Source organism: Mixophyes fleayi, chromosome 7 (assembly GCF_038048845.1).
Source record: "Mixophyes fleayi isolate aMixFle1 chromosome 7, aMixFle1.hap1, whole genome shotgun sequence".
Classification (NCBI taxonomy): Eukaryota; Metazoa; Chordata; class Amphibia; order Anura; family Limnodynastidae; genus Mixophyes; species Mixophyes fleayi.
The window spans coordinates 63,888,287-63,960,375 of record NC_134408.1 but is presented as its reverse complement, the minus strand read 5'-3'; positions in this window follow the sequence as shown (position 1 = coordinate 63,960,375).

The window sequence follows — 72,089 nt, the reverse complement described above, 5'->3', positions numbered from 1 at the left end:
GAATTCAGCCAGTCTGCCACTCTCGAGAGACAACAGTTTGCTGATTTTGGTGAGTCTGAGGGTACCTTCTGGGAGGCGGTAATACTGCTGGTGCACCCTGATATTGTGCCCAAGGAAGTTCGCCAACTGGTTCATTCTGTGTTGTTTAGGTTGAGGACCTTTGAGAGAGTGGCAAAATGCTTCTGAAGCTCCATGAACCCACACTCTCTGGCAAACAGTTGTTTAAAATTGGAGCCTCTGAAGTGTGGCAAGCCAGCTGGTCTGGCAAACATGTAGACATTTTGGATATTTACTCCGCATTCTTCATACCTCTTTGTGATTAGTTCCATTGCAGCTTGCATGGCTGGTGTCAGCAGGATGGGGACTTTTCTGCCTTGTTTTCCATGGATTTCAATGCAAGTGAAGTATCGGCAGATATTACTCTCAACCTCAGAAAGCACTACAGCCACATGGAGATACAAAGTATCTCTTCAGGAGAAAGTAGACAGCAACATCGTGGAAACATCCAATGGTTAAATGTAGGTTCGGTAGATAGACCCCTTCAGTAGACCTGCTGCTTCTAATTGAGGTACAGTCACATCTTCTGTGAAAGATAAGAGCTGAGGCATGTTCCACTTGGACTCCATAAGCGTTTTCAAGGCAATTGTAGAGATCAACTCGTTCCATCTCGCCTTATATCTTCCTGAAGTTGCTTGTGTTTACAACCGGAGCAGTGCAGCACTCCTTCATGGCTCTGCACTCCACAATGCTTGCTATCTTTTGCAGGCCATGCCTGACCTTGAGTGCCAATGAGGGTGCCTTAAATGTACCCGTCTCCTCATCATAGCCAGCTACCAGTATCTAATAGACTCAGAAAGTTCAATGGGAAGGCAAAGTGTTCTATCCTCTCCAAAGGCATAGCTCTTCTGCCCTGTAGCGGTAGCCTGCCTGTTTCTCTAAGCTTCTGACAGATGTACTCGTGCTTGCCATCATCTGAACCAACCATGGTTGAGGAGAGGCTGCCCCATCTGCATGATGCATTGGTCATTTTGACTGTGAGTACAATTTCACCTGGGGTCATATCACACAAGAGCTTCCAACATTCGCCACTGATGTCAGTGGCGAATGTTGGCTGAGAAAAGACACACAGTGACTGGACACTGTTTTGCCAGGTCTGCGCTTGTTGTCCTTTAAGTTTAGCTCACATCTCTCCATGTGTCTCCACAGGTATTCTCTTGCAAAAAAGCCTTTGAAGGCAGCACAGTGCATGAAGCCTTCGGCATTCATCTCTGTGTGAGTAAGTTTGCACCGGACAAGAATGCTGTGTCCTCAGCGCCTCAGCCTTATGTGCAAAGTTGTCCCTATTGCAAAGGCATGCACCTTTTTTCTAGTGCTTGGGGAATTTCATAATTCAGGCCACTTCATTCTTATTGTGGTAAACATGCTCCATATACCAGGCTATATTGAAGGGGCTTCTCACAATACAGGAAGTACTTCTCTTTGTTATATGCCCTGGAGCCATCACTGTTTCTGGATAGCGTTTGGACAGACACAGCGTTGTCTCTCCAACTTTGTGTTTAAAACATTGCTTCCAGAAGGTCGAGAATAGTCATACATAGAACTCATCTCAGGGTACCTGCACTTTGCTCCAACGGCAGGCAATGGGGCATCACCGCTGGTAACTGAACTGCTCTCCTCAAGTGTCAGGGCCATAGTCATCTCCGCTGCTCTCCGATATATAGTCTGAGCCACAGGTGGGCTTTGTTATGCTCCACTGTCCCCACTTTACCTTCAGCAGCAGAGAGATGCAAGCATGTCTTGACCTGTTTAGGTGTATAAAGCCTTGAGCCCTGCCAGGTCGCTCCACCTGACCCTATTATAAAAACTGATAAACAGTAAAAACACAACAGATCTTCTGCTTTTAAAATATAAAAATAGTTTTTCTACTTTGTGAAAATACTTAAAATAATAAACTCCATATATAAGGAGAACATCTGCTACATGACTTACCATTTAATAGGAAAACATATGAATGCATAACAAGTGAAACAAGAAAAACTAATTATAAAGGGGCCTTTATTATGCGTGGGATAAAATTTAGGTTTTCTGTGAAATTACTTTATCTGATGAATCAAGTTCATTATCCGAATTCTGACTATAAAAAATTTTTTGGACACTTAATTTTCTGAAGAACCTTTGTACGTCCAAAAAAATGCCAGATTTATCAATATTATCAAGTTATCAAGCGGGGGCAAATTTCAATCCTTTTTCAAGAATGGAGTTTTCTTCCTTATTCAATTTATGTGAACTGAGATTATATATAATTGTTGCATGCCTTTCTACACTTTTTCCCGAATTCTCTATATTTACGAGTTTTTTTTTATCAATTTCAATTGCACATATTGCTTTATAACGTTTCCTAGATTTTTTCTGAGATTCTCTTGCTCTTTTCCCCCTTTTTCTTGATGTTATTGAATGACTAGTGAAATTTAATGAAATATCCCCTTTTTTCTTCTGTGTTCTAAAAAAGGGAAAGAATCAGATTCAGAGATAAGTGGGTCAAATCTATTGTATGTAGTTGGCCTTAATGAGGCTCCGAAGTCTGGCCTATTATGTGTATTGGCCCTTGGAGAGCCAACATCTAGCTCACTGTCACTTCTATTGAAGGAGACATGGGGTAAATGTATCAAGCTGAGAGTTTTCCGTCGGGTTTGAAAAGTGGAGATGTTGCCTATAGCAACCAATCAGATTCTAGCTATCATTTTGTAGAATGTACTAAATAAATAATAGCTAAAATCTGATTGGTTTTTTCAAACCCGCCGAAAAACTCTCAGCTTGATACATTTACCCCATGGAGTTTAGTGTCCTCTCTCCATGGATGATAATTACCTCTGTGCATATTCTGCCCATAATATCTTGGTCTTTTATTGTGTTTACCTTGTCTTTCCCAAATGGGACTGAATGGTTCTTTATATGGTACACCCAACCTTTTACCTTTTCCTGAAATTAAACTGTTGTTATTTCTCTATTATCACATTTGAATGTGTTTTCCTTTCCCAGTGATTGAATGGGTTGTATAACACTACCAAATTGAGATGTTTTATCACTGGTAAATTTCTTCTGTTTTTTCTGAATGAGATCTTTTGTATTCCTATCAATGCTAGTGATGATGTTCTTTTCAAACTGTTTGTAATCCTGCAAGTCAGAAAAGGGTTTGACTATATTTTGTAAATGTTCAATTTTGCTCTCAAGGATGTTTAAATCTTTTTTCCTCTCCTTCAAGATCAATGAGATGAGGGAAAAAGAGCAGTGATCTAAAATGCTTTGCCAGCCTTGCCTAAATGATTCTGATGCATTGGTGAAAGATGATGTTTTGTTAATTCTGAGTCCCTTAGGAATGATCTTATCTGCCTGGTATTTTTCCAAGGTGGCTATATCCCACCATAAGCTATTCTCTTTTAATAATGAGTCTCCTACTTTATACATTATGGAATCTAGATCTTCATCATCAATTTCAAATGACTCTCGATTATTGAGGAAGACGTTCTGTAATTGTGTTATTCTAGACTCCCTATGGGAATACATGGTGCGTCTCTGGGTTAAATCTGAGTGAAAAAACTGTGTATAATAACAAAATAAAAGTGATTAACACCTGAGCGCTCCTTAATGCTGCTGCCATTGAGAGGTATCTGGATGGTCACTCACTAACAATCTTTCAAATAACAAATATGCAATAAAATATGATACCTATTACCCTTGGTGCTGTAAATAATACTTAAATCATACACATTACGGTAATATGAGTCCCAAAAGAGTCCACATTAAAAAGAAAAATTTTCTTGCAAATGTCCTTTTTTCACTTTCCACACAGATAGAAATATATCCAATATGTTAGTACTCTTTCATATAATATTCATAGGTTCATGCCAAAAGAGAAATAGAAAAAAATTCCATAGTGTATTACCATTTATAACAGGATTTATTACACCACATCAAAAAACTAAAAACGTAATTACATTATAAAATAAAATCTGCATACATTATAATAAAAAATCCTCCATTGAGAAGGCACTGGCCGTCTACCAGAGTAAACTGTTGTTCTGAGTGTGTCAAGATGATGTGCTGTGGATTCCTCCAGATCACTGCAGGCTCCCAGCGTTAGTATCACACATCAAATCACAGGGGGGGGGGGGGGGGGGGCAGCAAATCAACCAACGCGTTTCCACCCTCCTGGGGTCTTTATCAAGCCATATAGTAAGTATAACACTTGTCCCTTTCTTATAGTGTCACTAATACACTTCCAGCCAATCAGCATATAGTTCTACATAACATCCATATGTGTTTTCAAACAATAACAACATGCTCAATCCAACTGCATGTGGCAAATTGTCAGACGCCGTCCCTGTGCTATTTCTGCCGCACAGAGACGGACGTCTGCTTCTGTTGCCGAGCAGCCGGGCGTACTTCCGGGTCGGCGGTCACGCGTTCCGTTGCTAGGCAACGGAACACTTCCCAGTAATTCCGGTGGTGGTGTTTAGCGTCACCACCGCCAATGATTGGACTACAGGTGTATAAAAGCCTTACTCTGGCACATGGTGAGTGCCAGAGTATTAGGTCCCATCCTAGCTCCAGCGTTCCTGTGTACTGTTCTCCAGCGCTTCCTGTGTACTACCCGGCTTGTTACTAACTACTCCTGTTCTGTGCTCCCTGTGAATTTGACCTCGGCTTGATTGACTACCTCCTCCTGTGCTTCTGACCCCGACCCGGCTACCCTGACTACGGCTTTGGATTTCCCCTGTGGCACCTCCTGATTTATCGGTTTGGACCCGGCCTGCACGACACCGCTTTCATCTACTGCTTCACTGGTTACTCCCTCTGAGGACCGTGACCTGCGTGTCTCCCGCAGCTAAGACCACACTCCCTTGCGGCGGTCCCTGGTGAAGACCAGGGACACATTAGACTCCGCGCCTCTTTGGTGAGTAGTGCAAAAACCAGTAAGCAAATATCCTAGTCTGTGACACAAATGCATATGTAAATTCTTGTTGACTGCATGTGATTGTGTTTACAATGCATTCTCATTGAGCTGAATGGGCATTTTCAACTGCATACATGCCTGGCAGATGTTAAGAAATGAAACAAGTATCATTCAAATTAAGACAACACACTGGGAGGAGTTCAAGTGGCTGCGTTATAGAAGGCTTAAATACCGTTATCACAGAAGTTTTAACTTCGGCTTTTTGGGAGCTGCGAGCAAAAATCCAGGTTAAATTTACCGTAATAATGGTAATAGGTTTATCACGGCGATACTCTGGGGGGGAATTGAATTAGCCCCACTTAGTTAAAAGCAAGTATAGATGCAAATATGTATGATTTATAGTACAATGGATTTTTTTCACATCCATCTATATTAGAGATGTGTGTGGACCCCAGTGTTTTGCTTTTGTTTATGATTTTGCCCAACATTTGTGAAAGGCTTTGGTTTTGGATCTGGATTTAATTAAAAATTGTGAAAAATCAGTAAAATTATGTAATTTTGAGCTGTTTTTGCTTCTATACTTCTAGCTAATATTAATATATCTTAATATATTGGAAATTACTGGAAATTTATTTTAATGCTATTTTCTAATGATCCCTTCACAACCGTCCAATTTTTCACCAATAGCTTTTAGATAAGAAAAGGTGCGACAGCTATATATAGAAAATATTGATCCAAAAATCCAACATTTTCCCGGAAATTACATTCTACCTTGTTTTCAGATCCGATTTTGGCGCAAGGGACCAAGTCATGACTTGGTTTCACTTGGAATCCTAACTTTCGGATCTGTCATATTTCTCAGACTCTGAACAGTTTATCTTAAATTTATATGCACTTAACTGGCATTAAAGAAGCAGAGAGAACAAAACATTTCAACATCAGTAGTTATAAGGGCTAAATGGGTAGGAGGTTGGGCTTTGATGTGATGTTTACACCCTTGCACAGTCTTGCACTTGTGCCTTTAAGGATTTTTCCCCCAATCTACATAGTTAGTTTCACTTTTGATGAGCAACGGGTTGCCATTGGGGCACACCAGTACAAACCAAGTAGTTTCCATGCACAATTAATGCATTTTATAACTTTGGTTTTAACAGTTTTTGACACAGTCACATTGTATTTATTATATTATTGTATTTTCTTTAAGATAATTAATACATGTTGACAAAAATAAAAGCCACTTCAAATTACTGTCAACTGTTTCATTGGGACCACTTCATTTAAACATTTCCATTTTTCTCCTTAAATACTGCTCCTGAAATCTTTAATATTAAGTTTAAATCATGACTGTTAGGGTACAATATGAATTCCTTTATTTTAACATGCAAACATTAAAACAAGTTCCGCTGTGTCACAATAAAGGAAAAAGCATTTGTGCTATGCATCCTATTTTTCCATATTTGTAGATAACCCCCAATGTTTCATTATAATGTCCCATTTGGTAGAACAAAGTATGCTTCAAATACAATACATCTATGTCTGTACACCAAACCTATCCACAAGATTAATACATTCATACCAATCCATAACTGTTGTTTTGTAATAGCTTGATCAGATCTTGCAAATTCACCATAGAGCTCAGTAAATGACCATTTAGTTGAGAAAGCTTGATGTCAGCAAAATGAAGAATCAAATATTTACTGCTTCATTTTATCAATGCTCTCTTTGCTTTGTCCATCCCTAGTAGAGATTAAATTTGTGCAGACCATAATAAATTATTTTTCTAGCAGCATATACCAAGTGTAAAGTTTTATAAAAGACAGCATTAAAAGTTATCTGCTGAGCAAGGTGTCAGCATATAAGAATGTCAGCTGTGGGATGTAAGATTAGCGTGGCTTTCATACTGTGTCAAAAAGAGATCAGAAAAATGAAAATTTGATTTGGGATTTCCATCTACCTGCTCATGTATAAAGCCCCTTTTAAAGTTTTAGCTTATTTTATGTAGGATTTAATATTTATGTCAAGTTTTTGCAGGTGTCAGAAAAGCTCTTAATGTGGCCAGTTCTAAAAGAATATGTTTGATATCATCACTGGCTGGGTTACAACTCATAGAAATATTTTATATTAATGGCTAAAAAAATACAATGTAAATATTGCTTTTCCATTATTTTATATGTTGCTCATTAACCAAATACCCTGGAGGTGATTATTATTTCTTACAGTGTTATCTCCAATCACCCCACACAAACAGAGAAAAAGGCCAGAGAGGGATGAGAACTGTACCTTTTATTTTGTGGATGGGGGAGGATCTAGAGGCAGTATGTAAAAGCCACAGCTTATTGTTTTTTATTTGTTTGTATTTTGTCTGCATCTATTGACTTGGCTCTATCTGAGAGACAACATGCTTGGGAGGCATGATGGTTAGGATTCTTCAGGACCATGTTCTTCAGCACAGTCAGGGATATTAAGAATATTTGGATCATTTAAGCCCAGATTGGACAAGAAATAGTTTAAAGAGGGTCCTGCAAGCTATTTTTCTATCTTGCATTGCAATAGTATAGTCAATATAGTCAGTTTTACTCAGTTTATTTTCTATTTAAGTCATTATTCCAAAATATATTTTTATTCATCATCAGCACATACCTTGCTATTCTAGTTAATGAAATACAGCTCAATATGGCATCATTGATATACATGGTATCCTTAACCCCTCAATACTAAGGACAATTTGGACTCATCCTGCTCATATACCATTAAACTGTTAAGGTTTATTCCAACTTGTCCTTAGCACACACTATTATTAAAATAATTAAAAATCATACTTACCAGATGTCCTTACCTGACGGTGGAGGCCAGGGAAGAGGTGGCACATAACAATGATGGGAGCACTCAGCCTCTACCCACAGAAAATATCTGTAATTCAAGGGATGGGGAAGTGCCAAAATCTCCCTCATCCTGGCACACACAGTCTCACGCACTCCCCTCTTTCAAACAATGTGACCCTTGAAAAATTATAGTCTGGTTATAAATAGCCCCTACAATACATAATTAATTAAGATGTCCATGAATGGGGGAGGATCTCCCATATTCTTACTTTAAAAAAAGTTAGGATATACCTTTATTTGAAAGAGAAGAGTCCCCTCATTAAAAATATGTTTCCTGTAGGTAGTTATTTTTTGGTGATCATGTTATCACCAGACAATAACATCTATACTACAGAAATACTAGAAAAGTCAGCAGATGGTGTTTCAGTACTAGAAGTGCCAGACACTATAAAGCAACCTCATTTGAAAGAGGGCAATCCCCTTTTTCAAATGATGCAACCATTTGGAAATTATTTTATTTTTGATTATGTGGGACCACCAGCCAACACCTTACTCTACAGAAAGCATTAAGCCTTCTAGAAATGGGGAGGTTATATTGCCCAGGTCTTCCCCATCCTGGTTCAAGTAAACTCCTTTGATCCTTTCACTTCATGCAGTTGTTTGTCTAGTTTTCAAAATGCTCTTTTGTTTGCCCATAGCATTCCTTAAAATGTTATGCAAATCATTCAACACAATGGGGGGTATTCAATTGTTTCTTTTAACGCGCTAAAACCAAAAAAAACGAGCGCTCTAAAAAAACTTCATATTATACGGTAAATTTGCGCGCGTAAACAGTTAATACGGTACTTACTCGCTGCCAGCGGGCTGAATTTCAGCTCGCTGCTCAGGGAGCTGCGAGATGAAATTTAGCGAGTAATTACCGTATTAACGGTAATATTTTTAGAGCGCTCGTTTTTTTTTGGTTTTAGCGCGTTAAAACAAACAATTGAATACCCCCCAATGCATTTTTTGGTTGTTTGCACTATCAATTGCAGATTTTATTATGAAAAACTATGTGTAAAATCCTGCTTTTTTTAAATTGTGGATTGATGCCAAAGCAAGAATCACAAAGTATTTATTGGTGGTGTTTAGAAAAAAATACACACATTTGCTTTTAGTGCAATTTCTTGCTTTTTTTTTTTAGTAAAATCCTCCACTTTTTTGGCAATTTTGGGTAGATTGTGTTTGCTGTGTAAGAAGGTATAAGCTTTCTAAAAAAAAAAAAAAACCTGTAATTTGTGTTGGTACTGCATAAACAAAACAAAATATGGCAAAACAGGCTCAGCACACGGCTGAGAAATATTAGGCAGTGAAGGGGTTAAAGGCTCTCTACAGGCAGGTGAGAGCTGGTAAAGTTTGACCTTCAAGGCATACACAAGTAAGTATTCCAGTCATTTCTACGAGCACACCACAAAGTGGAATGGGTATGAAAATTGTGCAGTTGTAGTTATCCTTATGTGTATGTGGTTTTACATGGCATATAAAATATATGAAACATTGTTATCAACTATAATAAAGTACAACAACTACCAGAACCACCTCACTACTATTCAATGAAGACTGTTCTAATGACCACTATAAAGTTCAAAGATTACTAATGACCTATATAAGATACAGCCAGCATCATATTGGCTGATATACAATATAGAGTGTATAAAATAAATAAATATACAGCAGAGACAGCATTCAAGTGTAATGGTCAAGAGACTGAATTGGAGTCCAGTGGTAAGAAGGAAAATAGGACACTAAAGGTTAGTAAATATATGAATGGTTAAAGGCAGCTGGGATTGGTACACAGAGAAGCAAATAAGGCAAAGTGTTTAGACAGAGGACAAACCAAGGTTGGCACACAAATTATGAATAACTGGAGGCAGGGTACAGCAACATCAGCAGGAACTAGACTACTGGCTGGAGCACACTAATCTGGCAAGGAAGATAAGAACAGGCAAGGCTTATATAGCAAGTCAGTGGGTATAGGTAGAGCATGCTGGAACATTAGGAGAACACTTGTACTGAGGTAGAACACAGAATAAAAGCAGTAAGTTGATTCAGCAACCAGAATAGCTCAGTAAGCTGAGCAACAATTTCCAGAGGCAAAAGTTCCCAGTTTGAATCCTGACATATAGGGGTAAATGTCTGAAACCGCACATTTTGCAAGTCACCAAATATTGGCAACTTTGCAGGGGAAGCTTAAAGCAGCAATGGCTTTAAAAGCAAAACTTGCCTTTAAATCCATTGCCACTTTAAATTCCCGCTGCAAGTTGCCCATATTCAATGACTTGCAAAATGTGCAGTTTCATACATTTAACCCCTAGTGTTTGCTTGTTTCTAGGCTTCTAGGTGTTGCCAGAAATGAAGCGCCATGCTCTGTGGTAGTCTTATTTTCTTACTGTCTGTTGTCATTATGCCATATCCATTCTGAGGTATTTGCAGCAACAGCAGGAGGATGAGAGATACTGAAAAAATAGTGGCAAAAAATATATAATATTTTCTGCATTGAATTGAATGTATCACTGTCTATATTTATTGATCAAAATTTGATACATGCATTATCATGCAGAGTAATTTTGGGTCTAAGTATACCTTTTAAATGCAATAGGATGTGGAGGAAAAAAGTTTGAATAATTCAGAGTATATGTCTCTTCCTTGCCCCATGTTAGTCACTCTAATCTTGCAGTTTATTGATCTTAATAAGTCTGCAAGACTGCAAGTGGGTAATGCAACTAGTATTAAATAGCAACAAAGGCAACATCACAATATTTATTCTAGTCTCTGGTGTACAGTGAATGGCCCAAAACTAGATTAAATTTTTTACTCATCTTTATTTTGTTATACAAAACATTATTTTCCTTTGTATTCTCACTTTATGTTGAAACTTTTTGAATTCTAAAATAATAAATCTGTATATGAAGATAACTTTCAGTACATGTTCTCTTGTGGATTCCATTTCTGGAGTAACCTCAGTATGATCTGATTCCTTGACAATTGAGTTTGTAGTGGGCAAGATGGCTGGATGTTTGCATGCTATAGAAATCTCTATTAATGGTTACTGGCCATTACTCCAAAAGCTTTCTTCAATTAGTAAATCCAATGATATTCAACTAAATGAAGCATATTGCCAGTGTCCACCAAGGCCTCTGCAGTTTTCTAAGTTTCAACTGGAAAAAAAAAAGGCTTGTTAACCACATCCCCACAATAATTATTATTTCATGACATCTCTCACTACACTGCTACCCATAATATCCACCACTCAATATACTGCCACCCACACTATATTAACACCCTAACACTGCTCACTACACCTGATCTCCAGTAAATGATAAGGGAAGCACACTCCACAAAATTTGCCTTATCCTGGAAACTGTTGGGAATCACTCATTTTTTGCACATATCGAGTGAATTTGCTCCTACTTAGTTTCCTGACCTGTGCGAAAAGTAAGGGTTCCCCCAAAAAGGTGTGGGAATCATGGTACGCTTTTCAGAACTCCCCCTTAGAAGGGTCCCTTTTAATGTTTGAATTTTTATATTTTCTTTCTAACATCATAATTGCTTATGTTGACAGCACTCTTCCCCACCCCTTCTCTTTGTGCTCTAGCTAACTCCTTGACCAACATGCCACTCAAAGGTTTCGTTTTCATCTTTACCCCATCCCCTTCACCTCCCTTATTTCGCATCACTAAAAACGTAGTTGTTATAAATAAAAAGATTTAAAAATAAATAATAAAGGAATGCACTTACAGAGCCATAAGAACTGTGAGCATACTATGGGTTAACCCTCTCCATGTCATCATGCTACATGTTTCAAACAGGTAATGCCTGTTGAGTCAACTATCCAAAATGTGTAGTAGAAGGACACATAAAGGGTTGTCAAGGAGAGCCTTTTGCAAGGCTTTATCGGACCGTCCTCATCATCAGCTGGAGCAGATTTCTTCTTTGTTAAGAAAAAGGATGGATCCTTAAGACCTTGCATCGACTATCGTGGACTGAATGCTATAATGGTCAAAAACCGATACCCCATCCCGCTCATCACTGAACTTTTTGATCGTATTGAGGGGGCAAAGATTTTTTACCAAACTGGATCTACCAGGCGCATATAATCTCATTAGTATTGGAGCAAGGGATGAGTGGAAGATGGCCTTTAATACATGTGATGGCCATTACGAATATCTTGTAATGCCCTTTGGTCTGTACAACGCACCTGCTGTCTTTCAGAGTTTCATCAATGAAATATTTAGAGATCTACTCTATGTTGTGTCATGGTGTATTTGGATGATATTTTAGTCTTCTCTCCTGACATCACCTCTCACCGTCTGCATGTGACTGAAGTCCTTTCCAGATTACGCCGCAATCAACTCTTCTGTAAATTGGAGAAATGCTCCTTCAAGCTCCATCGGATGCCTTTACTTGGCTACATTGTATCAGGATCTGGACTACAAATAGACCCAGATAAGGTCAGAGCAATCTTAGAATCGCCTCTTCCACTTGGGCTGAAGCCTATTCAGCGATTCCTTGGATTCGCTAACTACTATAGACTCTTCATCCAGGGTAACTCCACCATCATGGTGCCTATTGTGGCCCTAACACACAAGGGTTCCAACCCCAAATCTTGGTCTTCAGCCGCTTTAGAGGCCTTTGACTTCCTGAAAAAAGCCTTTGCCTCAGCACCTATCCTCAAACAACCAGATACCTCCTCCCCGTTCTTTCTGGAGATCGATGCTTCTAACATAGGCTTCGGAGCCGTTCTCTCACAGAAGTCTCCTCAGGCTCAATTCCATCATTGCGCCTTCTTCTCTAGGAAATTCCTTCCTGCAGAAAAAAACTATACCATAGGGGATAAGGAGTTGCTGGCAATCAAAGCAGCCCTGGCTGAATGCCGATATCTCCTCGAAGGAGCACAACATCCGGTGACTATCTTCACGGACCACAAGAACTTACTCTACCTCCAAACCGCACAATGCTTAAACCCCAGACAAGCACGCTGGTCACTATTCTTTTCCCGCTTTGAACTCTGCATTACTTTCAAACCTGGTATTAGGAATAAAAGAGCTGATGCCCTTTCTCGTGAATTTCCTATTCACGAACCCACGGAGAAGGATCCTGCTCGTCCCATCTTGGACCCAAAATGCTTAGTGTCAGCAACCCAACTTAAATCTCCTAAACCTCCACCGGGGAAAAGTTTTGTCTCTCCTGATCTTTGCCACAAGCTGCTGAAACATTATCATTCCACCATCTTTGCTGGACATACTGGTACCCGCAAAACTACTGAATTGATATCCAGGAACTATTGGTGGCCCAGTCTTCACGCTGACGTTAATGACTTTGTTTCCTCCTGTAGCATTTGTTCTCAAAACAAATCCACACATCAGTCTCCCGCTGGTCTACTACTCCCGTTGCCCATACCTCGAGAACCATGGACCCATATAAGCATGGATTTTATTACTAATCTTCCACCTATCAAGAATTGTACCGTCATATGGGTTATTATTATTATTATCATTTATTTGTTAGGCGCCACAAGGTTTCCGCAGCGCCGCACATAGTACAAACAGTAGACTATACAGGGTATAACAGTACAGAACAATAAACAAAAGTACCAATACTTCAGAAACTCCAGGCAGATGCAATAGACATGGAGCAGAAGAACGGGTAAGGAGACAGGAGGGAAGAGGGCCCTGCTCATGCGAGCTTACATCCTGGGTTGTAGTGGATCGATTTTCCAAAATCGCCCATTTCACTGCACTTCCTGGTCTTCCTTCATCTCCAGTCCTAGCATCCCACTTTGTCAAAGAGATATTTCGCCTGCATGGCTGTCCTGTCCAAATAGTCTCAGATCAAGCTGTCCAATTTGTTTCCAAATTCTGGAGATCTCTCTGCAAGTTGTTGGGAATCAAACTGAATTTATCATCCGGATACCATCCTCAATCCAATGGACAAATCGAATGGGTGAACCAGGATCTAGAGACTTACCTCAGAATGTTCTCTTCCACCAACCAGGACAACTGGGTAGATCTCCTACCTTGGGCAGATTTACCCACAACAACGCTTTCCATGAGTCTACTTCTAAGTTTCCTTTCTTGGTGGTCTATGGACATCACCCTTCCCTTCCTAAATTTACACCCCTCCCACCCACCCAGGTCCCTGCGGCCAATTCTCTATACAGCAACTTCCTCTCCATTTGGACTCAAGTAAGGTCCTGCCTTAAGAAGACTTCTACACGCTAAAAGCTGGCCGCTGATAAGAGATGTAGATTTCTTCCCACCTTCAAAGTTGGTGATAGGGTGTGGCTCTCCACCAAGAATATACGCCTCAAGGTCCCTTGTATGAAATTGGCTGCGTGATTTATTGGCCCATACAGTATGTCTGGAGTCATTAACCCGGTCTGCTTCAAATTACGATTACTGGCGTCTTTTCGTATTGTTAACTCTTTCCATGTGTCCCTGTTAAAACCTCTGAAGATTAATCGGTTTTCATCAATATCTCCTTCCACCACTGCAGGAGCCCATCAAGAGGAGGAGTTCGAACTCAAACAAATCCTAGACTCTAAATATTGTAAAGGCGGTCTGAAGTATCTGGTAGATTGGAAGGGGTTCAGTCCTGAAGAGCGCTCTTGGGTTCGTGCCTCCGACATTCACGCTCCCTATCTGCTGGAAAAATTTCATAAGAAGTTTCCCATGAAACCTTGCAGTAGACGTGCGGTGCCCGTCTTTAAAGGGGGGGTACTATCACGGGCCGGGTGTTCGGGCAGCGCACCCGACACCCGGCAAACTTACCTGTCCCCGGAGCTCCGCTTCCTGCTGGGCACCGCCATCTTGGATCCGGGTCTGCGCATGCGCAGACCCGGCAGCTGCACTAATCCCTCTGTCTCCTTCTCATTGGTCCCTCTCCTTGGCGGCTAGTTTAAAAGGCACCTCCTCACTTTCTTCAGTGCCTGTTCTTTGAGTCACCTCCTGGTGATAGAAGTGACTTCCCTACGTGTCCTGCTTTTGTCTGCTAAGCTGACGCTCACCTGCTGCATTCTCTATCCTCTCGGTCAGTGCAGAATTCTCGCCCCATCTCCGATTCCTGGGCGTCTACCTACTGTTGGCACCGCTGACCGCTCCTCCTACGGTGCTATTCCCTGTAGCCTTCCCAAGGGCTTCCGTACAGTACTCTTAGTGGGGACCGTGACCTGCGAGCCAGACGCAGCTAAGACCATACTGCTTTGCGGCGGTTCCTGGTGAACACCGTCTCCTCGTTAGACTCCGCGCCCTGCTAGAGTAGTGCAAAGCTGTACGAACCTCTAGGATTCGCTGCACCTACTGGATTCCTTTGTGAGAACCGTGACAGTAGTATTTTCCTTCTTATTTCCCTCCTAGGGAATTTTCCGTGTTACTGTTAAAATTAACGCGGGCTGCGCATTATTACCTGTAATAATGCGCGTACTTACCATTATAATGGTAGTTCTAACGCCGGCTTTTGCTAGCTGAAAAGCTGGGTTAAACTTACAGTAATAACGGTAATAGCTTTAACGTGGTGGAACTTTGGGACTAATTGATTACCCCCCTAGAATAGAATCTTTACCCCTGTGCAGAGGACGAAGATGATTTTTTTTGGAATTCTTTGGAAATACTTTTAAAAGAAAAACTAATTTGACTGCTATGATAAATACATGAGGAGAGCTGGGAGGAAGTTGTTGAATGGCATACAAAAAATGTATGAGATGTAATGAGGTAATTTATCGCAGAAGTAAATGCAGAAAGAAGGCATACAAAAGCTGCATTTTAGCTGGGAATACGGGACTTGATGGCAAAAGATGTTCTTTCTTTGTGAAGTAGTGAGGAAATAATATATCAATATATAAAATATCACTATTAAAAATGCATAAAAAAGAATCGTTTTTATACACAAAATACATATTAGGATGTTATTAATGTCTACTGTACATAAAATGCATGTTTATAGTTGCACTCAATTGCAAACACATGTTCTGGCATGCGTATCAGTCCGTCACTATTATCAATCAGCACTTACACCTACCCTGCAGCTGGTGCAAGTGTGACAGCTAAAAATCACTTTCCTGAAAGATGTCCAAGCTTGAATTGGACAGATGTGCATGTGCTTAACCTTGGCACGGAAGTGTAGTATGCGTTAGAAATGAAATTGCAAGCACTTGTCTTCACTGGTGTATTGTCCATTTCTAAGCATGCGAAGAGCAATTTTACACAAAATACAACATGTATCAGGATTTAAGCTTCTTAATGAATCAGGCCCATGGTCTTATTCATAAATAAATAATTCCCATTAACCAGGGCCGGACTGGGACTAAAAATCAGCCCTGGCATTTACAGCAAACAATAAACCATGTGCCGCCGCTGCGCAGAGGCGCCGCCAAGGAGGAGTAGCTACATTGCATTGGGTACATGGTCAACACGGGGCATTGATACATACATTATAATAAAACATTACAATTATCACGCCCTCCCCATCCACATCATGCCCCCGCCCCCCCAAACACATTATGACACAAGCACTGTACTTATTTATGTTTCTGGTGCTGCTGAAATCCATCAGGGTGGGAACTTCCTGTAGAGTGAGCAGGGAATCTCTTAGTCTCACGAGATTACTAAATCTCATGAGACTTAGAGCTCCTCGGCCTGCTCTGCAGGCTGTGTCCTATCCAGGGACTGGGAGCAACTATCCGCACCCTCCTGCTAACCAGAGCTAGATTAAGGCTCAGGGCATTCAAGACAGGGTGCTCCTATGATGTTATATAGATATTAGACAAATTTTAGATAAATACATAGGCAATACTGTGTGCACTACTGTTAGGTGCACGCAGCTCTGCCATCACAAGCAGTACAGTGTGAAGCAGGACATACCTCCCAACTATCCTTGCAGTCAAATTCCGACTAAGTGGGACAGTCTCCACCAGATTCAGGACAGTTGGCAGACTGTTCTGCTCTCTCCTACCTGTTGTTGTCACCACCTGTGGCTGCTGGTTTCTTTAGCTCAGTTGCTGCTTTTCTGTATCCTGGAATGCTGAGAGCCCTATTTGAAAATAAAATGGGTACATGAAATGTAGAAAACTCCAATCAGCCCTGGCATTAAGTCAATAGCACCCACGTTATATAATTAGGCCTCCCTCCAGCCCCAACATTAAAATAATAGTATTCACATTTGATAAATAGATCTATTTCCCTCAAACCAGCCCTAACATTAAATATCCTTAAACCACCCAGCATTAAATTGAAGGTCCCCTGACCTCACCTTAAATAAATAGGTCCTGTTGCTGCGAAACTAATAAACACTATACTCCCCCTAACCAGCTCCAAAATTAAACCAATAGCATTCACATGTAACAAATAGGACTATTTCTCCTAATGACCACCAACATTACATTGTTAGCACCTCCATTACAACAATAAATACTATGTCAATACATTATTAGTACCCAAATTACAGCAATTAATACCCCCCCCGACACACACACACACACACACACACACACACACTTATACTACATCAATACCCACCCACATTACAGCAATCAGCAATACCCCCACATTACAGCAATACCCTCTCCCACTTATTAACAATACTAAACCCCAAAAACACTACAACATTACCACCATGCCACCCCCACACTGCAGCACTACCACCAATTATACGGTAACCACTGTAGGGAAGCAATGTTCTGCTTTTTTCAAATCTCCCACAAAATATCAAGAACAGAGTAGTGAGACACACATAATTAACAAGTACCATTTTCTCTCAAATAATAAGAAAATTGGATATATATAGCTCAAAGGGAAAATTCTTTTAAAAAGCTAATAAACAATTTATTCCTAAAACAATAATCTAATAAAACTATATATAAGTTTTCTAAAATCCATATAATTTTGACTGTATGTACAATATTAAACCAAAATCAAAATGAGAAAGTCTCTTAGTCCATCTATATTGTATTAACAAATGTCCCAAAAATGCCAAAAAATAATTTAAGTGCTGGGTACCAGATACTTGCTATTTTGTGGTCCACACGAGTCCTTGTAGCTGTATAGAAAGGACACACTTCTGCGCTACTATACAAGACTATAATACACAATATAACAAAAAATAATAAAAAATATATATTAGAATTATAAATAAGAGCCAACATGGATCTGATAAATACCCCAGATAAATATTAACACTGCTGCTATTCTCGGGCCTGTTGCATGGCCCTATATATGAAAACCAAGCACAAACAAAAAGCAGAAGAAAGCGCTGTGGAAATAAAATTCCCCCTTAAGGATAACATCCAAATAGCTGAATGATGTAACCATAAGAATAATAATGACATAAAAATGTATTAGACACAATAAAATATTAAAACATAAAATGAAGCTAATATAAATAAAAACATAAACACCACCTCACTGAAGTACAAAATCTTTATATCATAAACAGAAGGCTTCAAAATGATGCAGCAACATTAAGGTTAATATATACAGGATAAAAACTCTGAATCCATTTGGGTGGAACAAATCCTAAAGAAAAATAAAACCACAAGTACTTAAGTAGTCTGAATGTCCCATAGCAGGAGAGATAAAATACATTTCTTCTTGCTGGTGTAATATTTCCCCTCTGGAGGGGATAAAATCACATACAGACTCGCTCCTGCAGTAACAGATTGCTGCCGACAAACAGCTCCAGTAGTTTCCCTCATTCTTCGGCTGTGTATAACAGGTGTATCCTTAATTGCAGTCTGGAGGGAAACAGTAGTAGGAAATTTTGGTTCCATCTGAACTAGGTGCCGTTGTTTTTTTGGTTTTCTTGTAGCTGAGAAATGTGAAAATGATCAGAGCTCTGACATGTGTTCCACAGTGGAACACACAAACAGTTTCCTGTTCCTGTTTGACGTATGTTGTGAGGAGGCGTGCCCTAACTTGCAAGCTGTCGGGATCTGGAAGAAAGTAGTGGCCAATCTACCCCTGCTTCGGCTGCTCCCTGCACCGGCCCATTCGGCCATCGGCCCTTCTGGCATTTGCCAGAAGTGCCAGATGGCCAGTCCGGCCCTGCCTTTAACTCTTCTTCTTCCAGAATACATAGCAAAGAAGAAATTCTAATCACTTTTTATATCAGATACTTTTATTCATTCACTCTCAATTTTAATATTTACTTAAGTGAACTTGACAATGATCAAATCAACCAACATTGATATCTTTAGGAGTGGATAAGAACACAAATCTGGACTGTGGAAGCGAAAGAAAAAAAGCAAAATTCACTAGCGCTTATCCCTTGCAGCTTCCTTATATCACATCAAATAGCATTCCAAGTAATTCACATGAGATAAGTGACTTCTCATGGCATCATGTTCTAGCACAGTATTCTTTTGTCAGACTGCCTCTTTACCAGGCCTTTAAATCATTTACAAATGCAGTTCTGTGCAAACCTTTTCAAAATGATTTTAATTTTAGAACATTGGCAGCAAACCTCATACTTTCGAACAATTCTATTTTAGCCATAATGTGTTTCATTTTATCATCTGCACTCATTTTATTTCACTGATGCATGATTTGCATTGAGAAAATGGGATCCTTTCCAGCACATTATTAAATGCCTTTTTCTCTTCACACAGGACATTTACTACAGAGATTTTAAACCACACATTAGTTGCCAAAAAATCACTTTAGAAATATGAAAAGCTCTTTATAGCATTTGAGTGTTTTTCTTGTTGCTCCCAGGTTACATTTGCATAATTGTAAAACTAACAAATCTAATTTTTGATCAGTGCTCATGATATTTTTTTAATAACTGGTATGTTTATTACCAAGATAGAAGTGTATTCTTCTCTGTATATTTTGTTTTACTCTTTACTCTGTGTTAATATTGGGAATTGGAGTTAGGAATTTTCCATGTGTTAAATGCAGCAGACTCTAAAATGTTATATAATATATGTGTATGCATTCTACAGGTCAATTCAATCTTTGGATTAATTCATTCTTGTATTAGAATAGTCATTTTATAATTATTTAAAGTTTTTCCATTGATTTTAAAATCATGCTATTCTACCATTAGAGCAGAAATGAGTTGATCCTGTGCTGGTAAGATAATGTAAAACTCACAGCACAAGAGCATGTAAGTGAAACTTCTATGATTCCATCTGAATAATGTCAGCATGTAATTGTGCACATTTTTCTTTCTATTTATGTCTAAAATGGCATGTTTTGTGCCAAGGATGATTGTGGCTGTGGGCAGAAATAAACTGTACAATGGGTATTTCAGTGTGAACACTAACAGCAATAAATATTATAGACCGATTTTGCAATTTTCAACCACACAGGAAATATTTTTTTTCCAACATGAACCATGTTGAATAGCAACAAGGTTTGTCCAGGTGCAAATGTGTACCCTTTACCTGAATTTGCTCTTCACTAGTTCTATATGTGAACCTAACTGTCCAACCTGCACATTCCTTCACCTTCTCATTAATCAAGATCCAGAATTCTGAAGAGCCTTTATCACTTACTGTTACATTTCTTTTATAATGCAACCAGGGAATCTTGTGTCTGAACAGACTAAAGTATCTTGTATTATTATTTCATTGTCCAGTCAATCCCTTGTATGGGATTCTCCATTGGTAGTACCAACCTTTTATGACAAGCAAGGCACCATAATCACAGCTTAATATGTCATGCAATTCCAGGACACTAGCCTCAGAATTGGGCTAGAACAATGAAGCTTTAGTTGTCACTTTCTGACAAGTTATGTCAGAGCCTAGAGTTGTCATCTTGGGAACTTCCATTCGCTCTTGATGATCTGATCACCTTGTTGAATTATGAGGATCTCCACTCTAGCAAATACAGCCAATAGAGAAAGCACTTGAAAAACAGAAGATCATCAAGGGGCCTATGTTTAGATTTTGGAACTAATGGTCATTTTGTCAATCAATGTGCTCAGAAGCCAGGAAACATGAAAAGTCTGTTATATCTTATAACTGTTTAGTCGCTATTCAATGAAAATTGTCCAATTCGAATGGTGTGGTTGCAACTCAAAAAGCAATTTAATAGCAAAAAGTAGCAGAGTAACAATTAATAAAATAAGTACAGTCGATTACATACGCAGGCGCTCTGGATCTAGCATACATTCAATCCTGAAGTCTGTGGTCAGGAAGACTGTATGATAGTCCCAGAGCTCAGTTTATATACAGTTGGTGTTACATTGAAAACAGTAGAGATGATTTGGCATGTTTCCATTGGTTCAGGCTTCATGTCAGTCTGGTATAATGCAGAACATAGGTCAGTTCAAACGATTCCCTCCAAGGGTGGGGGGTCAGCTCTCCAACAGCTACATACGTATTTTCCCACCGAAAAGCTAGTTCAAACTGGTCTATTTACATTACACACACAATACCATTCTGATCATTAATTCCCTATCATCCATAACTCGCATACACAAGGTGCGATCTCTTGGCAGATAGGAAAGGATCTCTGAGGATAAATAGGAAATTAAAATGATACCAACATGATATGTTCCCTGTATCCTGAACCTTAGATCTTACTAAAGTGTATTTAACATTATTATATTTAACTATAAACTCTATTAACCTTGGTCATAAACAACTGTGTGTTGGAACTATTTTAAGGTGCACTATTTACAAGTGAATGTGTAAGTGTACATGTGTGTAGAAGTGTTTGCATGTGTTGTGGTTAAATACGCCCTTCCACACCGTAGCATGCTATTCGCATATTTTCAGACAAAGACAACAGATTGCTGGATATTAATTTGAAACGACTACATCCAATAATTTGACTTCGACGAGTCATATTGGTTTGAAGAGGCTAGGAAATGTTTACTCTTCATAAATAATAGAAAATTATTTATTTAATTTTTCTAGGGTGGGGGAATGTACCTTTTTATAAAACTTACGTATGTGTTCCTGTACTCTTAAGCAGGTGAAATCTGTATTGAATATAGTATATGAGTTCAAAAATTTGAAACCGCCTAAAGACCCTTAGAAAAATCATTGGCTCATAGAGCTATTCACTGGAGTCTCATAACTTGAGGTTCTGTTCACTTTACAAAAATCTCTAATACCTTCAAAATGAGTGTTTTACATCAGGAGCATATTCTCATTGTTTGATATTTCTAAAGCATTTATTTCGCTATTTCTAAGCCTACCATGGATTCAATAGTATACCCATGTCCTGGAAAGGCACTCTAGGCAAATACTTTCTTGATGAACCTCTTGTTTAATCTCTTGATTGGAGAAAGTGGTTCCAAATTCTTACCTGACTGTGGTCTGGTACCTATCCATTTAGTGGCCAAGTACAAGCTTTACCAATGTCTGAAACCAGGGAGATGTCTGAATATTTTAATGAATATCTGTTTTCATCTGAAAATGTGTTCTCTTCTTCATGCAGATTTCTTTCTTAAAAATAAGGAACACGCTCTCAAACCCTGTGTTGACTACTGAGGCCTCAACAGCATAACCTTCAAAAATAAAAAAAACCATCAGGAGCCAGGATTTTAAAGCTGGAGCTAATTGGAAGATTCTGGTCCTTTAAGGATTTCTGATCTCACAGACAAAGCAAATAGTAAAGCTGCAACTGTATCTTTATTACAGCATCTAGTACCTTGAAATACAGTAATAATGAAAATGGCAATAATTAAATAATAATTAAGCAAAAAGACTCTTACACCATATTGTAGTAAGCTGCAGGTTCAGCAAACAGTCTTGTTTGATGTCCCAGCTGCTCGACCATTCCCAGTACTCTCTATCTTCGTGATAGGTCCCCGTCCATGTATCCTTGCTCCGGCAAGCTATGTCAGGTGTCAGGGATCATGTGTCTCCCAATGGAGGTAGTACCAATAGTACAGGATAATGGTACCTGGAATTAGCCAGAGCTCCAGCACCAGTGTCCTGGTATAAAGCATTAGAAGAAACACAAGAGACCCCAGGGTCTCTCAAACCCCTCTCATATAGGGAGTTAAATTCCCACAATGACTGAACCCACTCTGGGTTGGGTTTAGACAACTGGGTTCCCTGAATTGACCCCTGGTTGCAAAGAGGCTGATACCATCTGAGCCACAATCCCCCAGTACCACTTGTGGGTTGGCTCCAGGATTACTATATGTCCCTTGCCCTGTTCCCATTTAGCTAAACGAGGAGGAGCTGCTTCCTTGATTAAGTGAACCCTGCCACATTTAACCTCTTACATGCTTTTGCAGCTCAGATGGACCGGCAGGTGAGCAGGCTTTCCTGTTTGAGAGGAGGAGTGAATGTCATTGGGTGATGCAGCTTCCATCCCTGTATTCAACACACCAGACATCGCCAGCCTGACAACCCATTCATTTAAGAACAAGAGATGCAAATAATGAAAATTAACGCAACTGCCGAAAACATTGTTACATATCATACATTGAGTAATAATTCCAACTCATCCTACAGTAATCAATAATAGTGCAATTGTGCACAAAGTACAACGTTTTTGGAGCTTGTCTCCATTACATTTCCAAAGTTCCCAACTTGTTCTTTATGTGGAACCCTACTGAATTAAAAGGAAAGAATCAGATCAATTTTGCACAGGCACTGAAATGACCATTGAGTCCCGGTTGAGGGAGAGAGGGTAGTTGAGAGTTGTAGTCTACGATCGTGACTGTGACACCTCAATCTTGTCACAATCACTATCAAGAACTGTTATATTTTTCCGTTGATATCTGAGCTATTTAATCACATCCATGGAGTTTCACTTATTGCAAAACTTGATATACTGTGAGATTATAATTTAGATCTATTGAAGGAAGCAGCTGAGTGGAAAACAACTTTTACATACTCATGACAGACACAAATTCATGATATGGGTAGCACAGTGGTTAGCATTGTTGCCTCACATCGTTGGGATTATAGTTTTCAACCCTATCATAGCTCTGCACCGCACTAGCAGTGCTAGCAGGTTAATTACATTTTTGGGATCTTCTTCATTATTTACTTGGATGATATTTTAATGTTATCATCAGATTTTTTCTCTTATAGAAAACATGTCAAGATCATAGTACAACATCAACAGGACAATAGTCTTTCTTCGACATTACAAAAACATATCTTTGAACAGTAGCAGCTTTTACTTTTATGGTATATTATGGTATATTATTTTCACAGTAGGACTTTTGATGGTTTTAGAAACTTTCCAGGACTCTGCTAAAACTCAGCTATTCAATCACCTGCTCTTTATTACTCTCCATTCAACACTTTAACCCATTCCCCCACATGGCTCCCACATCATTACTCTATACTATTCAAACATCCATGGATAAACTACATTTGCTGCAGCCTAGCCCTGCACTACTTATCTGATTATACTGGACATTGTAATTAGGTAATTCCTTTAATTCCCTCATTTTGCTATTTGACTCATAAATCCCAATGCTTGCCAAAATATTTTTCTTTCTTTCTTTTCATGGCATTATCTTTAGGACTATATCATCCCTCACCCATCCTGCAACACAAACCTCTGTCCACATTGCCCCTTCATTACTTTACTCACCTCTAGTGAACACTCATGAACTCTTTTCCTATTTAAATTCAATAACTTTAACAGCTGCACCCTGCCACCAGAAACTAAAAAAACACACATCTTACAATCATCTTTCCTACCTTTCTTCCTCCCTGATTCTATTAGCTGGTGATATATCACCTAATCCAGGTCCCCCTCAATTCCTCCACACGCACATATCTGAACACTACAGAAATCCAGCAAACCTTAAACGCATCACCTGTCTCCCCTCTCTTCCAAAGTCCTTTAAATGTGCCCTTTGGAATGCACGCTCTGTGTGTAACAAACTTACCTCCATTCATGATCTCTTCCTCTCAAACAACCTCAACCTTCTAGCAATAACAGAAACATGGCTCACGCAATCAGACACTGCCTCACCTACAGCCCTTTCACATGGTGGTCTCCATTTCACCCACAACCCCAGACCGGGAGGCAGACAAGGAGGGGGGGTTGGACTTCTTCTCCCCCCACAGTGCACATTCACAGTTTACCAAGTGTCCCATCACTCACGTTCACATCTTTTGAAGTACATGCTGTTAGGATTTTTAACCCATTCTCTATGCGTGTTGCTGTCATCTATCGCCCCACTGGTCCACTCAAACAATTTCTTGAACACTTCTCTGCATGGCTCCCTCACTTCTTATCTAGTTATATCCCCACCATCATCATGGGTGATTTCAACATTCCTATTTCTAATCCACGTTCCAATGCTGCTTCCAAACTACTCTCTCTAACCTCCTCACTTGACCTCTCCCAGTGGATTGAATCCGCTACTCATCAGGATGGCCACTGTCTTGATCTTGTTTTCTCTAGACTATGCTCAGTTTCTCATTTCCTTAACACTCCTTTCCCCCTCTCAGATCATCACCTTATTAGCTACTCGCTCACCCCCAGTTCTTTACTCTCCCTAGTGTCAAACTCTTCCAAGCCTCCTCACAACTGCTGGAATTTCAACTCTATTGATTTTCAACAGTTTTCCACCTCTCTTCAACACCTTTTCTCCCCAATTTCTACATTCTCCTCCCCTGATCGGGCAGTACCCCATTTTCATCAAACCCTAGCAACTGCCCTCGATCAAGTGGCTCCAGCGACACTACATACTTCGCGTAGAATTCGTTGCCAACCGTGGCACACAACAGTAACACAAACTCTACAAAAACGTTCTCGTAAAGCAGAACGTCACTGGCGTAAATCTGGTGCCTCTAATGATTTCATCACATTTACTGATATCTACCACTCCTATAGAAATGCTCTGGACACTGCAAAACAAACATACTTCCAATCTCTCATCTATGCTCAGGCTTCTAACCCCAAACGCCTCTTTAACACATTTAACTCTCTTCTGAATCCTCCTGCCCCAAATCCTCCAACTAACATCAGTGCACAGGATCTTGCTTCCTATTTCAAGGACAAAATTGATAAGATCAGGCTTGAAATGGTATCAGCTCCCTTGACAAGCAATCAGCTCAATTCCTTTGTAGCACCCTCTGACACTCTCTCTTCATTTGATCCCACAAATGAAGAGGTAGTTTCTACTCTCTTCTCATCTTCCTACTCTACCTCCTGCCCTTTTGATCCCATTCCCTCACAAATTGGTATGTCCCTGTTTCCTGTGCTCATTTCCCCTCTAACTAAAATCTGTAATCTATCTCTTTCTACTGGTATTTTTCCATCACTATTCAAGCATGCAGTGATTACTCCCATTTTAAAAAAAACAGAATTCTGACTCTAACTCTTTCGTAAATTACCGCCCCATCTCCCAAATCCCATGCCCCTCCAAGCTTCTCAAGAGAATTGCCTACATTAGCCTCACACACTTTCTTACAGCAAACAACTTATTGGATCCTCTTCAGTCAGGCTTTCGCTCTCAACACTCCACAAAGACTGCACTGACCAAGGTTGTCAATGATTTGATCACAGCACAAAATAACAACCATTACTCTCTTCTAATTCTCCTGGATCTCTCTGCTGCATTTGACACTGTTCACCACTCTCTCCTCATACAAACGCTACAATCCCTAGGTCTTGAAGGCACTGTCCTATCCTGGTTCTCATCCTACCTATCTAATCGCTCTTTCAGTGTTAATTTCTCTGGATCCACCTCTGCTCCACTTCCTTTATCAGTTGGAGTACAACAAGGCTCAGTCCTAGGTCCTCTGCTATTCTCTATCTACACCACTTCTCTTGGAAAACTAATAAGCTCCTTTGGATTGTGTGTATCATCTCTACAGAGCCTGATTAAGGGTTCTGGCCACCCTAGGCTAATACACCAGTAGCGCCCCCCAATGTTTACATTTGTATTCAGCAACAAACAAAATATCTTTCTGCACATGGACAGTAAACAATTAATGCACAAAAGGAGCAATATGTTGACATTCAGCACATCATATAAGGCATATATATGGGACTCGTTAATGAATATTCAGGTGTATTCTGCAGGATTCAAATTAACTTACTTACTCTTACTTGTTCTTGCAGCTTTGATTACCTGTTGTTCTTTCTTGCTTGTACTTGCAGCATTGTTGTCATCTAGCAGGCTTCCAGAAAGTTGGGGTCCTGTTATGCTGAAATTATATTATAATGCAAAATCTTAACAAACCCTGAATGATTACCCACTTTAGTTCAAACACAACACTCTATTATGTCCAGATAAAAGTACCCCCATAGAACAGGTATATATAGACAATAAAATATATGAAACTGTGTTGTCAAAGAGCTATAATCAAATACTAACATCTAACAGCCCAATCTGACTAGTATTTAGCATTCTAGTGACCACTGAGAACATAATGAGTATCCCTGTGACCGCCACACAATACTGAGAACATCCCTTATACCCACCACACAATACAGAGAACATGCCCCCCACAAGACTGCTCTATTCTTTAACTTCCCCCCTTCAGCCAATACATCAGCCCCTTTCTGCCATTTTTGCAGTCCTGTCAGAACTTTTTACAGCCCCCTTCTGTAATTTTTTACAGCCCACATCTGCCATTTATACGGTCCTCTTCTGCCGTTTTGTAAAGCCCCTTATGTCATTTTTATAGCCCCCTTGAGACATTTTTACAGCTCCCTTATGTCATTTTTATAACCCCTTTTAGACATTTTTAAAGCCCCTTTGTGTAATTTTTCGAAGCCACTTTCAGACATTTTTATAGCCCCCTTGTGTCATTTTTATAGCCCCCTTGTCTCATTTTTATAGCCCCCTTTAGACATGTTTATAGCTCCCCTTTAGACATGTTTATAGCCCCCTTTAGACATGTTTATAGCCCCTTTGTGTCATTTTTATAGCCCCCTTTAGACATGTTTATAGCCCCCTTTAGACATGTTAATAGCTCCCTTATGAATTTTTATAGCCCCCTTCAGACATTTTATCACCTCCCCCCACTGCCATTTAATGTGACCCAGCACCTGTCACTTACCTTCCTCTCGTAGACCAGGCGTTCCTCCTCTCTTTCTCTTCATCTTGATCGCGGACAGGACAGACAGCCTGACAGTAATTAAAACTGTTGTCAGCTGTCTGTCAGTGTGTCTGCAGACGGATCTTACTCTGGTCTCACGAGATGTGGTAATTTCGCAAGACCAGAACCGTGGCTGCACTGACAGGCAGCTGACAGCAGTTGCATTTGCTGTCAGGCTGTCTGTGTCCAATAGAGAATATCGAGGCCACCCCCTTTAGACCAGGGGCGGACCCTGATGATGCCAGCCAGCCACCGCCACCAATATAATAAAAAAAAAAGTGTGTGTTGGGGAAATGTAATTCAGTCAACGCTGCACCCCCCCAAGATCCTGCGCTCCAGGCTGTAGCCTGATCAGCCTATTGGCTGATCAGGCCCTGCATCTCTATGCGGATGATACACAAATTTATCTATCCTCTCCTGATCTTTCACCATCTGTGTTGTCTCGCGTTACTGAATGTCTTTCTGCCATTTCATCTTGGATGTCTTCTCGCCAACTCAAACTCAATCTTTCAAAAACTGAATTAATAATATTCCCACCCAAAAACAGAAGCTTCCTGCCTGACATTTCTATTTCTGTTGATAACATGACCATAAATCCCACCCCGCAAGCTCGTTGCCTAGGTGTAATGCTTGATTCACAACTATCACTTATTCCCCACATCAACTCTATATCTAAATCATGTTACATACACCTAAAGAACATTTCCAGAATACGCACATATCTGACACAAGACACCGCAAAAACATTAATTCATGCACTCATCATCTCCCGCATCGACTATTGCAATTCCCTCCTTACTGGTCTTCCCAAAGTCAGACTTGAACCCCTACAATCTATTTTGCACGCAGCGGCTAGATTGATTTTCCTTACTAACCGTTATTCCTCTGCTGAGCCACTCTGTCAGTCTCTACATTGGCTGCCTGTATATCAACGAATCCAATATAAAATTCTTCTACTAACATACAAGGCCATGAACAAAATTGCACCGACATACATCTCCTCACTTGTCTCAAAATATCTCCCTACTCGACACCTCCATTCTGCATAAGATCTACGTCTCTACTCCACTCTCATCACATCCTCCCATTCTCGGTTACAGGATCTTTTCCGGGCTGCACCCAATTTGTGGAATTCCCTCCCACGCACAATAAGACTTTCCTCTAGTCTTCAAACCTTCAAGCGTTCACTGAAAACCCACCTCTTCAGACAAGGTTATGATATTCCTCAACCACCATCTTAATTTCCCTAGATTACCCTATTACCATCCTCTACACAGCTAACGCAAGACAACAACCCTCTGACCAACATTACAACACACACAGCCCACTCAATACTTTTACCTTTGCATTCTAGCTGGTCCATTGTGCAATATGATGTAGCAGATGCCCTTGTGTTTCTAACTCCCATTGTCCTATAGATTGTAAGCTTGCGAGCAGGGTTCTCTTACCTCTCTGTCTGTATGTATTACCCAGTATTGTCTTATCAGTGTTTGTTCCCAATTGTAAAGTGCTACGGAATTTGCTGGCGCTATATAAATAAATGTTGATGATGATGATCCTAAATTAGCTTCAGACTGTACATATAGAAGCCATGTGATTGTTCCCATTATAGCTCTCATGAAAAAAGAGCTAACTCCAACCCATAGCCTCTACCTTTCCTCTTCATAACTAAGGATTTTTCTTATGCTCCAGTACTACGGCACCCAGAAACCATTCTACCATTATTTTTAGAGGTTAACACTTCCTTCATAGGAGTAGGAGCAATATTACATCAACACAACAAGGCTGCAAACAGTCATTCTTGTGGATTCTTCCAATATGGTTTCTTTCAGCAGAAAAGTATTATTCCAGTAAGGGATATTTGGCTGTAAAACTGGATTTAGAAGAGTGGAGACATCTACTGGAATTGTGACCAGCTTGTTTTCTTTTTTCAGTATCATTTTAGTTTGTTCTTTCATCCTGGTTCTAATAACATAAAGATTGACATGCTTTCTCATTCATTTGAAATCCTTGGATGAAATGAACCACATAATTGACTCTTCTTGTTTGCCCAGATCTACAAGTTTGCTGGACATCTGGGCTTAAAGTATACCTTGCAGCAATAAGCCTCATAATTATGTACACACTGCAATGCTGTTTGTATTGGATATTAGTACTCATGTATCCTTTTGATACTCATAAGAATATGGCATAAACAGGGTACATGAGTAGTAATACACAATAGAAACAGAAGTATAGCTTGTGCATAGTTATTGATACTTATAGATTTTTCTGTTGTTTTATTACTTAATGTTTTGTTTTAATATCTGCTTTTTTAGATCTTTATTGCTGTATGCATGTTGCCACAAAATTTTAGACATATTTTTCATTTTGTATTTTTGAATATCCACTGGATTATTTGTGGCCAGGTTTCTGGAAGGATGTCACTAAATACATTTCTGCCTGTTTGGTGTGTGCCACAGGACATTTGATACTTCTTCCCAACACTAACAAACCATTAAAACAGATGCAGTTTATTATTGATGTACCTGTTTTAAAATAATGTATAATTATTTTTTTTTGCAGATCTTTTTTTGTTTTTATTATATGGTCTCCATTTACGGTGAATTCTTGGAGAGCATTGTGCAAGAAACAAGTCAAATTAAATTTATCTTTTATCTACTACCCTCTGCCAATGGTCAGACTGAAAAATGAAAACAATTTTGTAATAAAGATTGAGCTTTTCTATTTCTTACATCAAGGTAACTGGAGAAATTTGAGATTTTGGGCTGTGTTTGCTAATAGTATTAATATTCATTACTTCACTGACAAAACCTCATTTTATCGATGAAACTCAAAAACTCCTGGAACCTTTTCCTTATTTTGTAGTTTCTATTTCTGATTCCTCTTTAATCAATTTACTATACATTTAATTGGAAGTCCAGGAAACCACAGGCAAAGCTATCTTTTTGTAAGAGAGGGAGATTAACCGCACCAGATTATCAATTCAATAATATATATATATATATATATATATATATATATATATATATCATAGAACATCCCCTATTATAATAGCTATTCATCTAAATCTCAATTAGTATCACTGATATTTATCTTTATTTCTCTGAGGGGTGTACCCAAATACTTATATCATAAATGCAAAAGAAAAAAGAGAAGAAGTATATATCGAGGCACTCTGGCATATTTAAATCAATTAAAAGCATTGATTTTATTGTATGCATTAAAAAAATATTTTTTCCAACAGTTTCATACAGGGTTGCGAAATAAGTAACTACAAAAAAGTGAACAATAGTGATTGACTGTTATGGATACCATAACTATGTTGCTGCCGATAACTAACAATTGGGTAGTCAAATGATTGCCAGTTCATTTATTATTTAAGTCTTCTTAACACAGATATAAATGTGGAAATTATAGGTAGCTGAACTCCTGTTATTCTATATTCGCGGTAATTCACTATTGGACAGTGGGTGAAACAACCAACGAATATAAAATTACTAATTTACTGTTAGGCAGTCAGCAATATAGTCATATATATTATCGCTATTAACACCATAAGATGATTACTATAGTGGAGAGGTTATAATAAATAAACCTTAGTAGCACATTAAATTATTTCTAGTTGTGATGACTATATGAAAGAATATAGTTCTAATAATATTTTAGACTATTATTCCTGGCAGAGACAAATTTTATCCATTAATAAAGGTGCTTATTTTAGAAGGTACCTCTGAAATATCAAAGCCATTGCAGCTGGTCTGCAATTTTATATTAAAACACAGTCAATCACTATTGTTCACTTTTTTGTTTTTACTTATTTCGCAACCCTGTCTGAAACTGTTGGAAAAAATATTTTTTTAATGCATACCAATAAAATAGATGCTTTTAATTGCATTAAACAACCCGGAGTGCCTCGATATATACATCTTCTCTTTTTTCTTTTGCAAAGCTACCTTTTTGTAAGTAAAATTTCAGACAGTGATCAAAGATATTTTTTCAAACTAAACCTGTGAATTAAGTCTGGCTTGTTTCTCAACAAATCAGTTTAAAAGTAAATTCTATGAAATTTATTTAACATTTTTCCTTAGGAAATAATTTAATAAGGTTATTTAGTTGGTTTCTATCATAAATTTCCTTGACAGTTGCTGACACCAAAATCTTCCATATTTCCTGCAGAAGCCTATGGCTATAAATTGTTTATCAGTATGTAGTAACCCTCCAAATTAATTGTCCATGGATGGATAACAAGAATGTGAACTTAGTGACATTCTAGACAAATATATTACTTAGTGGATTAAAGGGCCTTATCTAATAGCATCAGAAGTATGCAGTATGAGTTTGACAAGACTAGTTAAGGTTTAAGGTTAAGCATGTAATAAAACTTCTCAAGTCAAGGTTTTAACGTTTTTACCATTTCATTTTATTAATTAATGCAAGTATAATTACACAAAATACATATTTTGTACTAACCTTCAATTCTCTCACAGATGCTCTTTTTCCATATCCCTTAATTTCTATCTATCAATAAAACCTTAAAGCACTTAATATGACACCAGGGGCTAGATTTACTAAGCTGCGGGTTTGAAAAAGTGGGGATGTTGCCTATAGCAACCAATCAGATTCTAGCTGTCACTTTGTAGAAGGTACTAAATAAATGAAAGCTATAATCTGATTGGTTGCTATAGGCAACATCCCCACTTTTTCAAACCAGCAGCTTAGTAAATCTAGCCCCAGGATCTCAGCAGTTGTTAAAGGTACTGCACTCCTTCCATATAGAATATCAAAATTTAAAATAAAATAGGAACAGTGTTAATAGTTCCATTTTGTAAAAATGGATAAACATAACCACATGAAATATTAAGATAAAACCAAAAATAGTCCAAAAATAATACAAATTAAAACTGTATCTGAGTACTAAACATTAATATAAATTATTTTAATCCTCACTTTAAAAATTGATAAATAATAGGCACATAAAAGTAAAATTTAAACACACAAAAATCTAAAAGTGTTGTCTTGTATGTTAGATGTATGTATAATTTATTGCTTTATAAAATAAGTTAAATCAGTAGTTGGATACTCAAATCCCCCCACTCATTAATAGAAAGTTAACACAATTAATATAACAATAGACTCTGGGTTTCAATGTCAACCAGTTCTTAGATTCCAGAAGCAGTATATCATTTAACAGTATAACCTTGAAATTTAAACTATAAGTTAATTTAGTTGATATCCCAAATATTAACCAATGCTTCAAAATTGCAAACAATACTTGAGGTAGTTGAAAGAGAACTTATAAAATCAATACAAGATAAATAAAGTTAGTTTTTGGAAACAGCAAATTCTGTTTCTGATCCATATTCAAGCAACACTGAAAGGAATTTTAAATATTACATGTGTCATAGCCGCTATCCAAAATGTTATTTTCCATCTCATTTAAAGCAACAGGTAATGTATTCTTATCAAATGTCATATGTACAACACATAAAAGTTGTAAAAATTGAAGAGCTATTTTTAGAGATTTAGGATGAAGACTATAAAGCATTAATAATGTGTTCTTACCAGTATTTTTTATATACAGATTTGGAAAGTCAGAGTGTGAAACATTAAGATACAACAACAAAAAGATGGTAATGGAACTAAATGACAATGTGAAACAAATTGTAGTTTTTAAAGATTAAGGTTTGTCACCAAAAGTAATTAATTTTTGTTCCTCTCCAGTACATACCATAAATAGGTCATCAAGACAACAAACGTAAAAAAATTAATTGGGAAACATTAAAGTCATCAAGAGTGCAGTCACATTCATAATGGTGCTTAAACACAAAATAATTAAAGTTATGGATAATAACGTCAATGAGTGGCATAAAAAAATCAACCAGTGGATTAGAATAGTTCGGATGACAGCTTGTCTAACTGCTTTGATCCCCTCACTATGAGTAATGTTTGTACATAGACTATAAACATCACAGAGTGGCCAAAAGGCAGGACTTATGAATAAAGGAAAAAAGAGACAAGTCTATGTTGTCACTTTTATATGAAGGTGTATGATGAACAAGAGGCTGCAGAAAAAAATCTACATATTGAGATAAAGATTGATATAAAGACCCACAAGAAGAAATTATTGGTCTGTCAGGAGGGTTAACCAAAGTTTTATGAATTTTTAGGATCAAAGTTAAATGATCTATAACCAGAATAAGTAGGCAATTGTCTTCCGATCTCTGCAAGGTACTTTTCAAAATTTAAAAAATACAACTCCTCCCCCTTTATTAGCTGGACATATGAAAAATTGTGCATTATTAAGAAACATCAAGGCATCCCTTTCAGAGGATGTAAGACTACTAAAGGACAATTTCTGCGTTTTAATGAACAGAAGGCTAAAACACTTATTAAATCTAGTGAAGGTATCAATAGAATCATTTTGTGAAGACAGATCAAAAGTACTACAAATGAAAGGGCCCAAATCAACACATGATTTATTGCTGTAATAAATAATAGCTCAACTTGAACTGTCTGTGAAAAGTTTGTACAAATGAAAGCCCTTTACTAAGAATCCACATCTCTGATTTTGTGGGATTATAATCAGATAATTTGAAAATAAACAACTTCCTTTTTAACTTCTGTGAGAAGCTTTATTTTTTTGGTGCCTAATTTTGCAACCCTGGATACATTTGTGCTCCAAACATACACAGAATATGTGCAAGAAAAAGTGCATTTCTATGCATATGTTCAGACAGGTGCATATTACAATGTGTCCAGCTGTAAAACATTAGCATTTGCACCAGGCATACGTCAGATGTACAAGTGTGTAAACATAAATTTATCGATAGCATAGTGAAAATGTAGAGGCTTAACAATGTTATTAGAAAATATTCAATTATGTGCCCCTCTTCACACTTCTCCCCTGATTACTCTGCCCCTCATCACACTGTTCCCCTCATTCTTGTGCTCCTTATCACACTGTCCCCCTCCATAAACACAATTATTTACTTAGCTTCTACCATCTTCTCTACTTTAGCCACTCTTGCAGCTCCTCACAGAAATTTGGCCCTGTAGCATTGTCATTCCAGAAATTCGGTGCAGGTAGCCTATGCAGTCCATGCATAGGCAGCATTATCACATATTACTGACTGCTGTCACATCACCCAAGCTGTAGTGTAATATTTTATGAATGGATGGCGCAGTTGTAGTAAGTAGTATGCAATGAGGCTGCCTGTGCATGGACTGCATAGGCTGCCAGCACCACATTCCCACTGGACCACAATGGCTCAAAATACATATGCACTGGTGTTCCTGGTCCCAGCCCGCCCCTGGGCCTGCTCTATGACAATCCTGACCAGGTGGTCTCAGCTGTTTCACATCTAAGGGCCCTGAGACAAGGCAGGAGAACTACCAAAGAGTATTGTGCAGAGTTTAGATGTTGGTCCACAGATAGTGAGTGGAATGACCCAGGTCTCCGAAGCCAATTTCGTCTCGGTCTGTCTGAACAGATCAAAGACTCCCTGGTGCGGTATCTTTCACCAACTACCTTGGAGAGTCTTAAGCAGTTGGTAATTAAGATTGACCGCAGGATCAAAAAAAGGAAGGCTGAAAAGGACATATCTTCATCCTCCTGCTTCCATCTGGTCTCCGATTCTGTACCACTGGATCCTTCTGAATCCATGCAATTGGGAGCTTATCACCTCTTCTCTGAGGAAAGATACAGGCGATGCTCTTTGGGTCTCTGCATATACTGCAGTAAAATAAGGTCATCTACTTACCTTTTGTCCTAACAAGGTGGGAAAAGACCAGGCGTAGGTGTTGCGGGAGTGGTGTGCCTTGGTCTTCAAATAGTCTCTTCCAAAAATTCTGTATTGATCCCTGCTCGGGTCCTTTATGGATCACATTTCTCCACTGTTCCAGCCTCCTGAGACAGCTGTGCAGCCGTAAACTTCCTTGATGTGAAGTTCGCCCAGACTCTCTTGCTCCTCATCAGATTGTCGTCCAATCGTCCTCATCCTTGGTTCTAAACTACCTAAAGGCCGATTTTATGCACTTTCACTCCCAGAAACCAAAGCCATGGAGGAGTATATGGAAAAAAACCTACAAAAGGAGTTTATCAGATCCACTAAGTTGCTGCTAGGAGCAGTTTTTCCTTTGTATCCAAAAAAGGATGGGAACTTGATGCCTTGCATAGATTTCTGTGAACAGAACAATATTATGGTCAGAAATACATGTCCGCTCCCTCTTATTTGATCAGCTTAAGCAGGGTGCAATCTTTTCCAAAATCGATCTATGGGGAGCTTACAATCTTGTTTGGATAAAAAAAGGCATTGAGTGGAAAACCACCTTTAATACACACTCGAGTCACTATGAATATTTGGTTATGCCATTTGGTTTCTGTAGTACCTAGGGGTGTGCACCGGCCACTTTTAGTGCTAAAAACCAGTTTTTTGTTTTTTTCACTCCTACGCTATTATTAACCTCAATAACATTCAATAACAATCATTTCCACAAATTTCCAGTCTATTCTGAACACCTCACACCTCACAATATTGTTTTTAGGCCAAAAGGTTGCACCGAGGTAGCTGGATGACTAAGCTAAGCGACACAAGTGGGCGGCACAAACACGTGGCCCATCTAGTAGTGGCACTGCAGTGGCAGACAGGATGGCAGTTTGAAAAACTAGGCCCCAAAGAGCACATAATGCCAAAAAAGAGGTGCACGATGGAATTGTCCTAGGGCCCTCCCACCCACCCTTATGTTGTTGAAATAGGACATGCGCACTTTAACAAACCAATCATTTCAGCCACAGGGCCTACAAAACTGTGGCTGAAATGATTGGATTGTTTGGACCCCCACAAAACGAGCTGGCAAAGAAAAAAAAGAGGTGCAAGATGGAATTGTCCTTGGGCCCTCCCACCCACCCTTATGTTATTGAAATAGGACATGCGCACTTTTACAAACCAATCATTTCAGCGACAGGGCCGACCAAACAACTGTGGCTGAAATTATTTGGGCCCCCACACAAAAAAAGCTATTCATCTCTCCCTGTACAAACTAAACTGGCTCTACTGAGGCAAGATGTCGTCCTCATCCTCATCCTCTGATTCCTCGCCCCCTTCAGTGTGTACTTCTCATCCTCACACATTATCAATTCATCCCCGCTGGATTCCACAACCACAGGTCCCTCTGTAGTCTCTGGAGGCCAGTGCTGGTCTTGATTGAAGAATTGATAATTCATTTTTATGAACATCATCTTCTCAACGTTTTGCGGAAGCAACCTCCTTTGCCGCTCACGGACCAGGTTCCCCGCTGCACTAAAAACTCTTTCGGAGTACACACTGGAGGGGGGACAACTCAGGTAAAAGAGAGCCAGTTTGTACAGGGGCTTCCAAACTGGCTTTTTTTTACTGAAAGTAAGAATAAGGACTCTCTGACATGTCTACTTGGATGGTGTCAGCAAAGTAATCCTCCACCATTTTTTTCAATGGTGACAGCATCCAATGCAGCGACAGTAGACATGTCTGCAATGGTTGGCAGGTCCTTCAGTCCGGACCAGATGTTCTCAGCATCTCCGCCAGCGGGTCGTTTATGAAATCTCAGCTGTTTCCTCGCAGCCACAGGTGTGGAAGAAAATGAGGGAGGAGCTGTTGGCATGTCACGGTCCTCTTCAGAGGACAATCTCCTGACCAGCAGGTCTTTGCACTGCTGTAGGCTTGTGTCTGCCGGAAACAGAGACACAACATATGCTTTAAACAGAGGATCGAGCACGGTGGCCAGAATGTATTCCTCTGACTTTAAAAGAGTGACCACCCTTGGATCCTGGCAAAGCGTACGAAGGGCTTCATCCACAAGAGCTACATGCTTTGTGGAATCGCAATGCTTTAACAGCTCCTCCCTTACTTTCTCCAGCTGCTTCTGCAACAGCCTGATCAGGGGAATCACCTGACTCAAGCTGGCAGTGTCGGAACTGACTTCTCGTGTGGCAAGTTCAAACGGCTGGAGAACCGGAAATCAGTCTCCACTGCGCTTGACTCAGGCGCATCCCCACTCCTTTGCCTATGTGGTAGGTGGCTGTGTAGGCTTGAATGGCCTTTTGCAGCTCCTCCATCCTCTGCAGCATATAGAGGGTGAAGTTCCAGCGCGTCACAACCTCTTGTTTGAGGTGATGGCAGGGCAGGTTGAGGCTTTTTTGATGTTGCTCGAGTCTGCGGTAGGCAGTGGCAGAATGCCGAAAGTGTCCAGCAATTTTACGGGCCACCGCAAGCATATCCTGCACACCCCTGTCACTCTTCAGGTGATGCTGCACCACCAAATTTATTGTGTGGGCAACACATGGGACGTGCTGGAAATTGCCCATATGTAATGCCCGCACAATGTTACTGGCATTGTCTGACTCCACAAATCCCCAGGAGAGTGTAAGTGGGGTAAGCCACTGCGAGATTATTTCCCTCAGTTTCTCTAAGAGGTTGGCAGCGTTGTGCCTCTTACTAAAACCGGTGATGCACAACGTTGCCTGCCTTGGAACAAGCAGGTGTTTTGGAGATGCTGCTACTGATGCTGCTGCTGCTGTTGCTGCGGAAGGGCATGCATCTACCCAGTGGGCTGTCACAGTCATATAGTCCTTAGTTTGCCCTGAACCACTTGTCCACATGTCCGTGGTTAAGTGGACAGTGGGTACAACCGCATTTTTCAGAGCACTGAGGAGACTTTTTCGTACTTCTCTGTACATCCCGGGTATCGCCTGCCTAGTGAAGTGGAATCTCGACGGGATTTGGTACCGGGGAGAAAATACCTCCATCAACCGTCTAAATCCCACTCCACTGATGGCGGACACCGGACGCACGTCTAACACCAACATAGCTGTTACGGCCGGAGTTATCCGCTTTGCCATAGGATGACTACTGTAGTACTTGGTGCTCATGGCAAACGACTGTTGTACGGTCAACTGTTTAGTGAAAGACGTAGCGTTCTTACGACTTCCCCTCTGGGAAGATGACCGACTACCAGCAGCAACAGCAGCAGCGGCAGTAGTAGGCGTATCGCTTCAGGATTCTCCGGAGGAATCCCGGTTTAAAGAGGACTCAGTCATGCCAGTGACATGGCCTGCAGGGCTATCTCTGATCGAGATCGTGGAGGAAATTGACGAGGAGGGTGTTGCTGGTGTGGATACAACAGGACCAAGGGATTTAGGTGTCCCTGGACTGCTGACGGTCCTAGCCACAGTTCCTGAACTAAACACTGAATCATGAAGGTTATTCAGGTGACGTATAAGGGAGGATGTCCCTAGGTGGCCAAGATCCTTACCCATGCTTATTTGAGCTTTACATAAGGTACATATGGCCATACATTTGTTGTCCAGATTGGGATAGAAATAACTCCAGACCGAAGAGGTGCCTTTTTTGGTCTTCTGCCCAGGCATGATGATGGGCTTTTTCATCCATGGACAACAATTGTGAGTGGGTGATCCTTCCAGCATATGCAGAGGGCATGCTGCAAATGGTGGAAGGAACCACCTCTTCCCATACAGTGATGGGAAGGTCAGGCTTCGCAACCACCAACACCATTGGACTCGCCTTGGGAAATTGTGATGCCATCTTTTTAGAAGACAGAGTTGTTTGCTGTGTTGTTGATTACAGCTTAAGTCTCTTAAAATTTTAGAGGGGGGGAGGAGGAGGGCTTAGATCCTTGGGTGAAGCTGAACCACTAGTCGTGAACACGAGCCAGGGCCTAAGCCATTCCTTGCCACTCCGTGTTGTAAATGGCATATTGGAAAAATTACGTTTCTCCTCATATGATTTCAATTTTCTTTTTTTTGCTAATTTTAGTGAACTTTGGCTTTTTGGATTTGACATGCCCTTTACTAGGAGATTGGGCATCGCCCTTGGCTGACGACGTTGATGGCATTTCATCGTCTATGTCATGACTAGTGGCAGCAGCTTCAGCATTAGGAGGAAGTGGTTTTTGATCTTTCCCTACTTTATCCTCCAAATTTTTGTACTCCATTATAGTTTAATCTCTGGCACTAATATTTATGGACTGCAGGAACAGTGAACATAGTTTATTCTCTGGTACCAATATTTCTGAACTGCAGGAACAGTGAACGTATTTATATATTGCAGTACTAATATTTTTTGACTGCAGGAACAGTGAACGTATTTATATATTGCAGTACTAATAGTTTTTTACTGCAGGAACAGTGACGTATTTATATATTGCAGTACTAATAGTTTTTGACTGCAGGAACAGTGAACGTTTTTTTATATTGCAGTACTAATATTTCTTGACTGCAGGAACCGTGAACGTATTTTTATATATTGCAGTACTAATATTTCTTGACTGTAGGAACAGTGAACGTATTCTTATATATTGCAGTAGAAATTTTTTTATACTTTTTTTAGAATTTTTTTAGATTTTTTTTTAATAAGTTTTGTATACTTTTTTTAAATATTTTTTTTAATTATTTTTGTATAATTTATTTTTTATTTTTTTATAACTTTTTAATGATTTTAAAACAACAATGGCCTTAGCAGAACAGAGCACAGGACACAGCACCACTGGACTCAGCAGGACAGAGCACAGGACACAGCACCACTGGACTCAGCAGGACAGAGCACTGGAAAAAAGAGCCACTGGACTGATCAGCAGGACAGAGCACAGGACCAAGTAACCACTGGATATTAAGCAGGACAGAGTGACAGGAAACAGGACACAGGAAGGAGCACTACTAAAACTACAACCTCCCTCTTCAATGATCTGAGCCCGACAAAGGATGCCGGCCGCGAACGGGGAATTTATGCAATCCGAGTCTCGCGAGATCCGACGCGAGAGTTGGACGTCAGAGCCTCAGTTTCATTTGATTTGGGCACCGGAAATACCAGAACAGTGCTCGGATCCCATCGGATCCGCACTGTTCGGGTGGGCTCGGATTAGCGCAATCCGAGCCCGCTCATCTCTATATATTATATGATGTCAAAACGCTCTATTCGCATTTCTTAAGGAACATTTCTATTTGTACTCCTGCAAGAAAGAATATTCCAATTTTATTTTTAAAAGGGGAACACAAGACATGTTTTAATTTGTAGAATTTAATTTGCATTTTGAATTTGCTTTTGTAAGTAATTAGATTTTACGTGAAAAATGTGACTTTCATATTTTTTAATAACACTGTTCAGAAACTATTCTCTCTTTTGTATATGACACTTCATAACATAATTATATTGTTTACAAATAGGGTACTGCGACTTGAACAATATCTACTAACACTGTCAATCCATATCTCTACACTATCTCTACTCTAATGTGGAGTAAAAGTATACATGCTTGTTACTCCTGATGTATACCTCACGCAAATAGCTGTATACAGCAGAACATATCTTGAGATGCATCCAGCTGAACATAGCGTATGTTTGCAGCACCAAGGCATTCAATTCTACATAAACCTCTGTTTGTATACAATCAAATTAATTTGAAAAATGTGTTGTGTCTCACTCGCTGTCAAATAGGTGAGTGCCATGGTTTATATGAAGCTAGGATGGTTACTTGCTGATATTAGCTTAACTCAACAGAGAGGTGCGGGGTCTAATGCGACTCTGGTCTTCACCAGGGACTTCTGCAAGGGAGTTTGGATTTCGCTGAGGGAGACACGCAGGTTGCGGTCCTCAAAGAGAATTATCAGCGAAGCAACTAGGTGGTTAGAGATGGTCAGGTGATCCAGATCAAAACTGTGCAAGGAGGTAAGTGCACAAGGATGGCCAGGCATCCAGAGTCAAACACAGGGTTCCAATAACCGAGCCAAAGGGATAAGCAGGATTAAAGTCAGAAGGAGACCAAGGTCGTAAACAGGAATTAGACAGGATGCTTGGAAGCAATGCAAGGGAGTGCTGGAGCATGGGGACCCAAAACTCAGGGGCGAACGGAGGATTGTCCCCAAAAAAAAAACACCCCCAGCGAGAGCTGCTGCGCATGTGCAGCAGCTCCGTTTCTTCAGCGCTGTCTTATACAGCAGCCGCGGCGCTGTCTAAGAAGCGTCCGCGGCGGTGCTGTATACACTACAGCACCGCCGCGGACGCTTCTTTGACCGCGTCGCAGCTGCTGTATAGGACAGTGCAGCTATAGCGGCCACTAAGTTAGCGCAGGGGGGGTTTCTGGAGACTCAGAAACCCCCCCTGCGTGCGCCACTGAAACTCTAGCACTAATGGTGCCAGAGCTGACTATAAATAGAGACATAGGGGTCGCGTGATTACCAGTGGCAGTGACGTACACAGCCAGGGTGGGGTCCAAGAGTAATGTGCCGTTGCCTAGCAATGGGACACTCATGCACAGAGCTCATTCCCGGCCTGCCGGGGATAGTGTGTCTGGTTGCCCGGCAACCAGGTGCGACCACGTCATTAGAGGCAAGCATCCATGCCTGTGCGAAAGCAGACGGTGCCTGACAGTGAGAAAGTATCAATTAACCTTCCTCTCCATGGTTATATGAAAAAAGAGAACTACATAGTGAAAACTTTAAATGATGAATAAGTGCATTGTCAAAAGATACCACTGTCATTTAAAATTCATAACAGCTTTATTTAGAAAATTTGCATATATATCGCCCCCCCCCCCAACCCCCCTTCCCTAAGGTGTATGGAAGGTGTATGGAATATCAGATGTGAATAAAAGTGGTGGGTTATCAAGCAGGTCTCGTAAGTAGTGGTATATTGAAAACATCTGTAATTTGTGCTTTTGTTGAGTTTGGCAATGTGTCAATGAAATGTTCTTATATTTCACAGAAGTTCTTAGTGTGTGTCTCATTACTCAAAGAGAAATTTATCAGGGGACAACTGAAGCAATGTCAGGAAGAAACAAACTTAATGAAGACTCTAGATTTCAGTTGTCCAGAATTAGCAAAGTCAGAACAAGCAAAACTATATGGTGTAGTGCATAAATCAGAATAAATGTTGGAACAGGATCTGGTGCAGGGACAAGTACAAAACAGGTCAGGATTCAGGAGCCAAAAGCATGCATGTCAAATGCTGTCACTGGCATTGAGCGACACACAGCACGGTGGCTAAGTGGTTAGCACTTCTTCCTCACAGCACTGGGGTCCTGAGTTCAATTCCCGACCATGGCCTTATCTGTGTGGAGTTTGTATGTTCTCACCGTGTTTGTGTGGGTTTCCTCCGGATGCTCCGGTTTCCTCTCACACTCCAAAAACATACTAGTAGGTTAATTGGCTGCAATTAAAATTGACCCTAGTCTCTCTTTCTCTCTCTCACTATCTGTGTGGTGTATGTTAGGGAATTTAGACTGTAAGCTCCAATGGGGCAGGTACTGATGTGAATGAGTTTCCTGTACAGCGCTGCAGAATCAGTTATATACGCTATATAAATAAATGGTGATGATGATGATGATTGAGTGCATTGCCAGAAAGCATTTTTATAGTGTTCCAATCAGATCACATAGGAATGATAGGAATGCACAGCTGTACTGCAGCTCAGAGCTAATTGAAAGCAAACATTTCTTTAGAGTGAAACATACCTGTGTAGCTAAAGTGCATGGCAAATTTGATCGGTTAACAAGATGCATGGCAGATTTAACCCTAACACATAGAAAGCGGTAATTTTTAACCCACATGTGTAAACTTCATTTTCTGGCTACAGCTGATATGGTTAGTAGGAGCTTTTTGCATCCTTTAGTCAGTCTAGAGAATGTAGTCATTCCCAGGACCTCCCATTCTTGAGACAAGGGTGAAGAATTAAGATGGTGAGAAGTGGAAAATTGTCTACCCTGTCGCCAAAACTGTAAAATGAGGGGACAATTCCACTAAATAGGCATTGTTTGATAGGTATTTCAGACGGGTATCTGTTTCTGGTAACCAGATAAAAATGTATATTGGATAATCTGTAGGAAAGATTTTAGAAAACATCTCTATAAATACTAGATGTTAAAACAGAGTTAGAATACAAGAGAGTTTTGAGTAATTTATCTAAAGTTAAATGTGAGAAAGCCTGTAGCCAGGAGGAGAATCCCGATTTAAATTTCTTATACAATTTGTAGTGAGCTGAAATAGCTCTTTTACCGGAGATGGGTCTAGACAGCAACATATCTAAGGCATTGGACCAATCCACTGACAATAGGCTTTTGATTACTAAGCTAGTTGACTGTTGCGTCTGGTGGAGAGTTAATGTTTGAGGTATGTGGTATTTCATATTCCTCAATAAGTTGTTCAATAGACAGAGGTTTTCCAGAGGAAGCATCTACTTGAGTTTTCATGTTGACTATACCCTTACTCTGCCATATAGAAAATGGGTATGACTATTGATATTCAGGATTAACAATAAAGACCGAAATAGGGAGTGGTGGTTATTTAGATTAAATGTGTGTCTAGCCATACTTTCCCAACTGACATTATTATAGGATTATGAATTATGTAGTCTGACAGTTTCAGTTTGTGCATATGAAGAAAAGATATTAGGTGTATATATGGTAGAGAGGATTGTTCAATCGGAGTGTTGGCATAACTGGCATCTGAATGTATCCAGTCTCTCATAAATCTAAATATCTCAGCTTGGTTATAAAGTTTTAAATTGGATAAATTAATGTCTCCTTTTGGTGGTGATTGTTTTATTTTATTCAGGCTGAACCTGGGATGTTTATGGTGCCATAAGAAATTTCTGAACTCTCTATCAGTTTTTCATCTACAGAGGAAAGTAGTATAGAAAGCATCTGAAGTGGGTACATTATTTTATGGATCAATATAATTTAGTTTTTGTAACTTTATTTAGATTAATTTAATTAAATTATTGTGACATAGGTATAAGAGCATAAGATTCTTCCATCTATACATTTACTTATCCACCTCATATTAAATTGTGCATATTTTTGGCTATATGAAAATCTGAATATGTAAGAGATTTATTTGCCCAAAATTTGTAAGAATTTTACTCCAATGGCAACAGGTTCCAGAAACATAGCCACTGACTTTTCTAACCTTATCTGTGTGGAGTTTGTATGTTCTCCCTGTGTATGCATGGGTTTCCTCTGGGTGCTCCGGTTTCCTTCCACACTCCACAAACATACTAGTAGGTTAATTGGCTGCTATCAAAATTGACCCTTGTCTGTAAAAGGGCATGACCACATTGTGTTGTGGGTATGGCCAACATGAGGCATTGATACATACATTAAAATAAAACATTACATTTATCACACCCTCACAGCCACATCATGCCATCCCCCCAGGCACATTATGACACCCCCAGCCCACTGTACTTATTTATGCTTCTGATGCTGCTAACATCCATAAAGGTGGGAACTTCCTGCAGAGTGAGCAGGGAAGCTCTTTGTCTCACGATATTACCAAATGTTGTGAGACTTAGAGCTCCTCGGCTTGCTCTGCAGTCTGTGTCCTGTCCGGGAACTGGGAGCAGCTATCAGTTCCTTTCCCCTAACCATAGCTGGAATAAGGCTCAGGGTATTTAATACATCAGAGCCTCTTTTATGTAACATGGTTATCATTTTAGACAAATATACAGGCTCTACTGTTAAAAGCACACAGCTCTGCCTTCACAAGCAGCAGCAGTGTGAAGCGGGACATACCTCCCAACTGTCCTTGTAGTCGGACCAAATCCTGACTAAGTGAGACAGTCACTCAAATTCAGGACTGCTATACCAGATTCAGGACAGCTGGCAGACTGTCCTGCTCTCTCCTACCTGTCTTGGTCACTTTTACCACTTGTAGTAGCTGGTTTCTTTAGCTCAGTTCATCCCTGTCTTGATCCTGGAATATTGGATGCCCTATTTTGAAAACAAAATGAGTACATGAAATTTAGAAAACTCCAAATAGCCCCGGTGTTAAAACAATAGCACGTTTTATAATTAGGCCTCCCTCCAGTCCCCATGATAATAATTTTCACATTTAATAAGTAGACCTATTTCCCTCCAACCAGCTCCAACATTACATTAACAGTATATCCATTTACTCAAAACATATTTCCCTCCCTCCAAACAGTCCTAGCAATAAATTAAATAACACTAAAGTTTAATAAATATAGTCATTTTCCACAACCATCCCCGGCAATAAGTAATTCATATTCACATTTAATAAATAGCCCTCCTCCCCAAAATCAGCCTCATATTCAACTGATAGCCCTAAACCACCCCAGCATTAAATTAAAGGTTCCTTCACCTCACCATATAGCCTACCTCCCACACTATATTAAGATGTTCCCTTCCCTCACATATTATATTAAAATACTGCTTGCGCACACACACAGGCTACATTTAAAATACGCACATTATAAGCTACACAGACACACTATTAGCCACACAGACACACACTGCACTATTAGCCACACAGACACACTGTACTATTAGCCACACAGACACACTGTACTATTAGCCACACAGACACACACTGTACTATTAGCCACACAGACACACACTTTACTATTAGCCACACAGACACACACTTTACTATTAACCACACAGACACACACTGTACTATTAGTCACACAGACACTATTACACAAACACAGACACTTACCTGTTACATCCGAGCAGTAGCACCTTCTTCCTGCACACTGGTCAGCGAATGGAGAGTCAGTGACTGCCGCCTATGCAAGTAATCACATGGGATGGCACCTGTCATATGGTGCCGCCCCATATGATTACTTGCATAGGCGGAAGTCACTGACTCTCCGTCCGCCAAGCAGCATGCAGAGTGCTACTGCTCGGCAGGCATGTGGACCGGCCCATCTGGCCATCGGCCCTGGATGTGAGTGACTAATATTCTCTGTACAGCACTGCGGAGTTGGTGACACTATAAAAATAAAATGATGATGATTGTAAATTCTGATACCTTCTCATATGTATATGAATTTTCTCTAATATTAAATCCAAACTGTGATCAAGTTCAGAGATATATAAGAGTTAATCATCTACAAATGTCATGAGTTATATTTCATTATTCTCTATTTTAATACCCTTGATGGTGTCCCAGGATTTCAGAATTCTAAATAGGGGATCTAAGACTATTTTAAATAAAAGTGGAGAAAGCCAACAACCTTGATGAGTCCCTGTGGACATTCCTATCGGGGAACTGTGCATACCACTGATAATAAGTGATGTGACCAGGTCGGTGTAAATATATTGAACAAATTGAGAAAAGGTAAGGCCAAAGATCTAATTTCAAAAATAGGTGTGCCCAGGATTTCTTGTCAGATAGATTTTCTGAGTCTAAAATTAAAATTATATCCGGAATTGTTCTTTTTTCTATGGGATGTTGCAAGAATAGTTGCAATAGCCATCTTGACTCCCTTCAACGAAAATCTATTTTGAGTGATCCCCAGTTGGTGTGGGATGAGTATCTGTGGTAAAATTGTTTAAAGACAAGGGATATTATTTTTGCTAGAATCTTAAAATCCTGGTTTAATAATGTAATAGGTATATACAACGAAAAATGTTCACAGTTTTTCTGGGGTTTAAGAATAAAAATGGTATTTGCTTTATTACATTTCAGAAATGGGATTCGATCTTTATGTATTTTTTTGAAAGAGTATGGTAAGGAAAGGTGTTATGTTGTGTTTTAAAATGTTGTATTATTCTCTGTTCCTGGAGTTTTGTTAGTACAAAGGGATGTTATTGCCATAGATATTTCTGTTTCAGGGATGTCCTGGATAATGGAATTTCTTTGTGAGGGTGATAGCTTAAAATGTTTTGCCTCAGCTTAGAGTTGTTGGTGAAGAGTTGGCTTATTTGAAGTAACTGTATAGTTTTTTATAGTAAGAAAATTAGAAATGATATGAGAAGTTGATTGGGTGATATGATCCACGGAACGTTTATGCTGCTGAGAGAACTTCAAGAACTTTTCTCTAGCAGAGTTCCAAATATGAGATAAATCATGAACAAGAGAGTGGGCAGCAGGAACTGTGGGAGCAGGATAGGAATAGAAGTCCAGCAAAATGGGATGGGAACCAAACACTGTATAGAAGGGAGAGTAACCAGAAGAACCATGTACATGATAGTCATGAGTGAATTCAGCCCATGGGAGTAGATTACTCCACTCAGATTGATTGTCGGAAGAGAAACAATGGAGAAAAACTTCAAGGTCCTGATTTACTTGCTCAGTTTAACCACTGGTCTGGGGATGATAGTCTGAGGAAAACTTCAAAACGACTCCCAAATCTTTACAGAAAGCTTTCCAGAAGCGGGATATGAATTGGACTCCACGATTGGATATTATCTCTTCTGGGCATCCGTGGAGGCAGAAAATTTCCTTGATAAACACTTGTGCTAGCTTGGAGGCAGAAGGCAGACCACACAGCAGAACAAAGTGAGCCACCTTTGAAAACCTATCCACGACTATTCAAATAGTTTTGAAACCATTGCTGAGAGGTAGGTCAGATATGAAATCCATGGAAAGACTAGCCCAAGGTTTTTTCAGAATTGGCAGGGGGCAAAGCAATCCTACCTGAGAGTGTCTAGGAGATTTACTTGGGCACAAACCGCACAGGCAGCAAAAAATTTGTGGTTATCAGTTTGTAGTGTGGCCCACCAATAACACCGGGAAAGTAGAGCAAAAGTCTTCTTGAAAGGCCTGCGAATTTGGAGGAGATGTGGATCGAGGTAAGAGCAACTAGTTGGAGGAGTCCTAGGAGAGGGTCTAGTGATGGCGAGAATGCTGGAAGGTTCGAGTATAAATCAAGGCTCGGAGGAGTGAGACAAGGCATTAGCCCTGGAATTCTGGAAACTGGAGCGATAAGTAAGTCTCAAGTTAAATTACTGAAGAATGAAGACCAACAGGATTGACGAGGGTTCAAACATCAGACATCTCTGAGGTAAATAAGGTTCTTGTGGTTAGTAAATACAGTGACCGGATGGATGGCTCCCTCCAAAAGATGGCGCCACTCTTCTAAAGCAGATTTGATGGCAAATAATTCTTTATCCCCTATACCATAATTGCGTTCAGAAGGGGAAAACTTCCTGAAGAAGAATCCACAGGGGCAAAAGATACCAGCAGAGGATTCCTGTGAGAGTATAGCCCCTACTCCGACCAATGAAGCATCCACTTCCTTGGTTGGGCTGGACAAGGACAGGAGCTGCTGAGAATGCTTCCTTTAATGAATCAAGGGCCTGATTCATTAACGATCTTATCTGCCATTTTTTGCTTATCTTAAGCAAATCCACTCTGTGCATGCTCAGAAAAGGGAGATAAGAAGCAAAATACACTGCGTAAGTGAAGAATTTCTTCAGTTAAGATGAAAAACTGGGAGATAAGAGTGAAGTTAAGATGGATTTTCATTTTAAAATAAGCATCTTAACCTATGCACAAGATAAGATCACTAATGAATCAGGTCCCAAATGCTTAAATGACCTTGGGCGTCCAATTCCTAGGATTAGCCGATTTTCGGGTGAGAGCAGTAACTGGGGCAATTAGGGTGGAAAATTGCTTGATGAATTGCCTATAGTAGTTGGCAAAGCTGATGAAACATTCCACCGCTTTCAGCCCTAAATGTCGAGGCCAATTAACAATTGCAGATTGAGTAGACACGCTGTAGCGGGTATGGGAACCGCCATTGAGTAGAACAGGGAACAGCTTGGAAACTGTAGACGATCAGCTGAGTAGACACGCTGTAGCGGGTATGGGAACCGCCGGTGAGTAGAGCAGGAAGCAGCTTGGAAACTGCAGACGATCAGCTGAGTAGACACGCTGTAGCGGGTATGGGAACCGCCGGTGAGTAGAGCAGGAAGCAGCTTGGAAACTGCAGACGATCAGCTGAGTAGTAATGCTGAAGCGGGTATGGGAACCGCCGATGAGTAGAGCTGGAAGCATCTTGGAAACTGCAGACACCTATAGAGAATCACTGGGAATGAGACTCCAAGATCAGGCCACTACCTAAGGCTGAAGGTGCCTTAAGTAGGGTGAGGTGATTGATCCATCAATCACATTAGTGGTCAGGTGTAGTAGTTAAAGGGACCTGCGCATGCGCAGTGCGACAGGATGGCGGACGGCCGCGGTTCAACACAGGTGTAAGCGGGAAAGATGGAGAACCACGTACCAGAGTGGAGGCGCTCACACTCCGGTGAGTGACACAGACAACTTCTCATGATCCATCTGCAAGCCAGAGCTAGAGACAATGTTTCCAAGGAACAGAATCCGAGAAACCTCAAACACACATTTTTCGAGTTTGCAGAACAATCAGTTTGCTCTGAGACGGTTAAACACTTCTTTAACATGAGAACGGTGAGAAATGAGATCAGGAGAAAAAAATCAAAATATTGTCCAAGTATACTACTACAGAACTGTAGGGAAGATCCTGAAAGACTCCGTTAATGAAGGACTGAAAGACTGCTGGGACATTACAGAGCCCGAAAGGCATAACTAGATAATCAAAATCTCCCTTGCGGGTACTAAAATCAGTCTTCCTTTCGTCACCCTCTCAGATGCGTATTAGATTATAAGCTCCCCTGAGGTCCAGTTTGGAGAAGACTTTGGAGCCATAAATCCGATCAAACAATTCTGTGATGAGCAGAAGAGGGTACCTATTTTTAATAGTTAAGGTATTCAGTTGCCGATAGTCGATGCAAGGACCCAAGGTCCCAGCATTCCTCTTGTCAAAAAAGAAACTGGCGCCTGCCGGATATGAAGATTTCCTGAAAAATCCTTGTTGGAGATTTTTAGCGATGTAAAGAGACATGGCCTAATTTTCAGGTAGCGGGAGTGGGTAAATCATCCCTTTGGGAATAGGTTTATCCAGTACCAAATTGATGGCGAGGTCGTACAGTCAGAACTGTGGAGGCAGATAAGTACCAAAGGAGCAAGCGAAGGCAGCATCAGGGAGTTCAGTGGTCAAACAAGGTCAAATATGCTATAAGGAGAATCCAAGTGCAGAGTCAGGAAAGCCGGGTCAGTAACCAAAAGGACAATCAGGGTGCAGGAACACAGACAGGAATGATGTCAGGAGTCCTTCATATAGTGTGCACTCTGTTCTGACATGGATTGAAAATAGCAAGTAGTAAATGAGTTGCTGGCAGTATAATCCCATATACAGGACAGATATATTGATCTGTTGTAGTAAGCTGGAGAGCAAACATAAACATGAATATTCTAGGCATTACAAAAACAAACAGAATAGAAAGAAACACAGGATAATCAGAGAATACAATACTGGAGCAATGATTATAATCACCATACTGTTACGAGAGCACCGCGCGACCCTCTCTTCCACGTCCCAGCCGACACTATGGCGACCGGGACGTCACTTCTGGGTCTCCTCCCGGCCGTTGCCTAGGCAATGGTTGGGACGCTGCAGGGCATAGTGCCGCGTCGAGGCATTAGGTGCAGCCGGGCGTGCGTACTAATCACCAGGTGTTATATGTGGGCTGTTGGTGAATTACCTTTGGATTTTGACTACCCGTGTATGACCCTTTGCCTGCTCCTGGATACTGAACCTTTGCCTGTGACCTTGACTTATCGCCTATCCCTGGATCTTGAACCTTTGCGTGTGACCTTGACCTATCGCCTGTCCCTGGATACTGAACCTTTGCCTGTGACCTTGACCTATCGCCTGTCCTTGGATACTGAACCTTTGCCTGTGACCCCGACCCTGCTGATACCTGACATCCCCTCTGGGGCTCCGTCCAGTCTGCAAGATCGCTGGCATGCCTCTGTTCTATGTACTTGTGCGCAGCTGCGTGAGTATAAACTTATACTACTTAGACCTGGGGGCATCTGAGTACCTGTGAGCATAACCATTCTCTACGGGAAAGGCGGCTGCTAAAGGTGAAGAGCTCGTCACCTGTTCTATAAGTTTATGCCGCACTGCTTGCCGTAACATTATAACCGGCCAGGGAAAATTGGGAATTTATTCCATGAATGACAGCGGAACAAATCTTTCTACAGCTCAAATCTTGGCGGGACAAATCCAAACGCTATCTCAGATGATTCAAGGCCTGTCACATAGATTGGCAAGAGGAATCTGCCAGGGCCTCACAAGCCCAGCAAGCTCCCTTGTTATGTACCGTTGAACCTAAATTGAACCTGCCGGATCAGTTCTCCGGAGATAGAACCTGATTCCGCAACTTTAAATTAAGTTGTAAACTGTGCTTCCGCCTCAGGCCTCGGCCATCGGGATCGGAACTTCAAAGAGTTGGCATCATTATATCCCTCCTGCAGGGTGATCCTCAAACCTGGGTATTCAGCCTTGCACCTACAAGTCCTCCACTCCAATCTGTTGATGCGTTCTTTGATGCCCTAGGACTCCTTTATGATGACCCTGACAGAGTCGCCTCGGCTGAATCACACCTCAGGACCCTGAAACAGGGTCACCGCTCGGCTGAGGAATACTGTGCGGAGTTCAGGAGCTGGTCCACAGACAGCGAGTAGAATGACCCGGCACTCGGTAGCCAATTCCGTTTGGGTGTTTCCGAACAAATAAAAGATTCCCTGGTGCAATACCCTGTACCTGTTTCACTGATGAATCTCATGCAACTGGTCATCAAGATTGACCGCAGGTTTAAAGAAAGGAAGGCCGAGAGGGTCACCTCTGGTTCCTCAAGTTCTTTTCTTACTCCTCCTGCTCTACATTATGAAGCCACTGAGCCCATGCAGCTAGGCGCTTTGTCTGTATTGTGGCAACAGGGGCCACCTTCTACGAGCTTGTCTGAATAAATCAGACAAATCGGGAAAAGAGCAAGCCTAGAGAACGTGGAAGAGGTTCGTCTAGGCTTACAAATAATAACTTCCAAAAATGCACTCCTGGTTCCAGCAGTTATCTCCTTTGATGCACAATCTGCTCCTGTCTCTGCCTTCCTGGATAGTGGCGCTGTCGGAAACTTTCTGTATCTGGACCTGGCCCATTCCTTCGGAATTTCTATCATTGAGCTTGAATCGCCCATCACTGTCTGTGGTCTGAATGGAGGCCCTCTACCAGGTGGCAAAGTGTGTTCACAGACACCACTATTACAACTCTCCGTGGGGGCATTACATTCCGAAGTCTTGTCATTTTATCTTATCAGGTGCTCTTCCGTGCCAGTGATCTTGGGTCATTCTTGGCTGCAGCTCCACAATCTGGTCATTGATTGGATCAAGGGAGACATCAATCACTGGAGTCCGTCTTGTTCTTCATCCTGTTTATCCAAGCCTGTTCGTTTGCTCCAGGTCTCTTTAGATAAACTGCCTATATACTACCATGAGTTTCAAGCAGGGCCGGACTGGGACTAAAAATCAGCCCTGGCATTTAAAGTACACAGGTCCACCTCACTTCCAGCAGGAAAGAAACTGTGTGCCGCCGCGCAGCGTCGGCGCCGAAAAGTGCGTGGCCAAACTGTGCTGTGGGTGTGGCCAATGTGGGGCATTGTTACATACATTATAATAAAACATTACCTTTATCAAGCCCTCCCAGTCACATCACGCCATTCTCCCAGACACATTATGACACCCCCAGCCCACTATATTTATCTATGCTTCTGGTGCTGCTGACATCCATTAGGGTGGAAACTTCCTGTAGAGTGAGCAGGGAAGCTCTTAGTCTCACGAGATTACCAAATCTTGTGAGACATAAAGCTCCTCGGCTTGCTCTGCAGCCTGTGTCCTGTCCAGGGACTTGGAGAAGCTATCAGCTCCCTCCTGCTATCCAAAGCTGGATTAATGCTTGGGGGGCCTGGGGTATTTAAGACAGGGGGCCCCTATTATGTAACATGGTTATCATTTTAGACAAATGTTAGACAAATACAGAGGCAATCCTGTGTGCTCTACTGTTAGTTGCACGCAGCTCTGCCTTCACAAGCTGTACAGTGTGAAGTGGGACATACCTCCCAACTGTCCTTGTAGTCAGACCAAATCTCACTAAACGAGACATTCACCAAAATTCAGGACAGTTGGCAGACAGTCCTGCTCTCTCCTCTCTGTTCTTGTCACTATCACCACCTGTGGCTGCTGGTGTCTTTAGTTTCTTCTTGTCTGGATCCTGGAATGCTGGAGGCCCTATTTGGGAAAATAAATCGGTACATGTAATTTAAAAAACTCCAACCAGCCCTGGTGTTAAATAAATACAACCCATGTTTTATACTTAGGCCTCCTCCAGCCTCAACATTAAAATACTAGTATTCACATTTAATAAATAAATCTATTTCCCTCCCTCTAAACAACCCCAGCAATAAATTAAATAGCATTTACGTTTAAGAAATATATCTATTTCCCGCAACCATCACTACCAATAAATAATACATAATCACATTTAATAAATAGACTTATTTTTTTTCCCTGAGCCCCACTTTCAATTAATAGCCCCTAAACCACCCCAACATTAAATTAAAGGTCCAATCATCCTTTCTTAAATTGCTAGGCCCCAATATTAAATTAAAGTGACCTACATTTCCCCACAAATAAAATAGCACCAATTAAATAATTAGCCCCCTCCTAAACTCCACTATTAAATTAATAGCCTACCTCCCACATTATATTAACACTCTCTCCATTCCCTCATGTCCGAATACGTGCCCCCAATTGATATTAAGCCACCATAGAGCCTACAAATCATATTATACCACAATACTGCCCCCAGTTGATATTATGCCACAATAGTGTCGCAAAATCATATTATGCCATACAGTGTTCCACCCAATCATATTATGCCATACAGTAGTGCTCCAATCATATTATGCCATACAGTAGTGCCCCAATCATATTATGCCATACAGTAGTGCCCCCAATAATATTATGCCATACAGCAGTATCCCAATCATATTATGCCATACAGCAGTCTAGCATCCTTTCACTTCTGCCCCCCCTTGTGTGGCATCCTTTCACTTCTGCCCCCCCCCGCTTGTGTGGCATCTTTTTACCTCCCCCCCCTGTGTGACATCCTTTCACTTCTGCCCCCCCTGTGTGGCATCCTTTCACTTCTGCCCACCCCCTTGTGTGGCAACTTTTCACTTCTGCCCCCCCCCCCCTTGTGTGGCATTCTTTCTCCCTTCCTTCCCCATTTTAGTGTACTTACCTTCTACTTGTTTCTGCTTGTCTTCTGCTTTCTTCTGCTGTTTGCTCTTTTGACAGATTGCAGGACCTGACCCAGCCAGGACATGTGCAGCGCTGCGCACGGCACATGTGATCTGGTTGATGGTTCCTGGGGAGGAGCCAGCCACCAGAATGCCTCTGGCTGACAGGCTGTCAGTGTCGGTGCGTGCACCGACACTGACTGTCCTGGATGCGATGAGCGCTGCACAGGGGACCGGCCCACACAGCCATCGGCCCTTCTGGCAAATGCCAGAAGGGCCCGCTGGCCAGTCCGGCCCTGATTTCAAGATGTACTCTCTAAACAGGCAGCTGACACGTTACCACCTCATCGTGACTACGATTGTGCTATTGATCAAGATCCTGACTCTAAACTCCCTAAGGGGAGATTGTATTCCCTCTCGATTCCTGAAACACAGGCCATGGAGGAGTACATTGAGGAGAATCTAAAAAAGGGATTTATCAGGCCTTCTAAATCCCCGGTAGGAGCCGGGTTCTTCTTTGTGTATAAAAAGGACGTCTCTCTTCATCCTTATATAGACTTCCGTGGGTTGAATAAGATCACCATCAGGAACACCTACCCACTTCCACTCATATCGGTCTTGTTTGATAAACTCAGAAGTGCTTCAGTGTACACCAAGATAGATCTACGAGGAGCATGCAACCTCATACGCAGCAAGAACGGTGATGAATGGAAGATCACATTCAATACCCATTCAGGCCACTATGAGTACCTGGTAATGCCCTTTGGTCTATGCAACGCACCTGCTGTTTTCCAGGATCTAATTAACGATGTTCTACGAGAGTTTTTGGGGCGCTTTGTCATAGTGTACCTGGATGATATCCTGATATATTCTTCATCCATGGACCAACATCGTCTTCATGTGAAACAGGTCCTTTCTAAACTTAGGCAACATCAACTCTTTGCCAAGCTAGAAAAATGTGAATTCGAGGTCCAAAAAGTGTCATTTCTAGGATATATTATCTCCCTGGAGGGTTTCTTCATGGATCCCAGCAAGGTCCAAGCAGTCTTGGATTGGGTACTCTCAACCAATCTGAAGGCCCTACAAAGATTTTTGGGCTTTGCGAATTATTACTGCAGATTTATTCATTCCTTCTCCGATATTGTGGCTCCTCTTACGGCCCTAACTCAGAAAGGGGCTGATGCAACTAATTTGACCTCGGATGCTATTGCCTCTTCTAAAGCCCTGAAGTCTGCCTTTGCCTTTGCTCCAGTATTAAGACATCCCAATCCTGAGCTGCCGTTTGTCATTGAAGTGGATGCCTCTGTCTTGTCCCAGAAGGATCCCATAAACTGCACCCGTGTGCTTATTTCTCATGAAAATTCTCGGCTGCTGAGAGAAATTATGATGTAGGTAACAGAGAACTTTTGGCTATTAAATGGGCATTTGAGGAATGGTGACACTGGCTGGAGGGTGTTGTTCATGTCATCTCTGTGCTCACAGATCACAAAAAATTGCAGTTTATTGAATTGGCCAAACATCTTAACTCCAGACAGACATGTTGGGCCTTGTTCTTTACCCGCTTCAACTTTACTATTTCTTACAGACCAGGTTCAGAAAAATGTTAAAACGGATGCACTCTCCCGCAGCTTTGTGTCCTCTCATGCTTCTTCCATTATGCTGCTTCCTATTGCGCCCTCGTCCTCTATTCATCTAGGATTGACCCAGGATTTGGGTGCTGTTCTCCAAAATTTCCAAAAAATCACTCCTCCTGAGACTCCGTCAGGTAAATTGTTTGTACTAGTCCATCTCAGGAAGGCTGTACTGTCTGAGGCTCATTACATCAAGGTTGCTGGACATCCTGGAACATTCAAGACCACTGAAAGCCTCCTGCGCACAGTTTGGTGGCCCTCCTTGACCACTGATGTTAAAGAATTTGTTCTTTCATGTAAAGATTGTGCTAGAACCAAGACTACCAGAAATTCTCTGTCGGGTCAACTCATGCCGTTACCCATTCCAAGTAAACCTTGGTCAAATCTATCGGTGGATTTTATTGTAGATTTACCCTGGTCATCAGGTCACAATACAATCGTTTGGTTGATCGTTTTAGTAAAATGGCTCCCTTTATCACTTTGGCAGGGCTACCCAACGCCCAAACTCTCGTATCATTATTTATCCACCATATCTTCCATCTCCACGGTTTGCCCGAAGATATTGTCTCTGATTGTGGCTCTCAATTCATTGCTCAGTTCTGGAGATATTTCTGCAATCACCTTGGCATCAACGTCAGTCTGTCCTCTGCTTACCACCCGCAGTCAAATGGACAAACAGAAAGAGTCAATCAGTCATTAGAACAATTTCTGCGATTCTACATTTCCAAATTCCATAACAACTGGTCGTCTTTACTCCCATGGGCCAAATTCGCCTACAATAACTCTTGCCATTTTTCCACCGGCACATCTCCTTTCTTTTGCAACTACGGCCTTCATCCCAGGTCTAATTCTTTTGCTGCAATCAACCCTTCTGGATCTCCTGGGGTACGCCAAACAGCTTTCCTTCTCAGAATCATCTGGAAAAAATTCCATGCTGCCTTGCTTCAGGCCTCTGCCCGATACAAATTGTTTGCAGATCGTCATCGCAAGAACTGTTCTCCTAAGGTGGGAGACAAAGTCTGGCTGTCCACCCGGAATATTAGGCTCAAACAAGCCTGCAAAAAATTGGGACCTAAGTTCATTGGACCTTTTTCTATTATTAAAAAAGTAAATCCTTTTGCCTTCAGGCTGAAGATTTCATCCTCCTTGAGAATGCCTAATACGTTTCACTGTTCCCTCCTGAAACTTGTTGTCCTGTCCTCTAAGTTTGAGACTCCTGAACAACCCAAACCTCGACCAGTTAACTTGCATGGTTACAAGGAATATATTGTAGAGAAAATTCTCGACCCCAAGAGGGTTCAGGGACAAATCCATTTTCTAGTGCATTGGCTGGGCTACGGCCCAGAAGAACGTTATTGGTTTCCCCAGAAACGCCTACATGCCAACAAACATCTCAAGGAATTCTTTAAAAGGTTCCCTGGAAAACCTGGATGCCGGGGTTCCTTGACCCCTCCTCAAGGGTGGTTTACTGTTACGAGCCGTGGCGGTGCTCAGCCGCCATGACCCTCTCTGCGTCCTGGCCGTCTCTATGATGACCGGGACGTCACTTCCGGGTCTCGTCCCAGCCGTTGCCTAGGCAACAGTAGGGACGCTGCAGGGCATAGCGCCGCGTCCCGGCATAAGATGCAGCTGGGCTTGTGCGCTAATCACCAGGTGTTCTATGTGGACAGCCGATAGGGCTGATTGTATCTTCACCCCCATTTTACAGTATTGCTTTATAAGGCAGGGAGGGCTTAGCCTCCCTGCCGGTTATAGTTCAGTGCTCCTGTGCCTTAGCCTGCTCCTGTGCCTCTGTTGGTGAATTACCTTTGGATTTTGACTACCCGTGTATGACCCTTTGCCTGTCCCTGGATCTTGAACCTTTGCCTGTGACCCTGACCCTGCTGGTACCTGACATCCCCTTTGGTGCTCTGTTCAGTCTGGAAGATCACTGGCCTTCCTCTGTTCCGTGTACCTGTGCACTGCTGTGTGAGTATAAACTTATACTATTTAGAGTTTAAGACCTGGGGGCATCTGAGTACCTGTGAGCATAACCAGTCTCTACGGGAAAGGCGGCTGCTAAAGGTGAAGACCTCGTCACTTGTTCTATAAGTTTATGCCGCACTGCTTGCCGTAACACATACTTTGAGAGTGTGTATGAGGCTGCACAAGGTTTAAATAGGCTTCTCAAGGGACAGGCAGGGCCGGTGCTAGGGTTCTCAGCACTCTAGGCAAAATTTCAAAATACCGCCCCCCACCCCAAGACACGCCAAATACCCACTTCCCAGACCCTCACACACTTCATTGGTAAAAAAAAGAAAAAAGAAAAAGATAAGCCTTACCTCCTACAGCGGTCTGGCTGCCGTGATGTTTTATAGAGAACGTTATCCAGACACCACTGCTGTCCAGGGGCAATCACAGAATTTCTAGAGGGGAAGTATCCAAGTATTAGATATGGGAACAAAAACTTGTGAGAATGGCCCATAACACTGCCCCCCCCCACTGCAGCATACTGCCCCCCCATGTCCTCTGTCCCACCACCCCCTGCAGCACCATGTCCTCTGTCCCCCCCTGCAGCACCATGTCCTCTGTCCCCCCCTGCAGAACCATGTCCTCTGTCCCCCTCTCCCCCTGCAGCTCCATGTTTTCTGTCCCCCTCCCCCCCTGCAGCACCATGTCCCCTGCCCCCCCATGCAGCACCATGTCCTCTGTCCCCCTCCCCCCTGCAGCACCATGTCCTCTGTCCCCCCCTGCAGCACCATGTCCTCTGTCCCCCTCCCCCCCTGCAGCACCATGTCCTCTTTCCCCCCCCCTGCAGCACCATGTCCTCTGTCCCACCCCCCCTGCAGCACCATGATTTTATTGGCATGTCATGCTCTATTTTTGACTTGCAGCAAGTCAATAATAGAGCATGAGGTGCCAATAAAATAATTATTTTATCCACCATAGTGTTTAAATCAAAGATAGAGCATGAAGTGCAAAATAATAGTCATTTTTCCACCGCATATTTTGCAAATCAAATAAAGAGTATGACGTGGAAAATAGTCATTTTTATACCATTGAAAAAATACTATTTTCCACCTCATGATCTATATTTAATTTTCAAGCTATGTGGGAGAAAAAGTTATATTATTTGGCACTTCATGTTCTATCTTTGATTTTAAAACTATGGTGGATAAAATAATTATTTTATTGGCACGTCATGCTCTATTATTGACTTGAAGCAAGTTAAATATAGAGCATGAGGTGCAATAAAATAATTATTTTAACCACCTTAGTTTTAAAATTGAACAAAAAAGGGTGACATAATAATAAAAAAATCCCACCCCCAACATTTTTTTTACTCCAAACTTTAATTAATTAAATTATAATAATAATACCCCCCAAAAAAAGATAAATACTTACTTTTTTGGATCCTGAAGGCTGGGAGGCTCTTCTTCTCTAATGGCTGCCCACCGCTCCTCACCTTCTTTATCACAAAGGAGAGGAGTGGAGCAGCCTATGCATGCTGGGAAGGGAGGGGGGCGATGGGTATTAGAAACTTGGCAGTGGCAGACAGTGTGATATATTAAAGCACAGGCGCCGCAGCTGCTGGGAAGGTCTGTCACCTGATCACTGACGTGAGTGATCAGGTGATCAGCAGTGTGATGCGCCGGGCAGCCCGGGCGGGCGGACAGAGAAGAAACAGCGGCGGCACCCGGCCGCCGCTGCACCTCACTCACACTTTTCTCCGCTGACTAGATTTTCAAATCTAGTTAGCGGGAGCGGCGCCCTGCAGGTCCCGGCGCCCTAGGCAACTGCCTAAGGTTGCCTAATGGGAGTGCCGGGCCTGGGGACAGGGCTTGAAAGATTAAAACCTTCCCCCCTGTCCTAGCCAATCTATGCTGCCTACAATGATTTTGTGATGTCCCCAATTTTTGTGACTAGTCCTCAGGTTACTGTATGCTGAGCGTTTTGCTTTTAATTAGATTGTAATTGATTCCCTTAGATTGTACGCTCCTCTGAGCAGGGCCATCTCTCCTCCTGTTTCCACCACTTCTAACTCTGCTCTCCAGCTACTTAGCCCTCCTCCTCGAGGGTCCTCCACCCCACGTCCACTCTCCCTCCTCCCCCCTGGGGGTCTACCTGTCTTCCGCGCCCTCCTTCTTGGGCCCCGTCGTTTGCGGATCCTCCCTCCCCCTTCCCTGCCCTCTCTAGCTGTGCATTGAGCGTACTGAGTTGCTGTGTTTACTGTACTGTGCTGTCTCCCATTGTATTGTGATTTTGTTTGTCTCTGTACGGCGCTGCGGATGCCTTGTGGCGCCTTATAAATAAATATTAATAATAATATTAATAATAATAATTAGTATGTTCAAACATAAAAGGGTGACCCATTTACTAACTTCAACAATCCTCAGTACTGAAAAGCATAAGGGCTTTTCTTCTTTCTAGGTTCCCTGTATATTAGATATACGGCCCACAGAACTCCACACCTATTATATAACAGCCACTGCATTAACCAATGTGGACTGACAATCATTATTTGGGGATGACTTACAACATGGGGTTCCCCCAATCAAAGTTACCAGCCCTTAATTGCATCAGTGCTAGGTTAATTGCTTTAGTAAATAGGGCATGTACTAATTACTGCAATTCCCAGTACTTAAAAGCGTAGGGGCTGTTCATAGTCACTTTGGTGTGGGGATGCCTTTGGAAACAATTTGTATCCCAAAGAAGTAGAAACAATGCCTCTTTTATAGGGTTCCTGTGTAATTTGGGGAAACCCAAAATATCGGGTCCCTCAATCACAGTTAAAATCCCTCGACATACTCAGTGCTAGGCCATTATTTTAATAGAGTGGACAAAAAAGCTTCTTCTTCCACTAATTAAAATCAGTTCTAGCACTGAAAAATACATGGCAATAGTATGGTAGTGGCTCAGGACGAAAGGCCCTATTAGTTGGCAACTATGCTACCTTGCCCACTAAATAACTAACCACACAAAATGAAAGTATACTCCCCAACTCCCTTTAAAAACATCTTTATTTTTATCAAAATTGCAAGTTGGACAGACTATAGAACACATGATCTAGTTCTGGTAAATGTAGAATAAAGCATTTAGAATACAAGAAAAAAAATGTTACTCACACATTAAATGGGATTGAACTGGTAAAATCTGAGACTAAATAACAGATCCAGTTTTCGGATCCAAGCAAATGCTGCACGGGATAATACAATCTGACATGTTTAATATGGTGAAAAGACACACAAACCTCATAATGTAGTTTTACTGCTTTAAAAGTCATTACAAATAGAATATGGACTACTGGGAAGGGCAACACTGTCAATTAACCTACAAAGTAAGGCTAGATCATTTGGATTTGTTTAGTTAGAGCAAAAGGTGTTCTAGAAGGGACTAAATTAATATGTATGTGTATAAGGCCAATGCAAAAAGCTGTCTAATGAACTTTTCATACCCAGGATCGTACATGTAGCAGGAATTAGTAAAAATAAAGAAAGAGCAACAGTATAGATTCTGATTTGTTAGAACAGTGGGAGCAGCTGTCAATCTAATTTAGCACAAAATTGATTATAGAAACTGCAGGACTCAACTTCTGGACCTGTAATGTATTAACTTGCTGATGGACTGTATATGCAAGAAATTGCTTCATATATAGCATATATACAATTCTCAGATATAACAATGTGCATAGTTGTGTGCTGTGTAATAGAATAAATGATGGTACAAATATAAGTTGAATAAAATATTATTAATGTATTATATGTGTTCAGATAGAATAGTTAAACTGTCTGTATTTCTATGTATTCTGTGCAATGGTTACATTCTTTCTATGTGTCTTAGAATGAATAGGGGGCCTCATTGTATACAGGTTTACATGTTCGAATAGATACCAGATGTTTTAGGTAGGCTTAAGCCTTAAGAATGTAAAAGGTCACATATGCCCCTTGACCTAAGCATATAGGTATTCTGTTTGATTAAATATCTGTCAAAAGCATTTATAATTAATTTCTTTACTTTAGTAGTGTATTATTTCAAAGTATGTGATATGATTAGTGGCATCTGTTAGGAAGGGTGAATTATTATGTATATAATCTGTGTACAGTGAATAAAGAGGCAATATAAAGAGGCAGTCTTACTCTGTCCTAGACCTAAGACTCATGCATTGCATTACGGAAGAATAAAAGAACATCTGCCATTTCCACACTCAGGGTCGGACTGGCACGCTGGTGGACCGGACTACCCACCGGTAGGCCCCCACCTTGAATCGCTCCCCTCTTCGTTGGTGGGGGGAGCTAGAAACTTTAAAAAAACGTAAAAAAAAACAAAAAACGACTCACGAGACCGCAACGCCGGCTCCGTTCGCACTGAATGCCGGCCGTGACGTCATCACGCCCGACGTTCAGTGAGGAGCGCCAGCAAGACAGAGGAGAAGAAAAGGAAGAAGCAGATGGAAAAGGTAAGTGATAGGGGAGCATGGAACAGAAATAGGAGTATGGAACAGAAATAGGAGTATGGAACAGAAATAGATGTATGGAACAGAGAAGGGGAGCATGGAACAGAGAAGGGGGAGCATGGAACAGAAATAAGAGCATGGAACAGAAATAGAAGTATGGAACAGAGAAGGGGGAACATGGAACAGAGAAGGGGGAGCATGGAACAGAGAAGGGGGAGCATGGAACAGAGAAGGGGGAGCATGGAACAGAAATAGGAGCATGGAACAGAGAAGGGGGAGCATGGAACAGAGAAGGGGGAGCATGGAACAGAGAAGGGGGAGCATGGAACAGAGAAGGGGGAGCATGGCAGAGTGAAGGGGGAGCATGGCAGAGTGAAGGGGGAGCACAGACAGTATGGCAGTGTGTGAAGGGTGGAGCAAAAGCAGCATGGAGGGTGCAGTGTGATTATAAGGAGGCACATCATGGTGATGAAGGGGCACAGTAATGTGTGTGTGATGGCACAACGGGCTTGTGGCAATGTAATGTGTGTGTGGTAGGTGGTGGCTAAATAATGGGTGCTATTTTCTTTGTAGGGTGAAGATGGGGCAATTTAATTTTATAGTGGGGACTATTAATTTAAGATGGGGTGGTTTGGGCGCTATTAATTGAATGTGGGGCTGAGTTTGAGGAGCACGAGGTATATTTATTAAATGTGAATATGAATTATTTAATGGCAGTGACGGTTGCAGGAAATAGGTATATTTATTATATGTAAATGTGATTCATTTATTGCAGGGCTGTCTGTTGGGAGGGAAATAGGTTTATTAAATGGGAATACTATTACTTTTATGTTGAAGTCCTAAGTATTAAATGTGGGTCCTATTGATTTAACGCCGGGGCTGGTTGGAATTTTCTAAATGTACCCATTATTTTCTAGTCTAGTGCAGGTATAAAGCCTTTGAAAAAATTGTGTGCAAACACTGGAGTCTTTTACATAAGGACCCAGTGTTGCACAAAATACTCCCAGAAAAACCATCCTTTAGATATAGAGGAGCACCAACGCTAAAGGATAAATTGGTAGGAGGGCCGCTAAAAGAAAATCCACCTAAACATCCTATTAAAACCAAGGGATTCTTTAGATGTGGCGGATGTATGGGATGTAAAAAAATCAAGAACAACACTTCAAAAATTAAAGAATTTACACACAGGGGAACAACGTACAAGATAAATGAGTTTATTACTTGTAATACCAAAAACGTTATATATGCATTAGAGTGTTAGTGCGGCTTATTATATATTGGCAAGGCATCAAGGAGCCTAAAAAAATGGATATCAGAGCATTTGTATAACATTAAGATTGGTAAAGAAACTCACTCTGTCTCCCTACATTGCAAAACCTGTCACGAGAGCTTACCCGCTAGTATTGTGAATTTTTGGGGCATTCAAGCGATATTGCCCAACTGTAAGTATAGAAATTTAGAAAAACAACTAGCTAAAGCGGAGATGACATGGATGTATAACTTAAAAACTCTAATGGTTTAAATGTTGAATTTAAACTTAAATGGTTCCTTGATTGAACATTTACTGGCTTGTTTCTTCTCCTTTTTATGATTGATGGTATTTTGATGAACATCTCTCGACCTCCCTTTACTAAATGTTTACCTGTCCAGTTCGGTTGCAGGTAGGGGTTCTTCATCATGAGTGGATTAGGTTCCTGGTCATTCCACAGTCCGTCAACTCTATCATCTTGGGGTTACCCTGGCACAAGACGCATTCACTGCAATTTGATTAGCTTCATGCCCAGGTATCCTCCTGGGGTACTTTGTGTTTCAACCGGTGTCTCTCAAAGGTACTCCCACCCACCCGCCTACCTTGTCTCTCTCTTGACTCCCAGGTCAAGCTTCCGGAGCCGTACTCGGAGTTCCTTGACGTATTCAGCAAAACTGCCGCTGAGAGTCTTGCACCACATCGTGCATGGGATTGTCCCATCGAACTTGTGCTCGGCAAAACCATTCCTAAAGGTAGAGTTTATCCACTTTCCCTACCAGAAACGAAGGCTATGTCTCTGTATATCTCTGACAACCTTCAAAGAAGATTCATCAGGAAGTCTTCCTCTCCCGCAGGGGCTGGAATCTTTTTGTAAAAAAGAAGATCGCTCCTTTAGACCCTGCATAGACTATCGTCGCCTAAATGCTATCACTATCAAGAATCGCTACCCTCTTCCCCTTATTACAGAACTGTTCGATCGCATTCGGGATGCTAAGATCTTCTCCAAATTGGATCTCAGAGGGGCTTACAATTGAATGGGTATTCAGAAAGGTGATGAGTGGAAAACGGCATTCAACACCCGCGATGGGTACTACGAGTATCTAGTTATGCCCTTTGGGCTCTGCAATGCCCCTGCCAGTTTTCAAGATTTCGTCAATGAGATCTTCAGGGATCTTCTGTATCAATTCGTGATTGTCTACCTGGATGATATTCTAATATTCTCATCCGATCTATACTCTCATCGTCTTCATTTAAAGACAGTCCTCTCTCGTCTCAAGAAACATTCTCTATATTGTTAACTGGAGAAATGCCTTTTTGAATGTTCTCAGGTTCCCTTCCTTGGTTACTTGGTTTCTGGCACCGGCCTCCAAATGGACCCCAAGAAAGTAGAAGCCATTATCAACTGGCCACTTCCCACTGGTCTCAAAGCTACGCAACGCTTCATTGGGTTTGCCAACTATTACCGTCAGTTCATTAAAGGATTTGCTTCCATCATCTGTCCTATCACGGCATTAACCCGCAAAGGTGTCTGTTGCAAACCATGGCCTACTGAGGCAATATTGGCCTTCAAGACTCTTAAGGAGGCATTCATTTCAGCTCCCATCCTCAAACAGCCTGGAGAGACCTTTTTTTCTTGAGGTTGACGCCTCGTCTGTAGGAATTGAGGGTTGTCTTGTCCCAGAGATCTTCTTCCGTCACCTTGGAGACTTGTGGATTCCTTTCTAAAAAAAATTCCGGTGGTGAATTAAATTGTGGAATCTGTGAGAAGGAGCTATTGGCCTTTCAGATGGCGCTAGAAGAATGGCGCTACCTCCTCAAAGGTGCCTTACATCCTGTGACCGTGATGACAGACCACAAGAACCTTACCTACCTCCAGGAAGCACAATGTCTTAACCCCCGCCAGGCTCGCTGGTCTCTTTTTTTTTTCCGGTTTCAACTTATCCTTAATTTTCGTCCTGGTTCCAAGAACTGCAAGGCCGATGCACTAATCCAGATCATTTGATAATACGGATTCCTTAGCCTTCTCAGACAACAGAACTATTCTGAAACCTATGCAGGTGGTGGCTATTACCAATTCCTCATCCGTCTCTCCTCCTCTTGGATGCTCATTCGTTGAACCACACCTCCGCTCTAAATTACTATGTTGGGCACACGAGTCTAAGTCTGCAGGTCATGCCGGCTACAAGAGGACGAAGGAATTCCTTTCCAGATACTAGTGGTGGCCTTCTCTGGGTTCTGACATTCGTAAATTCGTATCAGCATGTTGTGTATGTACGCGCCACAAGACTCCTAGACAAAGTCCTCCTGGTCTTCTCCTTCCTCTTCCCATTCCCGACTCCCCCTGGATCAGCATCACAATGGATTTCATCACCGATGTTCCTCAGAGCCACGACTTTAATGGCATCTGGGTCGTGATAAATCGCTTCTCCAAAATGTCCCACTTGATCCCTTGTAAAGGTCTTCCCTCAGCTCCTAGATTTGCAGATCTGTTTTTAAAGAATATATTCTGTTTCATGGATGTCCCCAGGAGATTATCTCTGATCGGGGGGTACAATTTGTTGCCTGGTTCTGGAGAGCCTTCTGCACCAAGATTGGGATTAAACTCAAATTCTCTTCTGGCTATCACCCGCAGACGAATGGACAAACAGAGCGAGTGAATCAGGACCTAGAGTGTTTCTTGCGGTGCTTTGCCTCTGACCATCAGACTTCCTGGAGTGATCTCCTTTACCGGCCCGAATTCGCCCACAACAACCTCCTACATTCCTCCTCAGGCCATTCACCTTTCTTCGTTTTCTATGGGAGACATCCCACGCCTCCTCTCTTATCCGAGGCTCCACTTTCTCAGGTCCCGGCTGCTGACTCCCTCATCCATGACTTTTCTCAAATCTGGACTCAAACTAAAACGGCACTTTCTACTTCAGTGCAACGACATAAGAAAGCTGCTGACCGTCATAGGAGAAATTTTCCAGTTTTTAAAGTGGGAGACCGTGTTTGGCTGGCTACTCGCATCCTTCGACTCCAAGTTCCATCAATGAAATTGGCTCCAAAGTTTATTGGTCCCTTCGCTATCTCTCAAATCAATTAATCCTATTTCTTACAAGCTCTCATTACCTCCTTCCCTCAAGATCCATAACGCCTTCCACATTTCCTTGCTGAAACCTCTAATCCTCAACGAATTCTTCAAGGAACCTGTTTCTCCCCCACCTATCAAGACCTCTCTGGGTGATTAATTCAAAGTAGAGAGAATTCTAAAGAGATGTTTTGTTCAGCGCAAGCCCCAGTATCTGGTACATTGGAAGGGCTACAGTCCTGAGGAGAGATCCTGGGTTCCGGAGGTCAATCTTCATGCTCCTCGTCTCCTTGCTAAATTCCTGAGGAGGACTAATCCTTCTTCGAGAGGGAGAAGGGGAGGGGGTACTGTCAGGCACCGTCCCCGCTGATCCCCTGTCAGACGGGAACAGACGTCTGACTTCTGCTGCGGCTTCCGGCTCGGCTGGCTCTTGGGCGCATGCGCCCTGCCTCCGTCCCATTGCGGGATGCTACCTCTCTTCTCCGTGCTTCCCCCTGAGCCTTCCAATCAGCTGTGCATCTGCCTCTATTTAAACCTGGCTCTGGTGCCATTAGGGTGCCAGAGTAACAGGTTTCCTGTCTAGTGTTCCTGGTTCCCCTGCTCTGGTTCTCCCTAGTGTGCTTCTGCTGTTCCTGCTCTCCGTTGTGACCCGGCTTGGCGACTATCCCGTTATCTGTGTGACCCATATTGTACTGCGACCTCGGCTTGATTGACTATTCCTTCGGATTCTCCCTGGTACCGTATATTCCTGATTGGCTCGACACGGACCGTCTGACCCTTCTACACTACACCGGCAACTGGCTAGTAGGACCGCGACCTGCGTACCCTGTGCCGCAAAGTCCAAACCTCCCTGCGGGGGTCCCTGGCGAACACCAGGGGTAAGTTAGATTCCGCACCTGCTAGTTCAGTAGCGCTAATACCGGTTTGTGTTTGCTCCATTATACTCCTCAGAAGGCCTGCTGCCTGACAGATACCACCCTCTGACTGTGTTTAATGGAGTAGGTTTCTGCCGCTCTGACGCAACGAGGTCCAGGAGAATGCTGACAGTTGGATGCGGAGGGTCTAGTAGCCAAACAGAGATGGTAACAGCAATCACAATTGAGCTCAGTGAGTAGCTGAACAGATGTGGAAACAGCAATGACAGTTGAGCTCTGTGGGTCCCATAGCTGAACAGAGATGGTAGTTCTGTAGATCCTAAAACAGCATTGTTTTTCAGTAAGAAGTTGATCCGCAGCGCTGCTGTGACATTTGCCAAAAGTATTTAGAAACATCCAAAGCATTATATTTGTGAGAATAAGGAAAGTGGGAACTTAGGCTAAGAGCTGAGCCAGTGTACACTTACTCCTTCTGCCGTCCGCATGCCACCTGTTGCTTAATTTTAATAAGTTCCATTCAATTACTGATTAGCAAACTGAGCTTTATCCTCGATTTTCATTTATGTAAACAGTTCTCTTTAACTCACTTAGATAAATGATTCTCCCAACTTAATTAAACAAATCTACATAGGTGCTTGCTTGTTTCGAGGTAATCCCTATCATTTGTAGACTCCTCTGTCAATTATAAATAAAATAAAAACAGAAATAAGCTACCCAGGATATATTTCATTCTTAATGCAATTAACTTGATATCAAATACACATGACTACATTGATGAGCAGTGTACACCAATATTGTTAGTATAATTGCAATTCACCCCTATTCTACATGGCTGAATTTCAACTGTTTATAAAATGATATCATCCAAATGTGCTTCAATAGGTCTATAAATTAAATTAAGTGATTTACTATAATATAATTACACTTAAATTAAATTAATTGATTTACTATAATATAATTACCACATGTGTCGCTGAATTAAGTTTTACAGATTTGCACCAACTGATTATAATGATCTATAGTTAACGTCAAGCATATTGATTTAGATGTACAATACTGTATCTTAGTAACAACAGCATATACACATAAGTAAATATTATCTTAAAATGACATGAATATGGTTAGATATGGGGATAAAAAAACAAAAATTAAAAAGTTTAAACTTCATAGTAATTATAAATACCAAGGTCCTGATTCATTAAGGAAAGTAAATCAAGAAAATGAGTAACTTTGAACCTTGGCAAAACCATTTTGCAATGCAAGGGGTGCAAATGAGTTTATTATTTTACACACAAAATTCTGGCTGTTTTTTCATGTAGGACGCAAATACTTGATTGCATTATTTTTACATTGATATTAAAAGTTGATCTAGGACATGCTCTATCCCAAATATAAATTTGTCATCACATTTTAAATTTACCTCCCCCTCCAATACAACATTGTTTTGCCAAGTTGCAAAGTTACTCCCTTTTTTGCTTTACTTTCTTTATTGAATCAGGCATCAAATCTAATAATGTATATAGAAGTATCCATACCTAAATATTTAACCATGAATTTCTATCTTTACAATAAAAAATTCATTATAAAAAATGTATATATAAATATAAATGTAAATATAATTTGACTATGAATTCATACCTATACATAAAATACATAGTCAATAATATGCTAATGAAAAAAACAATTCACTATAATTATTCTTTCATTTCAATTTACTTTCCCAGAATATTTCTAAGTGTATAATGTTCTTTTAGCTATCTTAACAGATTATAGATGGTACCTCAAAATCAATATAGAAACAAATAGGCACTAAAGTGTTCAATATATATATATATATATATATATATATATATATATATATATATATATATATATATATCTATATCTACAAGGCTTCCTCTTTCTTAGTGTTTTTTAATAAAATCCCACCAGAATTTTTATCAACATATGCAATAGCTAAAAAATATAATCCATTGGGGTCATTATTATGGGCTTTCAGATAGTATTGGGACACATTGTGTAATGGATAATGTCTTTGTATGTATCTTAAATGTGTATTAAATGCTCAGCTATTCGTGTCCTTAATTTCCTTGTTGTTCTACCAACATACCGTGTGTTACATCTACATTCTAACAAATACATGACATTTGTCATGCTACATGTCATAAACTGTCCTATTTCGAACATGTCTTGGGTGTGGTGTGATTTAAAGTAGTATGTGGGTGTGTTACTTCTATAACAAAACAAGCTACATTTTCCACTCTTGCCACAATGAAAAAATCCTTTTGCAGGTGGTTTTATTTTGTTCTAAAGGTATGTGGTTCTTAATTAACTTTGAACTTAAATTGAGCACCTTCCTGAATAATTGTGCAAGTCTGAGCAATTCCTTCATATTCTTTTAAATTGTCATCCAGACTTATTTGACTGCCAGTTCGGAGGGTGGTGACTTGTTGCTAATATAAATCCATTCAAATTTACTGACTTTTGAAATGTTTTGTTTTTATCTAATTTTTCTCTATAAATATAAGTCTAAAATTCTATTCTTTCTTTACTATATTTGGAGGTGAATCTTAGGTTACATTAAAATATACTTCAAGAATTGTTTTAATGACTCCTTATCTTCCCGCCATATCATAAGTCCATCATTGATGTAGTGTTTCCAGAGCACTAGGTTTGCCCTGAATTCCAGAGCAGGTGTTATATTGTCCTTTTCCCATTTGCTCATAAACGACTAACCATAACTTGGGGCAAAGCTAGAGCCCATAGCTGTGCCTTGTCCTGTAGGTGATTCTTTCCCTCATACCATCCATAATTATGTTCTAAAATTAATTTTGTTATGTCTATTATAAATTAAATTTGTCTCTTATCCGATTCATCTGCTTTCTTCAAAAAATGATAGATACTATTATTTACCTGCTCTTGTTGTATAACTGTATAGAGTGACTTAATGTTACTTGAAACTAACCAACAGTCATTATTCCATATGATGTTCTGTAACTCATGTAGCACTTGTGTAGTGTCCTTGAGGAAGGATGTGTTATGTCCATATCTATTGTCACCAATAAATATTGTCCAATGCGATTAATGTGGTTCCAAAGCACAAACGATATTTAAAAGCAAAATATAGCAGAACACAATAAAAATATTAAAAAGTACAACCGATACATACGCTGTGTGCTCTGGATCCAGGAACAGTCCATCAAAGCTGATGTCTGTTGTCAAAAAGACTGTATCTCAATCAGAGGCCAGCTTATATACTGTAAAGTGATCATCATAACGGGATAGATCGAATGTAACAGCACCATAGTCTGAAATGAGGGGATGACTTGGTGGTCTCAGAGGGTCCTTATGTGTTGTAGGTAAATAATAGAACCCTGGGATGATAGGATTCGGTATGTTTAAATAATTATGCTCTCATGGTTTAATTATACCCATTTCCAGTCCATATTTGAGATGGTCATCAACTACCTTGATAGAATTTATGATATGTCCATTGGTAGTTGTGATATGCTCGTATACATATTTTTTACTATGTCAGTTTGATTAAAACACCTTTAGAATCCCACTTTTAGGCGTGTTGGGTATTTCTTGCATCTTGTCCCACCTAGGGGGGGTGGGATCCTTCTCCTCACATCTCATATTTTGGCAGTCGCCATACATGCTATATCAGGGAGCACAGACACCGATACATATTTTACATTTGAGATGGTGTTGTAACTGTGCTTGATAGTCACTTGTCGGATCCTTGGTCAATTCCTGATGAGCATAACTCCCTTAAGATATGTTCAGCTTCTATTTTATAGTCCTCCAAATTCAAAATGACTACCTCCTCCTTTATCTGCTGGTTTGATTATTATTGAGTTGTTACTTCGTTACTGCTTTAATGCCTCACAATCATGTTTTGTGAGGTTTTGACTATTCTTGGTGAGTTTTATACTTAATTTATCCAAATTGTCTGTTACCAACTTGTCAAAAGTATTATAAAGCTCCCTTTCACATGACTAGTTAAACAGTGGAAGGTGGCTTTAAAAGGGTGTGTTGAAAAGCAGATTCTTCCTTTTCTGCCTTTTGAAATGA